General features: G+C 42.4%; 1 long non-coding RNA gene across 1 annotated transcript; it reads right to left on the reverse strand.

Annotated features, from left to right (window-relative positions):
* Positions 1-29612: 29612 nt before the first annotated feature.
* On the reverse strand, positions 29613-43147 carry LOC143667144 (uncharacterized). The gene is made up of 3 exons (XR_013167892.1): positions 42788-43147; positions 31101-31269; positions 29613-29811 (listed from the first exon to the last, which is right to left on the reverse strand). It is a non-coding gene; the product is annotated as an uncharacterized LOC143667144 (long non-coding RNA).
* Between the last annotated feature and the right edge of the window lie 28942 nt (positions 43148-72089).

Below are 72089 nucleotides of genomic sequence, written 5' to 3' on the forward strand. Positions count from 1 at the left end.
GGTAGGTAGATAGATGATAGGTACAGAGATAGAGATTTTAAGAGACTTAATTTGTACTATGTATCTTTGTACCTTCTGGATATTTGTAACATTCACATAATCAAAAAATAAATAAGCAATTTATTTTTTCACAGACAGACCACCCCAGCACAAGCGTATCAGTTAGCATTTTTATGTTTTCCTGAAAACAAAATCTTACGCTGGAAAAACTTTTTTTTTTGGAAAAACTTTTTATTACTTAATCCAGCCACTTAATCTACCACCATCTGGTTCAAACCTACCTCTCCAAAATCACTGCCAACTACTCACCTGCCAAACCTTTCCACCATAGTCACTCTGGTTTCTTGGTATAGAAAGGACTTTTGATTTATTTTTTAATAGATCTTTTATAGATCTACCAATATAATAAACAACTTTGGGTCAGTAAATATTTCAAAAAAAAAGCTAAAAAGCCCAAACCAAACACACAGACACATGCAACAACTTATCTTCTGCATTCTCTGTTATGAGATTTATTCTTTTTCCTCTCTACCCACCAGAAATGTTCTTCATGCCCCTTCCTCATCCCCATTTCCCTCACTGCACTGCCCACCCATCCTCATCCCCATTTCCCTCACTGCACTGCCCACCCATTCTTCAGGCCTAGCTCAAGGGTCGACTTTTCCTCTCTGAATGCCTGCCTGATTACAACAACCCACCTCTCCTTCCATGGCTGGATTTTGTACAGACCATTTGTCAGTTTTTCATGCTGTTTCAACATGTTCACTTTCCCATCTCCCCAGTCCCAGCCTAAGGAAGTTGCAGCCTGCATCTCCTCTTCCTCCCTGTGCTGTGCGAGCTCAACGGACCTCAGTCCCTAGCCTTCCCAAGCTACCACTGCGATGATGCCGAAAGGAAATAACACAGCTGTGATAGCACCTGGTGTTCAATACATGTGAATGGAGCCTAATGACACACAGATGACAAATAACACAGGTGGGGTATAATTGAAAAGGTACTGAAACTGAATCCTGGCTCTCCTGATTGTCGGGTCATAGCCAAGTCACTTAATCTTCTGAACCTCAGTTTTTACATTAATAAAATAGAGGCAATAGTCCCTATCACACAAAACTGCTATAAAGAGTAAAGAAGGCAACATGTGTGAAAGAAATGGGCGCTGCGTGGCCTGTAGGCCTAAAATAAGCATCAGTTCATTCCTAGCTTCAATCCTTGGCTGGAGTGACTACTGGTTCTTTATATTGTCATATAACTTCTCATGGGTAGATCATGTTTCCCTGGATGATAGATATAGACAGATGATAGATAGATAGATAGATAGATAGATAGATAGATAGATAGATAGATAGATAGATAGATAGATAAATGATAGATAGATAGATAGATATAGATAGATGATAGATCGATAGATAGATAGATAGATAGATAGATAGATAGATAGATAGATAGATAGATAGATAGATAGATAGATAGATAGATGATAGATAGATAGATAGATAGATGATAGATAGAGATGGGTGGATGGGTGGGTGGATGAGATGGATGGATGGACAGATATGATGTGTGATTGATTGATAGAGATAGGTAAATAGATACAGAGAGATGATAGATAGATGGATAACAGATAATCAGAGTGAAAGAAAGACAGAGAAATAAATGATAGATAGGGACCGTAACTTACTTCTTCAGATTCCCAAACTAGATATTGTATATAGAAGGTCCCTAGTAAATATTAATTCATTAATTGAAAGCTATGCACTGAACCTTTTCATTAGCTCATGCACATACAAAAACAGAAGGCAGACATTCCCATTCATCCAGCTACATAAATCATTCACTGTATTTCCATAATCTTTTCAAAGAACCGGTATAGTCAATTTCCAATTATCTGTGTCAGTGGGGAACAGGAATAGTCTGAATAATGAAACCCACAAATAAATCCATACATTTAATTTTAGCATGGATTTAATTTTAGTTGCTTCCAGTGGGTATGAAAACTTCCCGCTGTGAATGTCACCACTCTTCTGGCCCCTCCCTTCTCTCTGGCAGGGGCAAATATTCCCAATAGCATCCTCAGCAGGGAGAAGGGAAGCCTAGCAAGGGATGATCTGCCGACGAATCAGCCTTTCCATAACGAAGCCCCAACTATGCTTCGGAGGAGGGAGGAAGCATTGCCTAGTGCAGTGGCAAAAGACAAAGTGGAAATAGAAGATTTCACCGTAAATTCCAACTCATTGCAGCACCCCGATGCTCTGGGTCACCAGTCATATATGACCTTTGGCAAAATGAGCCGACTGCATAGCTGACCCCTTATGCCGAGACTCTGGAGCAGACTCATAGAGAAAAGAGTACAGAAATCACACCTCACAGGGCCAGATTTACTGGAGTCAGTTAGCAAATATTACTAACCCATCTATCCCATCCATCCATCCAACTCTATCAACCTATCTATCTATCTATCTATCTGCCTACTATGACACATGCCAATTATACATATATATGTATATGTTTTCTATATATAAATATATTTTGCATATGGTATATGTATGTGCAAAGCAATTACTGTGCTCTTAAAATGTGAGATACATTCGAGTTGAAATACCGCCCCCACCCCCGCCCCAATCAGGGCCACTATTTTCCAGAAACTTGACTGCAAATGTCACTTGCATCTACTCAGTTCAGATGGCTTTCTTAAGGATAACCAGAAGGGAGTTGTTTTTTTAATCCAAGCTTAAGAGTTAATATGCTTTAAAAAAATTTAATCTTCTCTGTTGGGAAATGGTTAAACCTGAGATTGCAAACAAGCAGCCTGAGTGTTTATTGGCCCTAAGTGTTTTGTTCAACTCTCCCACTGTGGGTACTCTCCAATTCACCAGCGCCTCCTCGCTCCCCACCTCTCCCTGCCACTGAGGCCATAAGTCAATTGATTTTATCACCTGACACACGGCCCCTTTGCTGATTTACATTATCCACCTGGCTTCAGGAGGTATGAGCATCTAGAGTCTGTAGCCCATAGTGCTTTCCAAATCACAGCAAAAATAACTCCCATCCCACATGTTCTTCTTATGCTGTGATTTCAAAACTCTTCCCATCAAGAGGTACAGTTGGGTAGGGCAAGATGAGGTTGGATCTATGTCCTGCCTTTTGAATTTCGGCATGTCTGTGACCACAGCAAAAGAGCACAGTGTGACCATCAAAGCTAAGGCAGTTTCTGTCTGGTGGGCTGCTGGAGTCAGCTTATACAAGCTCCAGAGAGCCAACAGCACCCATCTGTTTCCAACTCTGTGCTCAGTGACATCACGTTGGTAGCCTGACATTGGTCATGGTGGGATTATTTATACCATAGAAATCAGCAAATGCTACACATCATCTCCCCCTTCTCGCAGGAAGTCAGTTGTTAAACATCTACCAGCTACTGCTTCACCTGGTTCTCTCAAGCTGTTTACTCTTAGAACCCAGCCACCATGTTGTGAGGAAGCCTCAGCAGCCCGTGGAGAGGCAGCCCACAGGGAGGGAAGCCAGGACCCCTGGCCATCAGCCCTACCTGAGCTCCCACCAACAGTCAGCACCAACCTGCCAGCTCCAGGAATGCACCATATTACAGTGGAACCTCCAGCCCCAGTTGAGCCACCCCAGCTAATACCAAATGGAGCAGAGATGAGCCTCCAAGCTGAACCCCATCCAATGGCAGATTCATGAGCACCCATTAAGTTTGGGGATGGCTCGTGAAATAGCAATAGACAGAGTTCCTGGTAGCTCAGCGTAGCTAAGTGAAGTGTCTCAGTTCTGCTCCTGTGTGATCCACCAGCTTTGCTCTTGTTTGTAGATTCTCTTTGCAGTGCTACACAGTTTCACATCCTACACTCATTCACATGGACTTCGTCATTTCTTTGTATCAGGGCTGACATCCCCACATCAGAGAATTCCAGACACTGTAGGCAGCTGCTCACAGTTCAGCACACAGCACTGGCGCTGGAGAGAGAGTTCCTCTGGTTTCCAGACTTGCTCTGGCTACTCCTAATTTGAAAGCACATACTTCCTGCAAAGTTCCCTCTGTGTTATCTGTAATGCCTCTTCTCTGGGTGTTACCAGGTACCTAAGATTTGGAAAAAATTTAAAAACAGCCCTGCTTAATGCTCTCTGAAAAAGCCTTCCTCGGTGTGTCATAAGTTACCAATTCTATCTTATTTCCCATAACTCACTCTCAGACATAAGACCCTTTTGGCGGCAGAAGGGGAGTTTTAGTCACCCATGTCCTTTCCTCCCATGTGGGGGTTATACCAGGTGTCAGAGACACGACAACGAATAAGATGGCTGGGTATCTATGCTGGGGGAGTTGGAGGAGACAGTTTATTACCAGAAAGTGGGGGGAGGGGGAGGGAAGGGAAGAGAGAGGGTGGCAGGAACTCCAAGCAGAAAGAAAAACATGGATGGAGTCAGTTTTAGGAAAGAGCAAGCCTTGGAAATAAAAGGAGATTTGAACTTTGTTCTATGGGCAATGTGGAGTTTTTAGAAGTAAGACAAAAATGACACGCTCTGATCTGTATTTTCGGAAAATAACTCCTGGAGGCAGAATGGAGAATGGCTTAAAAGCAGAAGCGATTGCAGAGAAGGAGCTCTGTCTGAAGGCTGTTGTCAGGCAAGAGGTGATGAGGGCTAGAAATGACATGGTGACAATTGGAATAGAGGCGAGAAAAGGCTTGTGGGATAGAAACTTGCTTTACAGGGATTGGAGTATATGGAGAAGAGTAATAGTAATAGTTGTAGGAGGGTTTGTAGCAGCTGAAGCAATAATAATAGCAGTGTAAGTAGTAACAGCAGTAGTAACAATAGAACGGTAGTAGTAATAATAGTAGCAGTAATAGTCGTAGTAGTGATGGTAGTAGCAGCAACAGTTGTAGTGGTAATAGTAGTAGCAGTACCAGTAGTAGTAATAATAGTAGCAGTAATAGTCGTAGTATTAGCAGTAACAGTAGTAGTAGGAGCAGCAGCGGTGGCAGGAGCAGCAACAAGAATAGTAGTTGCAATAGCAGTAGTAGTAGTAACAGTAGTAGTAAAAATAGCATCAGTAACAGCAGTAGTAATAGCAGCAGTAGTAAAAGTAACAGTAGTAGCAGCAGGGGCAGGAGCACCAACAATAGTAGAAGTAACAGTAATAGTAGCAGTAATAATAGTAGTAATGGTATTAAACACCACTTACTATGTGCCAGGCATTATTTTAAGGACTTCACTATATTAAGTCATTTAGCCTCACATGGATCCTCTGCAGTAGATTGTGTTATTATCTTAATTTTGTAGAGAAGGAAACTGGGGTCAAGGTGAAATTAAGTCAGTCGCCCCAAGCCACAGAGCTAGGACCAGGGCCCACACTCCTGACTCTTCCCAGTCCCGCTTCTCTGGGGAAGGAGTTCAGGGTACAGGGATCAAAGGATGATGTGGTGGGTTGAGTGGCCAGAGTGGAGAATGGAAATGAGGAGGGTTGAGGACCTCGAAAGGCTTTTGAAGGAAGAAACAGCTTGATAAACAGATTCCATCTAAGGGGCTGCCAACCTCTGCTTCATGTCCCAGCCAGTCTTCTCAGGGTTAATGTCCCCAAAGCCCCCAGATAAAACCCAAAGCTCTTGAAGACCCTTGAGCCTATCCTGAGCAATCAGGGCACCTGTCAGCGGCTGCAGTGCTTAGCATGAGGCCACTCGCTCAGTCCTGGGTTCCCATAATGCCTGCCTGAGGGGCAGCCCTCCTTTCCTGCCCCCCATCCCCTGCACACCCTTTCTGCAGGGCCAATCTCCAGTTCCTGATTCCCACCCTTGGCTCCGACCAGATACTCGCCAAGTGCACCAAGGCCCACCTCTGACCTGAGCCTGGTGTGCAGACTCTCATCCCAACCCCCTGCTGCTGTGCTTCCCAGACTGATGTGTGCTTGGGAGCTAGCTCCTTCCAGAATTACTAATAAGACTGATGGACCCTCTCAGATCCTGTGCCTGGAGTGAGGTCAGCTCTTACCCACACCCGTCCTTGGCGACTGCCCTTTGTGCACAGTGTCCCTCCTGCCCCATGCAGGCTGGCCCAGTGTTGACAAAGAGCATCAGGCAAGAAGCTGTGCCAAGCCACAGCTACAGCAAGGAGGAGAGCGACTGCAGTCAGGGCCGGCGGCAGTTTCTAGCCTGGGAGGAGGAGTGATAATAACACGGGCAGAAGAGAGTGGCTGGAAGGGCGTGAGCCGTTTTGTTCCCTCTCCTCTCTGCAGCACCCCCACGCATGCTGCACAGGCAGCTGTGCCCATCAAGCCATCTGCATGTGGAGATGCCAAGGGACTCACACAGGGCTGGCATCTGCTTGGGGGCGGGGAGGTGTGGCTGCGGGACCACTCGAGGACTGCTGCACAGCCCTCCCCGTTCTGGCACGCCTCTCCAATGGGGCCAATCTGCCACCGCACGAAGCCCACGGGCTGCCAATCTGTGGTCATTGGTGGGTCGTTTGTGCTCACTAACGAGGACTAGTTGTCATTGAAGGCACCCCTGACTTCCACCACCGAATATCATGTCTGCGTGGAATTCTAAGTGAATTTCCACAAAGCCTATAAGACACAAGACACTTATTTTAAGACAGAGCTTCTAACCACATCAAGAATTCTTAAAGCATCCAAGCCACTGGCAGTAAAGGGCTCGGCTTTGTGGCCTCCCATAAGTGGCTGTTTGGGGTGTTTCTTAATGGTACTAGGGGTTTGACCTTAGTAACTGCAGTCCCATGTGGAAAACAAAAGCTCTTTCCATCCTCATAGGAGAGTTTAACAAAGCATGGCCAAGGCCAGACTCTTTGAGACAGCAGCGATCCTTAGATCCTCAGCCGGCCAATACTCATTAACAATAAGCACAGCGATAGACTTCATGTTGTGTAAAAGAGTGAGAGTAGAAGGTTGATGTGTAAGTAGGTAGATGATGATGATGATGATAGTGATGAAGACAGATGATAGATATAATAAATATACGATTGATAGAGATAGGTAGATATAGGTAGATGATTAAAATAATAGATAAACAGACAGACAGATAGATATAAAATCTCCATCTAACCAACATGAAGCATCACCAACTGGGAAGGGTAAAATGGGGTCATATTATAATAAATTCCCCCTGCTTCACTTGCTCAAGAATAAAACCGACACTCGTCAAAGGATAATCCAGTGACTTCCGGTAGCCCACAAAGGGGGCACTGAAGTTTTCACAAACACACTGGCTCCCACTTGGGACCCAACCACTTATAAGATCCCTCAAGGAAGCACCGCAGCTGCCCTTGCCAGCGTCGCTGCTGTAGGAAATTGATTCAGGCGCTAAGGCTGCTTCTTCAGGATGCTCCCAAAGCCGCCATCCTTCAGCCTGGTCAAGGAGTGTTGGGTTCCGAGCAGACGTCATTGGAAAAGGGTGGACAGGAAGAACAAACACTGTGTGTGATTAACACATCATTTCAGCCACCCTCCCTCCCTATGAAAAAAAACATGTTTGTGTTTGTGTGCCTATTTGTGTATGTGAGTATGAGAGAGCTGTCAGCAAGGTAAAACTAAACTGTTTGCCCTTAAGAACTCAAGGAAGCTTACAGAAAATTACAGGAATGTTTAATCCCTAAGAGATCATTTAAAAAAACTATTAGTTGGAAACCAGAAGTTACAATTCAGACACAATCTGGAATTGGCTAGCGTGTGATGGAGTTTGGGCATGCAAAAATCACTATGGCTTTCATAGCAGCACTACTGGAAACATCTGCCTGTAGCACAGAGATACCAAATCTCACCCTTCAGTGCTATTCCTCATTTCCAATGACCCTAAAGAAGGGCTGCCACCTGTCACCCCTGCCCCACCTCACCCCTGTGCTTCTCCATCTCCAGCCCAACCTCTCCATGGCTTCAGATGCCTCCTGCTTTGACTTATACAAAGCATAAGCATACATAATGCTTCTCCCACCTCCTGCCCCTCCACAGTCAACTGTCCAAATGTCCAATGTTCGTTATGTCTCTGTCCTAACCCAAGACTTCCCAGAATAAAGTCCAAGTTCCTTAGCCTGGCACTCAGAGCCCTGTGTGCATTGGCACCAAATGACCATCTCCCAACCCCCCCTTCCTCCTCTGGATGTATCCTATAAGACTGTAATCCACATTGGCCTGGGAAATAACTCCATGCATTATCTCATTCTATCTCCTCCACCTGAAATGCCCTCTGTCTTTCCATCTCGTACTTTGCTCTGTTGTACCTGTCAGAGAGACTAATCTCTGTTCTAAAAGAGATGGAATTAACAGTGAAAAGCAGAAACCAGAGCTCAAGAAAGGTGGACTCTGTAACCAAGCACTTAGGCGCTTGCAAGTCTCAAAATGAATGAATCTCAAAGGAATTCTGAGAACTTATTTAATTAGACTGCTGAGCCAGGAGCAGGAGAAGCAGAGTTGATCTAAAAATGGGCAAACTGAGTTCCACTCCCCAAGAATGCAGGGATGATATATAGATAGTTAACAATCTATAGGGCAAAGACACTAACTGATCCAATGACCGATCAGAATGGAGCACTGGCCCAGGACCCTGGAGGTGTCCCACTGGGCCAAGCACTAGCCCTTTGGTTGCTGGAGCTTGGGCAGCTTTAAGGAGCCTGGGGGGTGACCAGGTAGTTTGGATGGTGGTGGGTACAGGGACCCTCTCGGGGCTTGGAACAGCAGCTAGGTTAGTCCTCTTTTTGGAACGCCTCTCATTTCCACTCCCAAAAGTGAAAACTTGTTTTGCTTTTGCCAATTTTCTAAGAGAGAAAGAGATTAGCATCCTGCCTCTAACCCAAGAGGGGTTCAAATAAGTATACTTCATGTTGGCCTGGAAAGATTTTAGAAGAAATGGTTTTTGAGCACTTAGGAAAAGGAAGTAGTGAGAGTTCATCAAGGACTAGCTGTGCCAGGTTAGCCTCATGTCTGTCTTCACCTTGATGTCAGGCTGCATGTGGTCTTTGGCACTGTAGCCTTTCTCCTCTGCACACCTGAGCCCACTTCTTTTCCACCTGTGTCCCTCTCTCTCCCAGTACCCAGAACCAATGCTGTCCAGAGGCATGAGCCTCCATTTCTGGGGTTTGGCACTAGGTCACTGTTGCTAATAACCTGCCCCTGTCCTCAGGACCAAGTTCGGAATAATTTTCTGGTCTCCATGTTTCTCCCCTTCCAGGGCCTCAATCCTTTACCTGAATACCTGTTCTAGAAAACACCTGTTCTGGACTCTCTTGGCCTAGGGTCTTGCCTTGCTTTGTTCTGGCCAGCCTCCTCCCCAAATTCAGAGGTCCTGGCCCTGAACCATAAATAGGCCATTAGGGCTCTGTCAGCAGACAACCCTAAAGCCAACGCCTTCCTACCCATCTGGATTCTGCTGCATCACAATGCTGTTTGCACCGTCACCCCACTAGCCTCCTTGTGGTGATCTGGATATCTCTTACTAACCACTTGCCTGGACTGTGGCCACTAAGAACATCTTTTGGGGGCCATCTGGAAATTTCCTTCGGCTCCTATATGTGGGTCTCTGCCTATCACCACATCTGACTTTCCTCTACTCCTTCAGCCCTTCTGTAGGGGACCAGGCCAGATGTGACCAAAACCTGGGAAGGGAGGACAAATCAGGAAAATGTGGTCGAACTGGTGTACTAAGCTTCAGCAAGTTCTTCCACGAAGTTTTTCAATGTGTAAGGCTGGTTATTAGAACATGAAGTAGATTCTGTTCTCTATGAATGAGTCTTGGAAGAGTATTTACTTTTTAACAGCTTTACTGAGATACAATTCACATACACGATTCACCCATTTAATGTGTACACCCATTTAATAAGTACATTCACAGAGTTGTGCAGCCACCCCACAGTCAATTTTAGAAAATTTTCATCACCCCAAAAGAAACCCTGCACCCCCATAGACATCAACCCCCAATAATGCCATCCTCTTCAGACTTAAGCAACCATTCGCTTTCTGTCTCTATATATTTGTATATTCTAGATATTTCACATAAATGGGACCAAACTATATGTATTCTTTTCTGACTTTCATTTAGTAGAATGTTTTCAAGGTTCTTCTACATTGTAGCATGGATCAGCATTTCATTTCTTTTTATTGCTGAACAATATTCCAGTTTGTGGCTAGACCACATTTTGTTTATCCATTCATCAATTGATGGACATTTGGGATGTTTCCACTGTTTAGCTATAATGAATAAAGCTGCTGTGAACATTCATGTACAAGTTTTTGCATGGACTTAAGTCTTCACTCTTCTTAAATATATACCTCGGAGTGGAATTGCTAGGTTATAGGTGGCTGCATGGGTTATATATATATATTTTTTTTTTTTTTTGAGGAACTGCCACACATGGAAGAATATTTACTTCTTAATTAGATCCATCTGGAAAGAACAGTCCAGTGGTATGTCACAGGACTCTATCCCTGACTTGATCTATATAAAATATTTAACATAACCCAACTAAGAATATTGGGTAGAAGGAGTGATCATCAATCCCTATGATCTTCCTTTTCTCCTGCAATCCCCACCTGCCAAACTCTACTGAAGGGAAATTAACACCACTTGGGATATGCTCTCCATCCACAACTGGGCACATAGCTCTGTCTGACAGTCCTTCTACTTCTCCACTGTAGATTCTCTTCTTCCCTAGCCCCAACACCTTCCCCTTTTCTTTTAGGGATGACCTTGATTTCTAGTCCCAGCGAAAAATAGAACCCATCAGGCAAGCTTGTCGATATCTATACCCACCTTTCTTTTCCTCTCCTTCTCAGTGGAATAGACACACACACACACAGATGAGACTAATCCTAACTTCTACTCCCTAGATCCTCTACTCTCCATCTTCCTCACTTCACTCTATCAGTTCTGTTCCCAATGCCCTGTGATTCATGATCCTCTCTCCTCATTGGTTCTTTCTCATTGCCCTTAAACAAGTTCAGGTCTCTCCCCTCTTTGAAAAATATTAATGCTATTTTTAAAGAAACTTCATGCTTACTGATCCCCCTTTAGCTACTACCCCATCTTTTGTTTTCCTTTCAAAGTAAAAAGAAATATCTTCTTGAAAGAGATGCTCAGTCATTTCCCACTCACTCATCAACTCACAATGCCACTGAAATGTGCTGAGAGCTGTCACCAGTGTCCTGACTTTTGATAAAGCTGAAGAATGCTCTTCCGTCTTCATCCTAATTAATCTCTCTTCTTAAAAGCTTCCCTGCCTTGACTTTTATCACCTCACTGCTACCTAACTCTTCTTCTCAGTCTTCTTGATGACCCTTTTCCTCGGCTGGCCATTTTTCTCTCTCTATCCTCTCTCCCTAAGATTTGCATCCATTCCCATGACTTTCAATATTTCCAAAAGTGGGTTAATGATGGCCACCCAAAAGATATGCCACATCCTGATCTTTATAACCTGTGAATATTACTTTGTTTGAGAGAATATTGTGTATTACCTTATGACAAAAGATGTTATGAAATTAACAATCCTGAACGAAAGAGCTTATCTTGGACTATCTGGGTGGGCTCTAAATGCAATCACATGTGTCCTTATAAGAAAGACACTCAGAGAAAAGACCCAGAGAGAAGAGGGAACAGCGATGTGACCATAGAAACAGAGATTTGAGTGATGCCCAGGAATGCAAGCAGCCACTAGAAGCTGAAAGAGGCAAGGAACAGAATCTCCCCTAGAGCTTCTGGAGGCAGCATGGCCCTACTGACACCTTGGTTTCAGTCTTCTGGCCTCCAGAACTTTAAAAGAATAAATTTGAGTTGTTTTGAGCCACCAAGTTTGTGGTCGTTTGTTTTAACAGCCTTAGGAAACTAATGCACTGCCTATATGTGTTCACATTCAACTTTGTATCTGTGACCCCTGCCTCTCCCCTCAGCTCCAGATCCATCTCCACTGCTTACCAACATCTTCATTTGAGTGGTAAAGATAAATACCTTGGCAAAAAGCCAACCTTTACTCCCATCTCCTCAAAAAGAAAAACCTCTCCACCCTCAAATCTTCTCTATATCAGTAGCTAGCATAAGCATCATCCAATTTCTCATACACAAAATCAAGGTTTAGCTTTGATGACTCTCTTCCCCACACCCCATATCCAATCCATAAATATGTTCTAATAACCAAACCTCCAAAATTCGCAGCAAAGATGCTCATGGCCACATCTCCCTTCTCCCTGGTCCAATCTACCATCATCTCTTGCCTGTACCACTGTAATAATGTCCTTATTGGTCTCCCTCACTCCACTTTTACTCCCTACATGGCAGGAAGAATGAATTTCCCAGGCCATAGATCCAATCATATCATGTCCCTGGCAAAAATTCTCCAAAGTCTTTCCATCACAACCAAAATAAAATCCAAACTTTTCAGTAAGATCTGTAAGATCCTACATGATCTCCAAAGTCCAAGGCCACCTCTCTGACATCTTCCCTCAGCACAGCCTTTCTTGGTCACTACATCCTGGGTGTTCTGGCTTCTCTGATACTCACAAAGCCCACACTTATTCCTTACGCCTGTCTCTAGGTCTTTATATCTGATTTTTCTTAGTTCATCTCATGCACTTCACCCAAACTGTCACATAACTGTTTCCCTCTCATTTGTGTCTCAACCAAAATGCCCTTCCTGCTTCCCTTCTTACCCTATAAAAGCAGCTTCCCCTAGTTGTTCTCTTCCACATTTCTCTATTTAATCTTCTCTGTATCACTTAAGTTATCTCATTTTCTTATTTGATATGTGTTTATTTGTCTCCCCATCAGAGTACAATCTCCTTTAAGATAGAGGACTCTGCCTTGTTTGCCATTCTGACACTGTGCCTGGCCCATAGGAGGCACTGGATGGACAGATGGATGGATGGATGGATGGATGGATGGATGGATGGATGGATGGATGAATGGGTTCTAACTCAAAAATGTTTCATCTCTGCCCTCCTTTTACTCTACACACTCTCCCTGAACATTTTCATCCACTCCCTATTCACCTATTGTCTTGGAGCTGGTGATCCCTGAACCTGTATTTCCAGTCCAGTTCTGTCCCAACCAAATGAATCAACGCATTCAGCTGCCTTCTGGACATATCCAGCCAGATGTCTCACAGTACATCAAACTCAAATGCCAAAATGGAAACCTATTCCTCTTCTTAAGTTCTTAATAAAAAGTGTCATTAGGTACCCATGTACAAAGGCCAGGCCTCTTGGCATCAAATTTGACTCCTTCCTGCCAAACATTACCAAAACCTGTTGATTTGACCCCAAATCTGCTCTTCTCTTCCTCCCTGTGCTCCACTTTACCACCACTCCCTGGGCCCTCATCAGGAGCTCGACTGCCCTAGTTATGTACCATGTGCCTAATCCCCTCCACCAAGCAGCCTGAATGATGTTTCTTCAGCTCTAATCTACTTACATTATTCCCCATTTAAACCACTGCCATGAGGATTATGTCCAAATAGAGCCCTCAGCTTTCCAAACAAGACCTTTCATGATCTGGTCTCACCATTCCCCCCCTGCACATTATGCTCCTACCATTTGAAGTACTCGCAGGTTCTCCAATGTGCCAAGCCTTCTCTTTCCTTGAACCTTTACCCTGTGCTTGATGTGTCAAAACTTATCCTCCATCTTCTGCTCCCCTACTTTTTATACAAGATCTACCAAGGCTGTCACCCCTGCTGGGGAGCCTTCCCTAAGCTCAGCAGTGCCCTCCAGGTCTAGATTAGGGGCCTCTCCTACTCGCCACCCTAAAACACAGTGCCCACTTTGTGCCCATTGCACAGTATCGTATTCATCCCTTTACATATCTGAAGGCAGTGACAGAGTCTTAAACATCTCTAAATCTTCAATGCTGAGAACAGAACTGACACACAAAAAAGGCATTCAGATATGTATAGATTGATGGGTGGAAACTTCTGGGAGTACAGCATATATTTTGGAAAACCTAACAAGGGCTCCAGGCATTTTTGACAGGATAGAGTGATGAACTAGAATTTAACAAGATAACAGTTAATTGGAACAAATGTAAGGTTCTGCCCTTGGGTCCAAAAGGCACATGTGCGGGAAGAAGGAACGGTGTGTCGATGCAGTTTATATGGAAAGCCTGGGGAGTCAGAGTTGTCAGTAAGCTTAACACGGGTCAACAGTGTGATCTGACTGCCAAAAAAATTAATGCAATCTTAGCTTGCACTAAAAGTGTAGTTTCTAGAGTGAGAGAAGGAATAGCACATTCCAGTCATTCCCTACTGGAGCTCTGGGTTCAGTCTGAGCTTCCACACATTAGGAGCCAGATTATGGCAGGCTATGAGGAAAAAGATCAGGGTGGTGAAGGAACTTCAGTAATGTGTCAAACGAGGAACAGGTGGAAGGCCAGGGTCTGTTTAGCCTGCAGAAGGCATTTGAGGATGTGCTAGTCATCTTCGAAATGCCCTATTTTAAGGAATTATTTTTTAACCCACAAGACTGTCCAAAAATGGACAGGTAGAAGGTCGTGTTTAACAAATAAGTATGAGTGCTGAATCATTATACTGATATTTCTTTTATCCTCCAGTATACTTAGAGCACCTAGAAAGAAAACCTAAAATTATGGAACTGTAACCCAGACCAAACTCTGAAATCTGTTCTACAACTAATGGTTGTGATGTACTTTGAAACTTACTGCTTTTACGTATATATGTTATTTAAAGAGAAGGAGGAGTTATAACAGAGAAGATAGGATTTAACAAATGAGTATAATGGCTGAGTCATTATATTGACATTTCTGTTGATCTCCAGTGCCTTGGAGCAGCTAGAATAAAACAAGAAAAATCGTGAAACTGTAGCCCATACCAAACTTTAAAATCTGTCCTATGACTACTTGTTGAAGTGTACTTAGAAATTTATTACTTTTTTGTATATATATTTAACAATAAAAAACATTTAAAAAATAAATAAAAAGGGTATAATAAAGAATTAAAAGTACTGAAAATGAAAAAAAAAGGGCAGGTGGAGAGTCTCCTGTTGATGGGTATATTTCAAACTGCAACAAGATCATCTTTTCAAAATATAAAGCTCATGAGGTCACACACATACACACACACACATACACATAATCTTGGCATCCCACACCCTCCTCTACCTGCCGAACCCCTACTCAAATCACTGCTTAAAACCACTGTAAGTTTTCTCAATAGCCTTAGGATGCAAAAGCACCTCTCTCCATGCAGCCTCTAAAGCCAGGCCCCTTCTTGTCTTACCCACCTCTCTTTTGTCCCCTTCCAAACACTCACCTCTCAGCTCACATTCTCTGCCCCTTTGGGTTTTTGCCCAGGCAGTTCCCTCTGCCTAAAATGCCCTTCCTCCCCTTCTTTCACCTAATAATGCCTTCAGTCTTCAGTCTTGGTAGACTCAAGACCAGATCATTGCCCTCCTTTTAAGTTCTTGTAGCATCAGGTCACTCCTTGTTCTTTGCACTCTTGGCACCATCACAATTTTACATTTCTTTGTTTACTGTCCCTTCTAATAGACTGTAAGCACCAGGAGGACATGTATTGTCTCTGGGTGTGCTCACCATTTCTTCATGTCCTCAGCACTGAACACAATATCTGGAGCACATCAAGAGCTAATAAAATGTGACGATGAGAGTGGTTCAGCAGGCAGAGTTCTCACCTGCCATGCCGGAGACCTGGGTTTGATTCCTGGTGCCTGCCCATGCAAAAAAAAAAAGATGTGATGGATGAGCAAGTGACAGATTAGATTAGATGACTATTTGGATATATGTCAGGAGGAAATTAAAAGCTGCAAATGAGTGATTGACTAAAGGTGCTTTAAAAGGTCCCTTTGCAATGCCCAAATTTCCACATTCTCTGATCTTTACTCTCAGAAGTTCCACCAATAATTCAAGGGTCCCTCAAATGTTAGACTTTCCTTCTTCCTAAGGGTCTGCCTCCCATGAATCACTTGCCCCCCCCCCTTTTAGCAGCTCTTTTAATGTACTTGCCACATTCCTCCTAATTATGAATGCCTTGGGAAACTTATCTTAATGGCCCTTCTCAAGGAATTTAAAATCCAGGTGGGGAGATGTTGCACTCACGTACTTCAGCACACCCAATCCATGCCCAGTGCTTGCATATAATGCATGAGTAAATGGCTAAAACCTTGACATTTCATTATGTCACGTTTTCCTAAATCTTGTTTTTAAATTAGGAAAGTACATTTGCACACATTAAGTATCATATAATGCAGATCAAGTCCATCATAAGGAAATTTACAAATAATTTATTATACAACAATCCTGCTGTATCAAATAGTTTAAAATAGGGAGACAATAGGCATGGGACTTTGCGATCCCTGCCATATGGGTATTCTTACTGCACTCCTTTTGTGAATTTGAGTGTGCGCTTTAATGAATTTTTAAGCTATGCTTCAGGCTGCCAATTACAGTCAATTTTCACTCATCTGAAAATCATAAACAGCAAATTAAGTTGAACATTATTCATTTAATACTTCCCTATGGGCTTTCCATTTTCCCCTCCCCCAAATTAAAAAGACACAATTGAGTATGTAAACATGGATTTTCAGGCCATTTACTCAAAGAAGTACATGACATTTAAGTTTTATTTTTCTGAACCAAACTTCATTTCTATCCCAAGATTCCATTTTCGCCTGTAACTGAAAACTTAATCTTGCCAATACCTGGCAAACTCGGTTAAATTAGGGTTCTTCTTTTCTGCCCCTCAGCTGGGTTCCTTGTTACTGAAGTTCTGGTCCTCCACTACTGTTAGATTTGTGGAGCATCTTTCAGGGTAGAGCACCTGTAAAAGGCGCAGGTGTGGTCGTCCTTCCATGTGGACATCTGTTGAGATGCCCCTGCCACTACCTGGCCTTGGACACGACCTGAAAGGATTGTTCCCCCACAGGATTGTTCCCCCACAGATAATTATTGTCCTGACATGCAGAGAGTGTTCAGTCAGTGGTTCTCAAGAGTGTGGTCCCAGACCAGCAGCATCTCCTGGAAACTTGCTAGAAATACAAATTCTCAGGCCCTGCCCCAGACAACTGGATTAGAAGTGGCAACCCGTGCAGTAACGGACCTTCTAGGTGATTCCTACTCACGCTCAAGCTTGAGAGCTGCTGAAAGGAAGTTGGATTACTTCGCAAAACTTTAAATCTGGAGGTTGGTGACTGCCATTTAGTGACCTCATGGCCACATCCAGCTGTAGGGAAAGCCAAGGAAACACTATGAATGCTTCCGGGCTCTGTCGTTGGAAGATAGTATGGGAAATTGGGACGGCAGTGGCTGCTGGGTCAGCCGAGTGTCACTGTCCACCTTGGGAACGTGGCCTGCATGGCGGCACCCTTGGCGTGACGGTCCACCCACACCCCTCTCTCCCTCCCTGCTGCCCTGCCTTTGGCTCCTGAGGTTCCTTCTGCTGTCACTGCGCTGGCTCAGGGTATTGGGGAACTCGGTTTATGTTCCTCAGGCCTGGACTTGGCTACAGCTGTTTCCACACCAGTCCATAGACAGCTCCTGCAAAGCAGCTGTGGCCCGCTGCACTCAGAGGCTCAGACTTCTTAGGGAGTTCTGTCCTCACCCTCTCCTCTGTGGCAGGAGAGTGAGGAGGGCTGCTAAAAGGCGGGGTGCAGCCCCGGCCCTCCCCTTTCTACCTTGCAAACTCTCTTCTCCCCATCACAATGAGAATTCTCTTTTTAAAAATCTCATCCAATAACCATGCTTAATGTGGTTACGTAAGTGAAAATCCTTGTTCTTAGGAACTATATAAGGAAGTATTAAGTGCTCAAGGAGCATGATGTGTGCAGTCTACTCTCAAGTGTTTAAAAAGGGATGATAGATATAGATAGATGATATTAAATAGATAATTGATAAATTATAGATGATAGAGGACAGCTATAGAGAGATGGTCAATAGATGATATACATATATATAGAAAGAGAGAAAGAGAACAAAGGTGATAAAAAGTTAAAAGTTGGTAAATCTAGGTATTTGTGAAGCATTTTATATATTATTTTTGTAATACTTTTGCAACTTTCACTTTGAAATTATTTCGAGATAAAAAACAAATCTCATCTTGAACAGAAAAAACAAATATGAATACAATATGTGTTTTCCAAGATCTCTCGTAGCCCAGGAACACACCTTGAAAGCCAAGCTTTCGGAGCCCATTTTCCCTGACTCCGTCCTCGGAGCAATGGGGGCGTCATGAACAAGGGTCTGTAGGAGGCGGGGGCATAGCAGGAGGGAGAGCGAGACGGTGGGAGCACTGAGATCCTGCAGTGACGTGTCAAATCCGGGATGACCTCATAAACGCTAGCTGCTGCTTTAAAAAAGGCCTCCGGGCAAGGCAATATGGTACAGAAGTTAGAGTGTGTTGGTGAGGGTATCTCCCCTAAAGCTGTGTCTGCAAAGTCTAAAGTAGCAGCATGCAGAGGACATCTCTCTCAGACCCAGTTTTTGAGAGGGAAACCCATGGAGTGGAGAGAACCGTGGACTAAGAATCAGAAGAATCAGATCTGCCGCTTCCTGGCTCGGCCATCACAGCCAAGGCACTTAATCCTCAAGTCTCGTATTAGGTAAACTCTAAAGTGGGAACGAAGACACCTCCTCTGTCCACCTGGAGTGGATTTTCATACCCATTTCACAGATGCTGGGTTGTGAGGATCAGGCGAACTAAGGCACATGAAAGCACTTTGAAATAAAGCAATGGCGATATAAATGCCATTATTTCCTGTCCTGCAGACCAAAAGGGAGATATCATTATTTGTATGAATAAAATCATTTAAAAAAAAAACAAATTAAATTCCAGTCTAGCATTTCTGGATTTACCCTATGGTTGTCTCTTCAGATAGTTCAAAAGGGTCAGAGAAAGGAGGCAACAAAAATGTTTGTTCTCCCAACTCTGCCAGTCATCTTAAGTCAAAAACTGCCTTCCTGATTTTCTGCCTCCTTGATCTATCAATTACCTAAAGAGGGGTGTTGAAGTCGCCAACTGTAATAATAGTGGATTTGTCTGTTTCTCTTTCTTCTCTATTGGTTTTTGCGTCCCATATTTTGACACTCTGTTATTAGATACATACACATTTAAGATTGTTACATCTTCTCGGAGAATTGACCCCTCTATTATTATGTAATGCCTCTGCTTATCCCTGGTAATTTTCCTTGCTCGATAGTCTGCTTTATCTGAAATTAATACAGCTACCCCAGCTTTCTTTTGACTAGTGTTAGTATGGTCTTGAATAGAAAAGAACTATTTCTCCATCTCTTTATTTTTCACCTATCTAAATCTTTATATTTAAAATGAGTTTCTTGTGAACAACATATAGTGGGGTCTTGTTTTTCAATCTACTCTGACAACCTCTGTATTTCATTGATGTTTTTACATCATGCACATTTAAAATGATTATTTCATTGTTGGTTTAATATCGACCTTGTTCTTAACTGTTTTCTATTTGTTCCATTTGTCCTTTGTTTCTTTTTTTAATTTTTTTATTGTTAATTCTTTTTTTAACCTTTATTGTTCCTCATTCCTTTTATCCTTCACTCTTTTTCTGCCTTTTCTGCTTGTAACTGAATATTTTATATGATTCCATTTCATCGCCCCTCTAGATGTTGATTATACTTCTTTACAAAAAAAATTGGCTGCCCCAGAATTCCCAATGTACATTTCTAATTAATCTAGGCTTACCTTCAAATAACACCATTCTGCTTCACAGCAGTGTAGGCACCTTATAAAGAGTATTTCCAGTTCATCCCTCCCATCTCTTATGCTTTTGCTGTCATTCATTTCACTTATCTATATGCTATAATCTCCTAATAGGGGAGTTTCTCCCCCAGGCTAGTTCACACCCAGCTCCAGCAGTAGATCAAAATGACCATGTACGTGTCCCTACCAATTTAAGGCTCTACTGGCTTCTACTCCAGTGAGCTGATTTCAGCTGTAACTCCCTGGGTTCACCTCTCTCTACAGATTTCAGGACAATCAGTTCTGGGCTAAAGGGAGAGGGCAGTTCTGAATTCAGCTAGAAGAGATCATGCAATTCTCCAATCTGAGGAGGGGGGAGTTAGAACCCCTCAGCAAGACAACTGTCAAGCCCTGCCCTGTGCTACCTCGCGCCCTGGTCTAATTGTTCTGGAAGACGGCTGTTGTCTCGATCCAGAAACCTCAACTGCCTACAGTAAACCGGGATTGCAATGTACAAGCTCATCTCTCAGAGAATCACTGTTAATTATACTCTCAGCCACCCAACAGCTCACCAGAGTTAGCCTGCACTGTCCCAAAAAAATCAAGGGTTTTATTATAATATGCACTTTAAAGACACTTAAGCAAATTGTTGGTTTAAAAAAGAGGTAGAATTCTAATTTCTCCAGAACTCTATCAACCTGAACTCCCTAACTGGCAGCTCCACAAGATGAGAACTGATGCATGCATTGATGACCCCACAGCACTACAAAATCCTGGAGGGCTTTTAAATCATCCAAGACTGAATTATGCTGAACAGTGCCTTAGTTGTTAAGTGTGTTTTATAATGTTTTCCACATTTGATCATTCCTATGAGGCACAAGGTGACTCTCTTACTGCCCAGAATCCAATTCATTTTTGTTTCATTTGAATTACAAAGGTTTACTAAACACCTACTGTACATCCTGCACTATGATACACACTCAAAGGAATATTCCATTTATTCAGGAAGCTCACAATTTCATGGTTAAGGGAAAACAAACAGGTGAGCAAACAAACAAATGAACAAAACAGATAACACACATCTTCTAACCCCAGCTCTCAGCACATGCAAAAGTTGATTGAATAAGTGTTTGCTCACTAACTATAGACAAAGTGCTATAAGAGGCACAGAGACGAGCGTATTCAGAGAATGTGACATAGGGAGGAGATATTTGAGCTCAGCTATGAAAGATTCTCAGGACTCTGGCAGGCAATAAAGTAGAGGAAAATATTCCAACAAGAGAGAACGTGATGAGAACTTTCAGGAAAGGGAGAAAAGTCTTATATTTCTGGAATATGTGGGTGTAAAATGCCAAGAAATGTTGCTGGAAAACGAAATCATAGAGAGCTTTGAATGTCATGCTGAGTAACTTGAATTTTTTTCCTGTAGGCAACAGGACATTAGCCACTTTTCGAGCAGAAGAGTGACATGGTCAGATGTGCTTAAGAAAGATCATTCCAGAAGCACTGGGGAAGGTGGATTGGGGTGAGAGGGCAAGATGGGAAGCACACGGACCAGTGAGAAAGTTACTGCATAGATTCAAGCAAAAGATAAAGTACAGCTACAATGGAACATAGAAATGATGGGCTGCTTCATGAAATATTACAGAAGTAGATTTACTAGCACTTGGCAGTTAATTGGATGTGAGAGGTAGGAGTTGAAAATGACTCCTGAGGTGCTTCACAAAGAGTTACAGTTCTCCAATCCACTGGTTTCAAAAATTCCAGCATATCCACACCCCTGTGCAAGGTGACTTTGTAGCTCCTGCCTAAAGGAGTGGAGCCTATTTAATACCTTATGGAAAGGGACTGGCCCTGGGACTTTCTCTGGTCAATAGAATATGGCAGGATTCATGTTATCTTACTCCTGAGCCTAGGTCTCTAGAGGTTCTGCATGCTTCTGCTTGCTGTTTGGAATGCTGCCATGTGGGCAAGCCCAAGTCAGGCAGCTAAAGGAAGAGAGGCCATGGGGACCAGGGAGCTATCCAAGCTGAGTCCTAAGTAGACCAGCCAGCCCCTGACCTGACAGCTGGTCACAGACTCGTAAGTGAGCCCAGCTGGGTTTAGAAAAAAGCACCAGTTGAGTCCAACACAAGTTACCAACCCACAGAATCATAATCCAAATAATTGGTTGCTTGTTTTAAGCCACTTAGCTTTGGAGTAGTTTTCTTAGGCAGCAAAAGCTGACTAACACATCTCCAAATTTCTAGCTGAAGCTATTGAGCAAGGAAGGGGAAGAAGGATAGCTAGGAAGCTGAAAGAAGATAATTCATTTGTTTTGGAGTATTTGCCAAATGAATACTCCAACTGGTTCAAATGGAGAAATTGACCATTTTTATAGTCAAGCAGGTTTCAGACAAAGGTCAGAAATGAACTTTGTCATTTAATTTAAAGAATTTCAGACCATGCCTGTTCTTTCCCCCAAACTGAAGTAGAACACAACAAAAATAAACTAATGATATCTTGTGCCAGCCGGCGCCTTCCTTTGGCCCTGTTAGACCGGAGTCATTGACTAGTATAGACAGACAGAATGTTGAAACCAGATAACCTGGCTTGGGTTTCCCCAGTGACAAGGCCCGGAGTCAAGGAATTGAATAGATGTGATTTCTTTAGAAAGTGATCTCAGGAAGTACCGGTAGGGGAGTGGGAAAGTGAGACAGGGAGAGAGAGGAAGCCAACAGAGCATTTGTTATCAAGCAACTTACCACTTTGCACAACTGAAGCTTAATCCTTCAGAGTAGCTCTGGGAATCAGACTCATCCTCCCAAGGCATATGGGCATTCATCCATCAGTCATGGGGAGGGGAGGCACTTCTAGCCTGCCCAACACATGGGCGGGGAGGGCTCCAGCCGCTCCACCTACTGCCTAGACCGCTGCCCAGGTGGGCAAGCCTCAGGCCAGGAGCTGCAGGTACTTTCAGCTGGGGACAAAGTGCACAGAAATGCTGGAGGCTGAGGGTTATGGGCAAGGCAGCAACTGTGTCTCTCATGCCTGGCAAATGAGGACTGGGATTTGGATAGGGAGTGGAGCTAGGAGGAGGAGGAGGAGGAGGGAGTAGTCACTGGAACATGGAGATACACTGTCTGGAGGAACATGGTGAGCTCCAGCCCTCTTAGAGAGTTTACACGCTGACATGAGCATGGGGACTCAAGAACCTGAGCAGCTGTAAAGCCATCAGGAAGTGTGTTAGGCACACACGTATGCACAGGCATGTACACATCAGAAGTGAATGCTGCAGGTGATCTGGTCCCCTGAGTCCACCGTGTGCCTGTCCACTCGCCTTCTCCCCAGTCCCCCCTGGAGTTGCCCCTCTAGGTTCTCAGTGCTGATTCATGGATCAACACTGGGCTTCCCCTCTCAGGACCAGAGCCCTCCTTGAATCCCAGCCAGCTCATCTGGATCCTGTCCACCCTGCCTAACCTGCAAGACCTGGGTTTACAAGGTCAGAGCGCTGCCCTGAGAACCTTACCCACCTCCTAGACTCCTGCTCAGATGGGACAAGCCATGTATACCCAAAGCCCTGCCACTCACCCAGCTTCAGCAACATCCTTCTCCAGAGATCCATGCTGTAGCCTCACAGTCCCTGCCTTTGGGGTTTCTCTGCAAACTTAAACAGCCCACCTGGTGCCAGAGTTCACCCAGGTCCCTCCCTCAGGCTCTGTCATTTGCACAACAGGCTCTCTCTCCACTCCCCCTGCCTCCCCTGCAGAGTCAGTCCTGAAGTTGGGTTAATTCACACTCCCGCCCCCATCCCTCCCCGGGCTCCACTCCTTCCCTCTCCAGTATGACCTGCTTTGCAGAGGAGCCTCATCCACTGTGGGGGGCCTTTCTTCCACTCAGCCACTGTCCACTAGCACCCACTGTGTGCCGGGCATTGCTTGGGGGTTGGGTGTGAGTATGGCAGCATGTCTTGCAGATAAATCCATCCAAAGCAGAATCCCCATCATCTGAAAAAGGCAGGGGAATGCCCACAACTGAGCTTTCCTGGTGGGAGAGCAATAGCATGGCAGGCCAGCTCCACCGCTGACTTCACAGATGGTCCCGACAAATGAGGAGGATCCTTGCCCAGCCAAATAACAACAATAATGCAGCCTTTCTAGCGCCCAGGATTGTACGAGGCAGCACGAGGAAAGGGACCAAGCCTTGACGTAACGTTGGTTCCAGCTCATTAATGGTTCCCAGGTGCCATGAGGTGGCCAGCCTGGTGGACCCGGCAGTCTGACTCAGCACTGTTCCAAACCAGCTTTGGGCACCCAGGACCTGGGGAACAAGCAGGAGGCAGCTTGTCCATGGCCAGGCTCTGCTGAAGTGTCCGTAGCATCAGAGAGCTCTGGAAAGGCTGTGTGAGTTGCTGCCAGGTCTCATGCACAGAGCTGAGTGCTGCGCGCTAGGGCGGACGGGGTCTGATTCCTCTTGGACAAGGGCTCTACAGACTTAGAGAGCCCGGCTTGATCTTTTTGTTTCTTTCTCCCCTGAGAAAAAGAGGAGTTTAGAGATTTATGGAACCTCAGTCAGCGCTCTTGTCCCTACGGCCAAACACTCTCGGGGCGACCCCACGGTTCCATGCAGTCCTCCTTCCCCAGCCCAGGGATGAGGAGTGAGCAGGACTCCTGGGGGAAGCGAGCCAGTGGCCAGGAGCCCTCCCTGGCTCTGCCCTGAACGCGCAGCAGGCCTTGGCCAGACATCGCACAGCAATATTTAAAGCCACGGGCAGTAACTTCAGCTACCCGCCTGCCTCTGACCAGCACCTCAGTCTACACTCAGGCCCCCCATTAAGCCAGCAGAGCCCAGATCCTGCTCCTGGGGCCTGAACTTGGCCTAGGGTTTTCCATGTGGTTCTAGATTTCACGGACGCACCAGCCAGGAACAACACAGCATCTGTCTGTCCCCATCCCCTGGAAAGAACCAGAAAAAACCAGTGCAATTTTATTCTGAGTCCTACCTGATTAGAAAACACCAACCATGGCGTGATTTCAAGAATGCAGGAAAGGCTCCTCTGCTCAAGAACCAAATGGGATTCCCTAACTGTAACAGCAAGTACGCTTATGATGCCAGGCATGGTCCTATCGGCTCGAACGTACTAACTCATTTAATCCTCACGGCCACCCTCGGACGGTCGTTTCATTATTTGGCTCACATTTCAGAGGTGTAAACTGAAGCCCAGAGTGGTTCCTGTCCAGCCCAGTGTCACACAGCTAGTGAATGGAGGGACAGGATTCAAACTGCGGCACTGTTAGAGCCGGCGCTCCGCTGCTATCCCCCTGTCCACCCCAGCCCTCTGGCCTGGGAGAGGGTCGCAGCATGCTTACCTTGGATCCCAAGGGTGTGCCTGAAGACCTGGGGGTCTCTACGACCCCCTTATGGAACCCTCAGAGGCCCCAGGATGAAAGGGATTAGGCTAAGAGTGAACATTTTTTTCTCGTTAGATTGTCCATTTTTTCCTTTAAGCACGTTCCTCATTTCAGTCATTCCTTTTCCTTTCCAGACCCCAGGAGCCAGAAGTAAACACACTCGGTCTTTGCATTAATGTAAATAACCATCGGCTTTATTGAACCCATCTGCTCAGCCTGTTGGTTGAAATCATAGCTCTGGAGTGGTTTCCACCAAGTGGCCCTCAGGCATTTGGGAAAATTAGCTGCTGCCCTCCCCAGTCATGCTTGTTCGGCTCCCTTCGAGAAGGACCCTCACTTTGGAAGCCCTGTTTTTGTTTCCTTGGTATTCTCAGAGCTTAGAAGTCCAGCCCAAGTCTCCTCATCCTTCTCCCCCCTAAAAGGTGCCTCCTGCCTTCCAGACCCACAGACTGCCTGCCCCCATCATTCTGTCTTAGGACATTAAGTTTGCAAACAGAGCCAATGAATGGGTGCAGCCTGCAGCCCCGTGGAGTCTTTCCAACCCCCCAGCTTCCCCCACAGCTCATCACCTGACTGCCCCACGTGGAGCTAGTACAACTTGTACAGGGGCCCTTCTTTTATAAGAGCAAAAACAGTAATGGCTAAATGTATATGCCGTGTATGTGCTAGGTACCATTTTAAGACTACGCAATAATTATTTTGTTTCATCTTCACAACAACCCCAGAAAACAGAAGTGCAGGCAGTGATGAAGTAATTTGCCCAAGATCATAACAGCTAGTCGGAGGTAAGGCTAGGATGCTAACCCTGGAAGTCTGGCTCTCTTGGGCTGGTTCTCATAACAAAAAAACTCTGCTTTGAAGCATACAGCTTTCCACTGTATGTCCCACTGGTCTTGAACTTCTGCAGAGCCAGAGCCTGTATATTCTGTTGTATGTGTGATTGATTTTTTGCCTTCTAATTTTTTCCTTGTTTTTTGAGTTTTGTTTTGTTTTGTCACCTTGTTCCCTTACTGCTTATCTCCACCAAGTACCAGGCATCTCTTATCCCTTCGTTCTCGTTCGTGGCTTCTTCAGTGGCCTTCTTTCTCTCTCTTCCGCCATGCCCATCCAATCAGTAGCCAAGTCCTATGGATTCGTTCATTTCAGAAATATTTAGTGGGTACCTACGATATGCCAGGCACACAGCAGGTGAGCAAGATAGGTGGAGTCCCTGTGCACATGGCAGTTTGAGTCTATTTGTTCTGCCTTCAGTGCCTCTCACACACACACATCCATCTTCATGCCACTGCCCTCGAACAGGCCAGTTTTCACACTCCTGATGCAGTAACTCCACCCACCTTGCTGCACTCTTTGCGGAGCATAACTGATGACCAAATCTGACATAAGCCCATATCTGATCAGGTCTTTCCCCAGCACCAAGCCTTCCAGTTACTCCCTCCAGGATAACGTGCTCACCTGAACGTGTTATTTCCTACACGTCCAAACAAGCTTCCAATGGCCCTCCCTCATTCAGCATAGCATTTCTCAAAGGATGACCCCAGAATTTGCATCAAAACCACCTCACTAAAATACCTCTCTACCATTCTTCCAAAACAGAATCCCCAAGGGTAGGATCCAGGAATCTGCCAACGAACCAGTTCCATGTGATTTGCATATACTCCAAAATCTGAGAGCCACTCATCCAGACATTGGGTATCTCCTTGCAAACCCACTGCCAGGTCTCCATGTCCAAATCCTACCCACTCATAATATTTATGTGTGTGTGTGGGTGTGTGTATCTGTCGGTCTGTTTCCCTGGAAAACCCTAAGACAGAAGGGAATCCGTTTCCTTGCCTTCTTCAACATCTAATGGCCTCCTGTATTCCTTGCTCATGGACCCCCAATGGCATGTCACTCCAGTCTCTGCTGCCACCATCACATCACTTTCTCTGACCCTCCTCCTACTTCCCTTTTATAGGAACCACTGTGATTACATTGGAACTACCAGAGTAATACAGGCCAATCTTCCCATCCCAAGCTCCTTAACTTAATCACATCCGCAAAGCCCCTTTTGCCATATTAGGTAATCGGTTCCAGAGATTAGGATGTGGACATATGGGAGTGGGGGGCATTTTTCCACCTACCACACCCCACACAGGCCCAAGGCATAAATCACCATATAGCTGGTCCCACTCATCCTTTCCCAAGTGTATCTAGAAAGCCCATGTCTGAGCGAAGCCCTCAAGCCTTGAAGAGGAACTGAGGCCCACAGAGGGCCTGTCAACTACAAGACCTGTGAGAGGGACAGCAGCCAGCCCAGAGCCTCCTGCTCAGGAGTAGGAAAATCTCACATGTCTTCCTTCCTGCTTTGGAAAGCCTTCTCTGGAAGGACATTCTCTGCAGCCCATCCTCCACCCCAGCTGCCAGTGTGAGCTTGATGGGTGGGAGGCCAAGTGGCCACACCCCTAGTGGATACCTTCAAATGGAAGCTGTTCTAGTTTGCTAGCTGCTGGGATGCAATATACCAGAAATGGAACAGCTTTTAACAAGGGGAATTTAATGAGTTGCTAGTTTACAGTTCTAAGGCCAAGAAAATGTCCAATTAAAACAAGTCTATAGAAATGTCCAATCAAAGGCATCCAGGGAAAGATACCTTGGTTCAAGAAGGCCGACGAAGCTCAGGGTTTCTCTCTCAAGTGAGACGGCACGTGGCGAACACAGTCAGGGCTTCTCTCTTGGCTGGAAGGGCACAAGGCGAATACGGCGTCATCTGCTAGTTTTCTCTCCTGGCTTCTGGTTTCATGAAGCTCCCCGTAAGGCATTTTCCTTCTTCATCTCCAAAGGTTGCTGGCTCGTGGATTCTCTGCATCTCATGGCTACATCGTTGTGCTCTCTCTCTGAATCTCTCATTCTCCAAAATATTTCCTCTTTTATAGGACTCCAATAAACCAATCAAGACCCACCCAAATGGGTGGAGACATGTCGTCCCTTAATCCAGTTTAACAACCACTCTTGACTATATCCCATCAACCAGGGAGATGATCTCATTACTGTTTCAAATATACAGTACTGAATAGGGATTATTCTACCTTTATGAAATGGGATTTATATCAAAACATGGCTTTTCTTGGGGGGCATACTTCCTTTCAAACCAGCCCAGAAGCTCTCTCTGAAGAGGTGACATTTGAACAGACATCTGAAGAAGGTGAAGCAACCACGAGGAGTGGGGATAGAGCGTTCCAGACAAGGGAAGAACAAGCAGAAAGACCTGAAGGAAGAACTTGACAAGGTTGAGAAACAGAGGGAAGGCCAGGTGGCTGAGGCACAGGGAGCGAGAGAATTTAGGATTCAGAGGCAGGCAGAAGCCAGATTATGCATGACCTTGTGGGGCCACAGGGAAAAGTCCAGAGTTTCCTCAGAGCCAGGGGAAGTCGATGAGGATAACGAAAACAATAACAGCAGTAGCCAAACGTTATATGTATAGTGACATGAATATGTGTTGTAAGACTTATGTGTGTATTAAGACATATATATATATGTCTTACATACATTTACCATAAGTTTAATGTTAAGTTCATATACATATGAAACTAACACTAAACTTCAAATACTGTTTGGAGTGATTTACATTAATTCATTTAATTCTCAAAAATCCCCATGAGAATTAACTTCATTTTACAGCTGAGGAAACTGAGGCAAAGAGAGGTTAACATAGCTAGGAAATAGTGGGAGCCAGGATTTAAACCAAGATAATTTGGCTTCCCAGGCCTATCCTAAGCACGAGGCTGAACTGCCTTTTCTGATGAAGGACTTCAAACAAAAACGATCATTCTGATTTTGGAGGAAGGGTGGATTGGGAAGAAAAAGGGACATGAAAGACAAATGGAGAGGGTCCTGGAGAGTCCAGGTAAGAAGTGTTGGTAGACAGCCTGAGGTGGTGGCAATGAACACAGAAAAAACTGAAAGGGCATAGGATAGATTTGAGAAGTGAGAGGAATTAAGGTGATTCCTAGATTTCAAGCTTAAGCAGCTAACTAGATGATGGTGCCTCTACCGAGGCAGGGACAGGTTTGGAGGAGGAAGGTCCGCAGGGCCCACTGTCCTTGCCCTTGTGTGGTCTCTGAGCCTCTGTCAACCCTGCGGCCACATGCTAGAGAGAGCCTACCGCACAGACCCAAGGCTAGCCTGCATGCCGGGCCCATGCCAAGAACCACAACCTCATTTTACTTAAAACACAGGGTTTGGCGGAATTCCCTACCTAGACAGAGACAAGTCCATTACTTCATCTTGTGAGCTGTATTACAGCCTCTATTTTTGTGTATCTAATAGCAAGGCCTCTCAGCTGAAAATCCAGCCAACCCATCAATCACTCCACCCTGGAGGCCCACAAACCAGCCATGATCCCTCCAGGCATCCTGTAGGCATCTGCACGTGGGACCAAGCCCGAAAGCCTTTCCTGTGTGTGCATATGGGGCCTCGCTGCTTTATATTTTTAATTAAAAGAAGAATTTTATCAACCCCACCCACCCACCCAAAATCCACTGGGGGAACTGTAATTTTCCCCTCCAGTCTCACTATTTAATACTCCCCTAATGCCCATGAAAAGCTCTGGAGTTCCAGTTTGTGATTTGACTCTCTGGTGTTAATCAGCTGGTGGAATGACTTGAGGAGAGAAGCAGGTATATGCTGGGGGTGGGGCTGGAGGAAGGCGGCCACGTTGGAGCTATGGGAGAAGCATCCGAGCACTCTCAGCATACCTCTGAACCTAGAACATAAAAACTCATTGCATGTAAAGACATTCATTTAAGTTCTTTAATTGCTATTGTGAGAAGTGCTTGTCCCCCTTCTTCCTGAGGTGCCTAATTTTAAGGCTGCTAGCCTCTCCCACCTGAAATCCCCCTCTGTGACCCCTAGTCATTGCATTTTAACTTGCCTCCCACCATCTCCGCCTGCCCCACCAACTTGGCTTATCTTCCCAGTCCCCTCTGACACATGGAGAGGACTTTCCTAGAGTCTCTCCTGCCTGCACATCTTCCCCACTCCTGCTCAGCCCACTCCTCACAATTCCCTCCCCCTCCCACTTTTCTTCCATTTCTTCTTCTTTCAGACTCAGTTCTGAATACCACTAATTGAGCACCTTCTATGTGCGTTAGAGACTGTGTTATACATAGGTACTCACCTTAAAACTTCATAATAGGTGCACAGTTCAGTGGTAGAATGCTCGCCCTTCATGCAGGAGACCCAGGTTCAACTCCCAGACCATGCACCCCCAAAAAACCCAACTTCATAATAGCCTTGTTAAGTAACGACTTTATACACACAAATAAATACACAACATAGCACTTTGACATCTGAAGAATCTAATGCTCCTATAAGTTTAAAAATCTATTCAAATCACTTTTCCTCTTTTTCCCGCCAATTCTCCTCTTTGTCCTTCAGCTCAGTTAAACACATGATAGATAGATAGATAGATAGATAGATAGATAGATAGATAGATAGATAGATAGACAGACAGACAGACAGACAGACAGATAGATAGATAGATAGATAGATAGATAGATAGAGATAGACAGGCAGACAGATGGTAGATCTGATAGATAGATAGATAGATAGACAGACAGACAGACAGATAGATAGATAGATACATAGATAGATAGATGATAGATAGATAGTATGATATAGATAGATAGATAGAGGTGGGACTGCAGTAGCTGGCAAAAATCAGCAAAATATCTCATTTTTCTGTCCCTTTTCTCAAGGAGCTATCAGCTTCATTTCTCTCTATATTGTTTGTCTTGATTTGGTTTTTTGTCCCTTTACTCTTCTGCTAGGTGACATGGTAACACAAGGAAAACCCCATGAGGTAGGTTTTAAAGGCTGGAAACAATGAGGAGATACCTAAGAGGGTGAGTGACTGATCAGGTGTGAATCAGGACACATGAGACAGTGGGTGTGAACACTTCCGTGTGAACAGTAAGGTTTTCAAGCATGAGGAGACCTAAGAGTTATCTGTAATTGAGTAAGATTCAAAGTGCTAAGGCTTCTCCTCCTTACCGTGCTTCTGAATCACCCAGAGGGCTTCTTACAACACAAACTGTTGGGTACCACCTCCAACCTTTCAGGTTCAGTATGTCTAGGGTGGGACTCAGAATTTGCATTTCCAACAAGTTCGCAGGTGATGTTGATGCCGCTGGTCCGGGGACCTCACTTTGACAACCATTACCTTAAAGAAATATTTAGAGGTTATTTTGGTTATTATGATCATGTTCAATTACATCTCTTTTAATTAAACCATATTCGCTAGGAAATTTTTTAATGAAGGAAACAGTGGTTTAATTGTTTTCAAGGTCAGGCCAAGATTTCAGAGGATCACTGAACTTTAAATGGTCCACTGAACACCCATTCCTTGTTTTCTGACACTATCTGGGACTCTCATCTCTACCTACTTTGACCTCTGCTTACACCATGAGAATGAGGTCTGTCTTGTTTGCCATTAGAATTCCAGTGTCTAAAACTGTATCTGGAATTCCCATAGGAATACGGGTATATGTATTTTTATGTGTTTGCATATGTGCATGTGTATGTGTTTGTGTGTGTAAATATATATATGCATGTGTAAATATAGATGTATATACACATACAAACAAATGTAAAAATGTGTGTGTATGTATGTGTCTCTTCAAAGAGCCAGTGAATGGAAAGGCATTTGGCAGGACTTTCGTAGAGATGGGAAGGAGAGTGAGTTCAGAGCCGGACCACCTGGGTTTGAGCTCTGACTCCGTCGGGTAGGCCATCAGTGCTCCTCTGGGCTCAGAGCACTGAAGTCTCTGAAATATCACTTGCTCTTTACCCTAACAAGTCTCCCCTTTTCCTGACAGAGTCCTGCTGGCCCGAGTATACTTATCTTCTAAACAGAAGGCATTGATCTCCCAGGACTTGTTCTCATACCTTGACATTAACTCAAAAAAGACTGAGTTGAGAGGAAAAGTCTTTCCACCAGTATTTTTTAAACTTTTATTGATACATACTTACAGCAACATCCCTTGCTACATTTCTAGGTTTCATGACTTTTTCACTTTAATATGTCCCTCTTCCAGATGTCAAAACCTGGCACAAGATCCTCTGGGTCTGGATCAAGAGAAGGTCCGACTCTCCCTACAATGCCACATTCAAAATGGTAGCTCTCAACAGAACCAGCCACATCATTTGCAGGGTCCAGTGCAAAGTGTGAATGCACTTTAATAATAATTCCAAAATTATTATGAATTTCAAGGCAGTTGGAGGGAAGGGTTAAACCAGGTGCAGATGCTTCTGAGCGTGGAGCCCTATGTGGTGACTACACAGGTTGCACCCAACCAGTATTCCTAGACCGAGTTGATAGGAATGACATAATCCCTCTCTCTCTCCCTCTCCCTCACACACATACACACATGCACACGCACACACACACAAGCAAAGGAAGTTTGCTGACACTGTGCTTTGGGTTATGGGGATAATCCTAAGGCCCACATTCTTCCTGGGTGTTTATCAGCTCCAGTGCTGATAGTCTCTCCCCTCCATCCCCAGCTGCTAAAACAAATACCATACAACGGGTAGACTTAACAACAGAATTTATTCGCTGATGGTTTCAGAGGCTAGATGGCTTGCTTCCTCCCAAGATGGAATCCTCTGGCTGGCTGGCAATCTTTGGAGTTCGTTATCTTTTTTATGCAATTGGCAGCGTCTTCCTTCTCTTCCAGGTTCTGCTGACCTTCAGCTTCTGGCTGCTCCCCATGACATCTCTCTTTCTGTGGCCAATTTCCTTTGCTTATAAGAGTTTCAGCCATACTGGATGAAGGGCCACCCTTGTTCAGTTTGGGTACACCTTAACTAGTAACATCTTCAAAAGTCCTGTTTACAGATGAGTTCCCACCCACAGGACCAGGGGCTGGGATCTGAACATGCCTTTGTGGGAGATATGATTCAATCCCCAACACCACCCCAAAGGAAATAGCACCCCAAATGGCCCTGCCTAACCTGACCCAGATACTCCAAGCAGGCAGGTAAAACAGGCCCCTTAGAGAACTCCTTCCTTGCAGACTTGTGTGCATTCTATCTCCAGAACATCTAGCCTTTTGAAATTGAAGTAAACTGAGTTCTATGCAAATGTCACGGAGATGGGCTTTTCCTCTTGAAGAAAGGAGAGAATGGAGTCTGAGCAATTGCACACTGTTTCTAAAAATGTGTCAGCCCAGAAATTGAACAGCCATGCCCAGAGTCCTTAAGAATAAAATAAGTCAAATACAAAATGGCTATTAACTTCCTGAAGTTTCCAACCAGCTGGGGAAATTAGAAAAACTAAGAAAAAAATAGATCTTACAACACTGAAACCAAGGTAACTAAAAACATTTAAAGATGAGAAAAGTCATGGTGAGAAAAGTTGTTCCCACAGGAAAGCATCCTGTAGTGGAACTGAATTCCAAAATCCCCATGGAAAGGGGGTTAAGAAAAAACAAAGTAAGTTCTGGAATGCGGGGTTGCACAGTAAAATCGATTCTAGGGAGCTTTAAAACTGAAATAAAAACAAAGCAGAGTGCAGAAGCTACCCCAGGAAAGTCAGGAAGGATTTCTAGAGATGGACCCAGGCATCCCACACTACACAGCAGTCTCCAAATAACAATATCAACTGCTATCAACAATATGATTACTGGAAACAGCTAAAATTTTTCCCATTTCTTTTAAAAAGGTTTTTAAAAGGTTTTAACTTTTTATCTAGAAAATTTTAAGAATATACAAAATAAAGAGAATACTATGGTAATGCCCCATATGCCTCATCCAGTTTCAGTAATAAAGAATGCAGGACTTTTCTTGCTTCCCCTAAAAAAATTGTTCAAAAACAGTTATTTTGAAGCAAATCCAACATATCATAATTCCATAGACATCTCTATTTTAGGACTTCCAAGGACTCTTAAAAAAAATCAAACAAATTAATACTAGTTCTTCCATATAACAAGTCCTGAAATAATCAGTCAAAATCTAAATTCCCTTATTATTATATCTTTTCTTAACCTTTTCCCAATGGGGATTCAAATCAAATCTGTATGTTACAATTAGTTGATATGTCTCTTAAGTTTCTTTTAACCTACAGGTTCCTCCTCCATCTCTCTCTCTCTCTTTTTTTTGCTGTGCAATAACAAGGACAAGTGTTATTTGGAAAGACTAAACTATTTGGAACGACTACTTCATAGGTGGTAGTATACTCATTTCAAGAGTCTTAAGGTCTCGTTGCTTCTTTTTTGTGATGTGAACAGTCATTAATAATCATTGCTTAGATCCATTCACTTGACTGGGTTTTCAAAATTATAATATTCCAGGTCTATTTTCCTTCTTATTTGTTAGCTGGAATACTTCAATAAAGACAAACTTCCTTTCATTGACTACTTCAATTCCTGGGTTCAGTTCAAATAGAAGAGATAGCATAAATGTGTGATTCTTTCTCTTAATTTACTAGCTTCCATAATAAGTAGTCAGTTCTCTAGCATCCTCCCAACATGACAGAGGTTCATAGTTGTTGTTTTTGGAGTGTCATGAATTTAAACATACTTGATGTCTTTCAATCCACAGCTGCTATTTTCCATACTTTGCTCAAACTTTCCCACCTTTGGCCAGTGGGATCCTATTCAACTTGGTTCCTGCATCCTTCTGTGATGATCAGTTAATCATTGATAGTTTCTTTGCTCTCCAATGGAACAAGAGGCTCCAGGCTCATCTGTGCATTTCCTGCTCTAGACCTAGAATCAGCCATTTCTCCAAGAGTCCCTGGTTTGCTTTCATGCAAAATAGAATTTAGAGACCACAATCTGGGTGTCAGTGGTGCTCACTGCTACTGAGAGGATCATCGCTTGTAGGCTTTTTCAGTGGACAGAGCCAGAAAAAAAAAGAGTTTATATTAATATTTCCAACACAAGTTCTGGACTATAGGGCTTTAATTCACCTCATTGGTCTTATATGTGTATCCTCTTTCTCTCATTAAAAAAAAACAACCACCCCAGTTCATAATTCTTCATTTCCTTTATCCCACACTATACACAGCAATCTCCAAATAACAATATCAACTGCTATCAACAATATGATTACTGGAAACAGCTAAAATTATTCCGATTTCTTTTTGTCCTTGGGGTATGTCCAACTAGGGCTCTATTACCATGTTTTAAAGTCACCTGGAACAGTTTTTCTTTTTGTTGTTATGCCAACTACTTACATATTTAAGTCCACTTGCTTCATTTTACTTTCAAATTTTGGAATTGCTTGTTTACTTAATTTGATTTTACAATTATGTAAAATATTTATATGAAATATTTATATATTCAAAGAAGTTTAGCTTCTCTCCCTGTCCCCTCCATTCTGTTCCCTCCGTCCTTCTATAGGAATCATTTTTGTTTTCATTTTGCGGCTTATCCTTAAACTCTTTTAATAAAAGCAAACTTACATGTATGTGTGTGTGTGTATACTATTATATATATATATATATATATATGCAAATATGCATATATTTCCCTGTAGCATATCACACACACTTTGCTTTTTTTGCTTCACAATCATCTCCTGGATGTTATCTAAAGATAGTACTTAAATAGGGATGTGTCATAGCTCTTTCTGGGTGATTTCCAGCCTTTTTACTATTACAAGTAGAGCAGCAAATGAAAGATCTTATATGTGTATGACTTTTCACCTTTTCAGGCTGCCTAGTGAATCTAAAGTGCAGCCAGGGTTGAGAGCTACTGTTCTAAAGGGAAAAGCAGATTCAGAGAGCTGAATTTGAATCCCTGGGCTGATCTTAACTTACTTCTCATAAAATCTGGATAATAATAATTGCTACCTTATAGACTTGTTGAGAGGATTAATATATAAGGTGCTTAAATCAGTTCTTCACACACTTTAAGGGGTCTATCATTTTGTTCTTGATGTTTTGATTACCACTGCACATCTCCAGATATTTTACTTCAGCTTCCTTTCTCAGTTACTTCGGCTGTCCTAACTCCCTTTGCATGTTGGGACAACAAAATTAGATCATTACTGAGAAATTACAAGAAATGGTTATAATCCCTGAAAATGCAGAGAAAGGAGATTGTTTTTATCACCATCATTATAGAGAATTAATAGTGGCAGAACAGTAGGGCTGTATTTCCCTGAAGCTGTCTATAGAGGGTTTCCTGATTCAACTGAGTCAGTGAAAAAATGTGTCAATTCACTCAAACCACTAATTTAATTGATTTTTTATTTTCTACTAAACTGACAGGCTGAGAAAATTGACCAAATTGATTGGCTATTTGGATATCCTTTAGACCCATCTTGAGTGCAGCTAATCATGAGGGGGGAAATAATTGTTATTGACATTGCTGCACTGATCAAAGCACCCTCAGCTTGAGCAGACAGAGGAGCACTGCGAGTCTAACCCAGGTCAACAGCTCTGTGCCAGACTGTGGGAAAGCCTTCCATCCAGCCCTAAGGTTCAGCGAACAAATCCTGCCCAAACCACGCTCTGTGGTAGCAACCAGAAAAGAGGACAGATTGAGAAAAAACTGTGAAAAGGATATCAATCAATAAATAAAGGTGTGCATTGTTGTTATGACTACGTGTGCCTGATTCTGAGCATATGGATGAGCTAAATGAGCTGAGGAGACTCTAGATACTCCCTGAAGTAAGTTGAATAATGGTCCCCCAAAGATATCGAGGTCCTGATCCCTGGAACCTGTCAATTTGTTACCCTACGTGGCAGAAGGGACACTGCAGATATAATTAAGTTAAGGATTTTGACATGGGGAGATTATCCTGGATTATCCAGGTGGGTGCTAGATGTAATCACAAATGCCCTTATAAGAGGGAGACAAAGTGAGATGGGATTGCAGAAGAGTAGGAGCTGTTATGACAGAAGCAAGAGGTGGGAGTGATGTGAGGAAGGGGTCATGAGCTAAGGAATGTGGGCAGCCCCCAGAAGCTAGAAAAGGCAAGGAAACAGATACTCACCTAGAGCTTCCAGAGGGAAATAGCCCTGCGGACACCTTGATTTTAGCTCAATGAGACTAATTCTGGACGTCCAACCTCCAAAACTGTATGATAATAAATCTGCGTTGCTTCAAGCCACCAAGTTTGTCATAATTTATTATACCAGCTATGGGAAACTAATCCACTCCCTACTAGTGGTCTTCTAGTATAATCCTCAGTAGAAAAGCTTAAGAGAAGGAAAGGAGGCTGAAAGGCTGGAATGGATGGGCATCTATGCTTTCTGATTCAAACACAGCAATTCTGTTTAAGATTTGATTCCAGGTAAGATTTCACTGGGGAGAAAAAAAAAGGATTTTTCTAAAATGGGGTGAAGGGGAACCCAAAAGAGAGACAGTTGATATTAGTGTTTCTAATACATGGGAAACACTTGGATCAGTGCCTTACCTGTAGTGAACATAATACAATTTAGGTATTGAGTTGATGGCAGTAATTATAATCTGCTATGATTCCTTCATTTTTACCAATGATAACGACCACTCAGAGAAGTTGAAGGACTTGCCCGGCATCAACCAGCTCTCTAAATACTAGAACCCAGGTCTTTATAGTCCTAGTGTCTAATACAACTGCTAGTCATGTTTCTAGAGAAACAGAACCAACAGGAGAGATCTGTAAATATGAGATTTATAAAGGTGTCTCACGCAACTGTGGAAACAAGAGTCCAAAATCCATAGGACAGGCTGTGAAGCTGGCGGCTCAGAAGAAGGATCTGGACGAGCTCCACAGGAGAAGCTCACTGGCTAAAAAAGTAGTGAAAGTCCCTCTTCTTCCTTAAATGCCTTCAACTGATTGGATTATCTTACGGGGGAGGGGGCACACCTTTGTTGATCACAGATGTAATCAGCCACAAATGCAATCAACTCACTGATGATTTAGTACACCCGCCTTCCGGTTTATCATCCAGCCAGGAAATATCCTTGCAGCAATGTCAGGCTAGTGTTTGCCTGACAAGACCACTGGGCATAATTACTTGGCCCAGTTGACACCAGAAACTAACCATCACAACAACCCACACCTGGATCTTCCTCCAAATGATAAGTGCCATCAGCTGATTGTTTGTTCCTCTAAAATTACAGTGCCAACAGATAATTTCACATTAAAAAGGGATAGCTTCCTCTGGAACCCTCATTGGAGAGATGAACATTGCTCTGTCTGCAGAGTCGATTATGATGGAGATGATGGGACCACCAGGACAATGGGGCAGGGATGGTAAGGCAGTGGTGGAGGCACCTGCTGACTCATGAAGGGCACTGGGATGATATCTGGGCCAAACTAGGCCCAGTCATATGCCCCTCCGCAAACCACAGCTGCTTACCGAGGCCTCACTCCTCTACACTTCAGCAGCAGAGTCAGCATATTCTCCTGGCTTGGGGACAACTTCTCTCACTGCTCAGCCACATGCTTTGATGTCCCACTAAAGAGGCATCCTGTTGGCCAAGCCATCAAGTAGAATGAGAAGGGTTTTCAACATGGCCAGTACTTTTCTCCAATTTTACCATAGAAATGTAAAGGGGAAAGAAATAGTAGATGAGTCAGGAAGGCACCACCCTGAATCAGCCCACTCTACTCAGAGCTCCCAAAGCCTTTACCTAAATAGAGGCGAGGCCTCTTTTCTAAATGAAGCTCCTCACTGAGCAGTCAAGGTTCTTGACAATCCTGTCCCTATTAGCCACTACAAGGCTTCTTTCTATTCTTCTACTCAAGCCAAAATGGGCTACTCACTGGCCCCCAAATATGCACCCATTAGAATACAGGCTTCACAAGGGAAGATGCTTTGACTGTCTTCTCAGTGCTGTCTCCCCAGTCCCCGTGTACCTGTATCTGGTGCATGGTGGACCTCATGAATATCTAGGAAGGAGTGAATTCCACTCACACAGTATCTACTAAATAGTACAGCACTCAGTTAGCTGTGAGACCTTAGCCAAGTCTCTAAAATTCCCGATGCTACTTCATCTACAGGGTGTCCACAAAGTCTGAAAATTGAGGCAAATATACATAATATTATCAAAGACATCGTTGATCTGTAAAAAATTAAACTAATATTATCCACATTTCCAGACTTTATGAACATCCTGTATAAAATTCAGTTAATACGTTCATAAGATTGATGTGAGAATCAAATAAGATAATATATATAAAGTACTTAGTTCAATCTCTGACAGAGTCTAGCTAAATGAATGTGGATATAGATATTAATACAATAGCAAGCAATGCAGGAGACAAACCAGTCAACAACTACAGTCCCACATGGTAAGGGCCAGCACCAAGGTAGAGACAAATCCCTGCATGGTTCCAGAGGCTCTGTCTTAAAAATGTATCTAGCACTGGGGCCTTTTCACACCATTCCCAACAGAACCACTCTAGTCCAAGCCACACTCATTTCTCACTCAAGATTAATGCAACTCATCTTCCTGCTCCCACTCTTGCCCCACTACAGTCTATATGCAACACAACAGCCATGTGGGACTAAACTCAGCCAATGCTATTCCACTGTTCAAAACTCTCCAGTGGCTCCCCATTCCTCTCCAAGTAAAAGCCCAAATTACTTGCAATTGCCTACAGATCCTACACAACCTGCCACCTGCCCCCCAACCTCTGCCCCCTTCCCTGCACCACCATTACCTCTTTGACTTCATTTTTCCCCATTTTCCCCTTGTTCACTCTGTCCCAGCCATATTGGTCTCCTTGCTGTTCTTCAAACAAGTGAAGCTCAGTAAAGCCTCAAGACCTCAGTGCCTCCCATGCCCTCTCCCTAAATGCTCTTCCCCTCACTAAGTGGCTCACTCCTTCATTTCCTTAGTCCCCATCTAAATGGCATGTGATTATGAAGCCTTCCTAAATGTCCCTATATAAAATAGCACCCATGCACATATTTCATCCTCTTTCCCTGAAATTGCTTTGATTTTCTCTAAATCATTTATCCTTATCTGAAATACGTTATGCTTACTTGTTTATTTAATGTCAATCTGCCTCCTCCAACTAGAATATAGGCTCCTTGAGAGTGGGAAGTTTGCCTTGTTCACTGCTATATCCCCAATACCTAATGGGTGCTCTATGTTTATTTGCTGATTAAATTAATAAATACTTTAACACTTTGCTTGATTTTAGAAGGGCAGAAAAGTAAAGGATATATAAACAATCACCAGTAGAAGATTGGGGTTTTCCTAAGTGTTGGATAAGAATTAGGCAGCAAAGAATTCAAATTTTTCCCTTCAACAAGGACCTGGAGAACAGACACTGATTAAGAGCTGATCTTTATGCTTTAACATCCAGCAGAGCAGAGAACATGGTTGACATCTTTGTCTATAAATTAAGGAGCCCAACAAGGATAAAAGTTTAAGGTGAGTTGAGTGACCACCCCCATGCAGAGTCAAGACTTTTCCTTAGAAAACAGCTCTGGGTCTACTCCAAATCTAAGATAAATTGGAGACAGGGTCCCTAAAGTTCAATGCCAATGAGAATGGCTGCAGTATTTTCAGTTGGAAATAGACCACCAGAGCCATAAAATCTCAATGAAGATATCAAACATAGAAGGTCTACTTTTAAGCAATGTGACATCCTGGTAAAATCTCCAGGAGACCCTGGCCATGAAATATTGCCTCTAGTAAGTAAAATAGTTGTCTTGCCATAAATGGTTGTCAGAAAAAAGAAATTGAGAAGGCTAAAGCTGTAATGTATATCATGGTCAGGAAAAAAAGAGGTGAGAGGCCAGAACTTAAGAAAGCTCGCGCTGGGCTGTGTTGGGATTCCAACCAAGTGGGGTCTTGTTAATAACCTCACCCAGGAAATGGGGATATTAACTGCCCTACTCTGTCCCATTGGGTAACCATAAGGGCCAAATGAGGTGAAGTTACTTAGTAACTTCAGCAGTGGATTATTAGAAAGGAGTTTTACATGGGATGGTTCATGGATGTCAGTTAGTTGGACAAAGATTCCTGAAGTGAACTAGTTGTTCTTCAGGATATAAGCTTAACTAGTATCTCTCCTGTGACACAGCTTGCATTTCTCAGCCATAAAGAAGCTTCCCTTCTTTCTGTCTCTCCTGCCCGTTCTGGCTTTGTTACAACTGACAATGAATCAGCTAAGCTGGATACAAACACCTGGGACTTGCCCCTTTGATGAGCCACCTCATAGGGCCCTGTTGTCGATTGTAATCAGTTGTTTAGAAGTCACACTTGTTGGAAATTATATATGTTCAAATTATCCATCACAACATTGTTTATGTCAAAATAAAAAAAAAGATTGAAAACAGTTTAAGTGTTCATTTAAATAAATTAAGATACATCCAAACACTGGAATTCAATGCAATAATTCCTAAACTCTTAGAAATTCTTTATATACTGACATGATACTACTGCCAAGATATATTATTAAGTTTTAAAAAAGGAACAGAATAGTGTGAATATAGGTATGCTCCTATTTATGCAGCAAAGGGAGAAAAAAAGAATACGTTTGTGTGGGATTTGGGGTTGGATATGGACAGAATATCTCTTGATGTTTACCTATGAAAATAGTAATATTGACTTGCCTCCAGGGAGAAGAATTAGCAATGGATGGATGGATGAATGTGAGATAGGAGAAAGCAATAGTCATTTTACTGTGTACACTTGTACATTTTGAACTTTGCCCCCATGTGCATGCACTGTCTAAGAAATTAAATTAAAAATAAAGGGACAATATGGAATTACTATGAACCTTGAATAGCCCACAATCTTGAAAAAGAAAAACAAAGTTGCAGGAATCACGCTTGTCAATTTCAAAACTTATTACAAAACTAGAGGAATCAAAACAGCGTGGTAGACTTAAGGAGAGACATAGAGCGATAGAATAGCATTGAGAGAAGCCAATACATCCATGGCCAATTGATTTTCAACAAGGGTACCAAGACCATTCAATGGATAAAGAAAAATCTCTTCAAAAAAAGGGATATTCATATGCAAAAAAATAAAGTTGGACCCTGTCTCACACCATATACAAAAATTAACTTAAAATGGACAAAAAAAACTAAATGTAAGTGTTAATACCATAAAAGTCGTAAAAGAAATTACAGGGGTAAACCTTTATGATCTTGGATTTGCCAGCAGATTCTGCCAATAGATATGCCTCCAAAAGTATTGGCAGCAAAAGAAAAAATAGATAAATTGAATTTCAACAAAATTAAAAACTTTTGTGCATCAAGGACATTATCAAGAAAGTAAAATGATAATTTATAGAATGGAAGAAAATACTTGCATAGCATACACTTTATAAGGGTCTAGTATTCCAAATAAATAAAGAACTCTTAACAACTCAACAATGAAAAGACAAAAACCCAATTAAATAATGGGAAAAGGACTTGAATAGGCATTTCTCCAAAGAAGATAAACAAATGACAATCGTTTCAAAAATGAAAAGATGTTCAACATCATCAAGTCCGACGAGTCATCAAGGAAATAGAAAACAAAGCCAAAATAAAATACCATTAACCCAGAACTGGTAGACACTTTAAGCACCATTATCACTAAAAATAATACTGTTCCAAGCATTCTTTGTCCCTTGCCTAAGAAAAGGTCATTTCATTCAGCAACTTTCTCTAATAAAAATCAGGCACCCCAGGCTTTAGATTAAGCTACATCCTTGTGCTCCAAGAAAATAAATAACAACAGTGTATGGATTTCAAGTTGGTTTAAAAGCAAAACTTCTGTTATAAATATGCGTACCATCAGTATTTTACCCTTTCTCCTCCTAGAAATCACCCAAAAGCAGAAAGAGAATTATAAACCACACGAACTGCAGTTTCTGCAGAACTTGGAACATACTCAAGATTCCAAAGTACATGTAAGGGCTTCCCAAACAAGTGAGCTGAGACTTAAGTGGGGGAAGTGAAGAGTAAAAACACTGAAGGAGGTGAGAGAGCCCAGCAGTGGCAAATCTCAGAAAGTATCATCAAAATTATTTTCTCAGAAGGTGAGGATCCACCCTGAAGAGCACAATCTAAAACCCCGTCTTTACAGGGTGCCTTAGTTCACCTGGGTTGCTACGACAAATACTGCAAAATGGGTTAGCTGAGCAACAGGAGTTTATTGTCTCACAGTTCTGAAGGTTAGAAATCCAGCATCAAGGTTTTGGCTGAGCTTGCCTTCTCCTGGAGTCTGCAGCGTTTCAGTAATACTCTGTCACATGGTGCTATCTCTCTCCTCCTCCTCCCTTCCACCTCCTCCGCCTCCTCTGATTTCTACTGACTTCTGGTTTCTACTGACTCCTGACTTTTACTAACTTCTGGCTTCTTCTGACCAGCCACATCTGAATTTCCTCTGCTTGTGAGGACAGCAATCCCATGGACCAAGGCTCACCGTGATGCAATTTGGCCTCATCTCGATAGGTTCTTTGAAGATCCTGTTCACAAATGAGTCCACATCTTAACTAATAATAACATCTTCAAAGGTCCTACTTACAAGTGGCTTCACACCCACAGGAACATGGATTACGACTTGAACCTATCTTCTGTCGGGGACATGGTCCAATCCCCAACCCAGGAGCCAAGTGACCGGAACTGGTGACTGAAGGACAGGCCCCCACTCCACGGCCAAGTGGGTTCACAGCAGCAGAGGAGGCAGGGCTCACAGAGAATCGAGGATGGGCCCTGTTTACAGGCAGCACTGCCTCTGTGTAAAGAGTGGAGGAAGCCTTTGGGCTAAGAAACACAGGAGGCTACCCTGGCCCCTGCCTCACACAGAGCTCCGAAAAGCTGACCCATTCTATGAGCTGCCATCATCACATCAGCATCACCACCACCACCACCATCATCATCATCAATAACTGGTTTCAGCATCCACACAGAGATTGTATAAGAAGAAAACTAAATATGGGGAAAAGGCAGCAAAATTATCAATTTCCAAAACTTCCCAGTGAAATACAGGCTGGCAAAACTCAGGAAATAAGTAGAAATAAAATATCAAACATCACAGAAATGAACGCAAAATTTCAAGGCGCAAAGGAGAGAATAGATACTATAGTAACAGAAAAAGGGATGCAGATGAACGATATACAGAATTAAAGAATTACAGAACATTAGAGATAAACTTATAGGTGTAAAAGATAGGGAAAGGGGATCTAATTAAGACTCGCTTAAAACATAAAAAATAAAATAAACTAGAACAATAAAAGAGAACCAATATTTAACATTACCATTCAAGGAAACTTTCTTGAAATAAAAGACTTGAATCTACATATTGAAAGGGAATACCACGGTCAGGGAAATAGACCTTCAACAGTCAACACTGCGACATCTACTAAGATTGCTGGGCTCTAAGAAAAAAGAATCCTTTGGCTCAATGTTTAAAGGTTCATTTACAAGAGGAAAAGACTCAGGTTGGCTTCAGATTTCTCCACAGCAACATTCAACACCTGAAGACACTGGGGAAACACCTAAAAATTCCCAAGGGTACAAAGTCCTAGTCAAGAATTTTCTATTTAGCCAAATTATTCTTCAAGTATAATGACTACGGACAAACCCTTCTGAACCTGCAAAACTCCAGGATTATTGTTTCCAAAGCCCTTCCTGATGCAGCAGCGTGAGAAATGCTTGGGGTTCTTTGACAAAAGAAAAGGGTAGAAGCCTAAATACAAGCACCTGTAAAGCAAAGAAAAAAACACACACTCTTCCAACCACAGAAGAGAAAATGAGTGTTGTATGCCTTAATATAGAAATGATAGCGCTAACAACAACAAAAATGGACAAGAGAAGGTAAAGTAGGAAGAAGACTGGAATAATTTAGCTGTTTGCTTTATCGGTAGCAGATGAGAGTCAGAGACTATCTTGGAGCTAACAAATTAGTAATAAAGGTGTACTGGAAGCTATTAAAGCATATTGACATCTGAAAGAAAAACAAGGCATGCATTAAGTTTCTAACTGCTCAAAGAGGAAACCATTAGAAACACAAAAAACTAGTAATTGTGGTTAACTTGTATATGGGGGAGGGAGGGAGTGAAGACAGGTGGGAGTGAGCCAGTGGGGCAGGAGAGGAAAGTAGACTTTTTACTGCACACTATACACATATCAGCATATATATATATATATGTGTGTGTGTGTGTGAGTATGATCGGATTATCCTTTTTTTTTTGCAAAATATTAAAAGAAAGAAAAAACTACCAAACGTTGTTATTCACTTGGTGTGGGTTCATGGGTATTGATTTCATATGTATGTGTGTGTGTGTGTTTGCACTACCAAATATTGTATAATAAAATATTTAAAACACACACGCAAAATCTAGTGTGCAAAGGCTGCTAAGTCATATTTCTGTCTAGTACGAGTAGTCCTTTTTAAAACTCCAGAAAAAATGTAAAATTTGGTTTTACCTCAGTTTACCTAAAAATCAACATGAGACCTTTCATTTTGCTTATAAATGTTTAATTATTCTTCTACACATTGAATATGGGCTCAATTAAACAATCCATGGCTAAATATCTGTTTCCTCCCTCTTTTAAAAAACCTCATCACTAAAAGTCAATTCTTTTCTCAAAGACTCTAAATCTGAGTTCTCTGATTTGATAGCCAAATGTGGCTATTGACTTGAAATGAGGCTCACTCAAATTGAGATACTCTGTAGGTATAAAATGCACACCAAAGTTCAGAGATTTTGTATAAAAAAGGCATATAAAATATGCCATTAATGCTTAAGCATGATTACAGGTTAAATTGAGCCATATTTGTTTTACATTTGATTTAAATAAAGTATGTTATTAAATTTAGTTTCACCTGTTTCATCTCACTTTTTTAACATGGCTATTAGACTATTTAAAGTTGCATAACATAAGCGGTGCACTTTCTATTTCTTCTGGACGGCACTGCTGTAGATGGCAGAACATAAGTAAATAGGCTAAGCTGCAGTGACTAGCAACCCTAAAAATCTCATTGACTAAACACAAGGTTTATTTCTCAGGCATGATTCATGAGCAATATGGGTCAGTGAGGGGATCTGATTCAGGCAGCCAGTGAAATACTCTGGGTGATGGAGGCTTCACCCCAGCACATGAACCCCATCACTGCAGCAGGTGGGGTGGGACAAGGCGACTCAGACACCAGCTCTTACAAATCCCTCCTTGGAAGTGCTCATCACCTGTGCTCACATTTCATTCATCAAAGCAAATCTCTTGGCAATGCCTAATTTCACAGGGGACAGGGAGGTGCAATCCTTTTATACGCCCAGAAGAAAAGTCAGAAATATGTAGTGAACAGCACAGATGATTTCGACAAATCTCACGTTTATCCTGTACAAGGAAAGCAAAGTTGGTGTCCAAACAGCCACACACGGGAATGCTCTCATGTTGACTGCAGTGGTGAATGCGTAACTACATGACTATGCCAACAGCCACAGATTGTACATTGAGATGGACCGTGTGGTGCGGGAATAAAACTGTTTAAATTAAAAATTAAAAAAAAAATACAGCTGCACATGTTGACTCCAAGTGACTTGAAATTAACTGCTTTGTAACTTTGCAACTCAATAGAGAGTTCACTGAACATTCAGAGGGAAAATGATTTCAGAGGCTCAGGGGACTCACAATGGTTTGAAGCCCTGTTAGGGCTTCTCATCTGACTTTCCACTTGCTGCAGGGTCCCCTTCTATAACACCCCGACAGCCACCACTTGATCCCATCCCATAATTGGGTGTCCACTACCCCACAAGGAGAGATCCATGACTGTGCTCAGCGGCCAGTTTTATAAGAATTTATGTTGAGTCAAATACTGTGCTAACTTTGCTCCCTAATTCAGAGCTGCACAGGATGTATTTCATTCATCTTTCATCAAACAGTTCTTCAAATATGGTAAGGCATCTACCACTACTCCCCTGGGGCTTCTGCTCTCTAAATACTTCCTCGTGTAAGATGGTGCCATATCTCCTCACCGTCTTGGTGCTTATAGATACTTGTATCGTTCACAATTATACACCACCCTGTTTCCCACAAAGGTCATCACGCATTCCAGCCCACTGTCAAGTGACTTGCTGAGGCTTGGCCAAGTGACACCCAAAAGCCAGCTTTAAACGCTACTGCAGGGCTCTACTCAGACCCCTTATTCCTCCCCTAAGTCAAAAGCACGGGCACGCCCCCCATCAGGCACACCCCTTCAGCCTGGGTCTTAGAACGATAACACGTGAGACGGAGCCAGTGACCTGCAGCAGCCCACCTGTAACATGACCAAGAAATTACCCTTTGTTTTTGTAAGCCACTGAGGTTTTGAGGTTGTCGTGCGGCAAAGCTGGCCAACACGGAAATAATCCAAAAGTGGCAATTTTGGCAAAGACTGGACTTTGACTCCTGTCCCATTGTCAGGAGAATGTTTCCATATAATACTTTATAGTGCAATATTTCGTTTCACTTCTTATTTCACAAACACATAGTAGTTACTTTGTGCCAAGAACCATTCTAAGCCCTTTATGAAAATTAATTTCTTCAATTCTCATAAACCCTATAAGGGAGGTTCCCATATTATCTCCATTTCACAGATGAAGAAACTGAGCAGGTAAGCAGCAGAGCCAGGCAGTCTGGCCCCAGAGTCCATGATCTTAACCATTACTGCTGTGCAATTATCACACCATTAGTGTTTATTGAGTTGATTTATACTAAGCACATTCAATCTTATTTGACTCTTAGACTAACCCCGGAAAGTGGGGGAAACGGAGGCCCACAGGAATGTAAAATTATTGACAGCCAATAGTGACAGCCACAACCACCCTCTGTCAAAAAAGAGACCTCCAAATGGAAGTCTAGTCGATCCGTTTAATTCTTCTTCTGGCTCGAATCTGGAGCCCGGATATGCAGCAACGGAATCTTACCAATTCCAAGAATTCCCTTTGTGCTTATCACCATCATCATCTTTAACATTTGCTGGATTCTACTTTAGGGAAGACACGGTGCTAGGCATCCCCCATGCCCAATTAATCCGGAGAAACAGGCTTCCTCTAATTAGGCCTTGACTTGGTGAAAAATGAAATCAACAAGCATCCCTGTGCACAGAGAACATTCCAGCACCCTGGTCAGGTGGTTTTCCCTTGGTCACTATGGTTTTCACATGACTGCATCGCAGCCAGCTGCCCTGAAAGTAGCAGAAACAGAAAACACGATATTCCTGTCCTCCTGTTTTATTATCACCAGGGAGAGTGTCGGCATTAAAGGAGCAGTGTGAAATGGACAATTCACACTTCTTCCACGTTTCTCAACGACGTCAGTCCCTGCTGCTGCCACGGCCGCCACAGCTGCTGCGGCTTCGCAGTCTTCGCACAAGGAGAGTATTAAACATCTACCAGCGGGGAGCCCGTGGAAACAGGCCTGTGCATGCACGTGCGCTCACACACGCACACGCAGGCACACACATTCCCTGCACCTCTTTCTCCACTCCCAAGAAATGGCAGGGAGTGTAGAAAAAGCAGAAAGCAGAGGCAGGTATTTGAGGAAGGTCTCCTATTTTACTTGCTAGAAGCCTTAAGAAGGGCGATTGAGGTCCCACTACGGCACCAGCTAACAGCCTAGCAGCCCCCCGGGGCCTTTCTTCCCCATGCCACCCGACAGACTACTTCTGGAAGGTGTGGTAAGCAGTCCTTCACGGCCTCCTCCGGTGCACCCACCACCTTCAGGCAGACATGCAGCCAGCCTTGATTCCACCCACCCAGCCCTCCTACAGCCTCCTGACCCCAAGGGAAGGCTTAGCCCCTCCTAAACCTCCAGGCCACTCTTGCCTTTAAATCCAGAGAACTGAGGAGCTCTACTTCCATATTCTGAGCATTCAGTCCTCAGTCAACCCCACTCTCATGGTGTGGTCTAATTATCAAACTTGAGCTTTCTTCCCATTGGCACTTGCACCCCAGCGTCTGGCCATCAGAGCTGGCTTTGACAAACCTTCTGAAACACCAGTTCCTCCAGGACACCTGTCATGCCTTTGCTATGTCTCTACTTTCAAGGATAAGTATCCTGTCATAAAAATCCAGCTCCAAGCTTGAGCCTGGCTTCCCCTGTTTAATGCCACCTCATCTACCTCAATGATCTCTAACGCTGTCCTTTGTCATTTGTCTGGGCGTCCAGTGAGATTCCTGACTACTTTCTATTGCATCCTTGGTGGCCTGCCTGCCATCTGTCATCTTTTCAGTCCTGGTGCAATGTGTTTCATACTGTAATAGAATTGTGAGCTTACCTGTGCCCCCACCAGACCTGACTCCTTTGGGCCCATGTGAGTACTACATCTCATTCGTCTGTGTACCCCCAACAACCAGCCTACAGGGGAGGTCCTCAGCCGACAGTTGTTGAGTGAAGCCCCTCACCAGCTATGATGGTCTGGCATTCACAACTGGGTGGCCAACAGGCAAAGGGCTGGAAGGCTCACGTCTGCCCAAGAAAGCTGATGTCAAGAAGCCAAAAGACACACTTGTCTCTCAAAGCCCCAGTTGAAGAAGGCTGTGTTGTCTTTTTCTGTCCTTGTTGCTATGGAAATAAAATGCCTCCGATGTGGCAGAATCATATAAGTGGAGTATGTCTGCAAAGTAGCATCCCTGTGTGGAATTCCCACTGCAGAAAGTGGGCCTTCTCTCCTGGGCAGCATTAGATGCCACTCCAGGAGCCCTAGAGTTTGAAAAGGGGGAGACGACCTCCCCCTCTACTCATGTCTTCTCCTCTTCTCTACTTCCTTCCATCTTCTATCATTTCTCCTTTCCCTTCCTCTCCATCTCAAACATTCAGATAGTCAACCAGCCTCTCATTAAGATAGACCTCTGATCTGTGCAAAAGGAGGTTAACAAAATCACCTTCAAGCCAAGGGGTTATTTCAAGCACTTCCATCTGCTCTGTGACAACAATGAAATCAATAATAACATAGCTACTCTCAATTGAACTATTAATTCATTAGTGTAGAGAGCTTCTCTCTCATTTGGAATTTAAAATGGCCTGAATGACACATATCTGTAGGAAAGAAAGGAAACAAACATTTATTGGATATCTACAATGTGGCAAGCTTTCTATCAGTGGATTTTCTCACTTCCTTTGCACAGCAGCTCTATGCAACAGGTATTGTGACCATGATTTTATAGATGCAATAATTGAGGCTGAGAGAGCTCAAGTAATTTATAAAGCTATGAACCAAACTTAGATTTTCTGAATCCCCATCTAGTATGCTTTCCACTACACCTGAGTGGCCACAAGTAATGGGTGAACTCCACTCCACTCTAATAGTTTTCCTTACGATCTCATCATCAGTACTTTAAATAGGTTGCCTTCAATTTGGCCTCAAGCTCCCGTCTGAATCCCTGAAATAGTCAAAGGGCTGGGAAGTCACCAGCTAAGGGGGAAAGAAAATTAATCACCCAAGACTATTCACCCCTCTGTCCTCAAATATTGACTGGTTTGGGATCATAATACTGACTTGACACCAGCTCATGTGCTTTCTTACTATTTGGGGATAAGTGTTTCCCCAACCTCATTCTCTTATATCTTGGTGCACTTTTCTATTCTGCCCTAAATGACCACCACTGGCAAAAGTGATTTTAAAGCAGTGATTTTGGAAGTGCAGTCCAGGCCAGCGATACCAGAGGATGCGGGGAACTTGTTAACACTTAAGATTTTCAGCATCATCCCAGATCCACAGAATCAGAAACCCTGGGAGTGGGGCCCAGAAATCCGTGTTAACAAGCCATCCAGGTGATTCACAAGCACTCTCAAGTGGAACCACTGATTTTAAAGGCTGGACCTCTTGCCCTCGGCACACATCACCTTTTTCCATCCCTAAGAGGATCCTTTTGTTTGCCAAGAGGACCTAATTCAAGAAAGGCTGCATTTCAGTGACAGGCGACATTTAAACACTGCGAAAACTGACATTTTTTCCTCATTTCCAGTCCCAAGGGTTACCTGACTGTAATGGTATAATATTTTATGGGTCCCAGCCTTGGAAAATACTGGCTCAAAATAAGAATAGATTATTTTAAAACACTCACTGGCACACTGGTGCCACTGATTAATTAAACATCATTTGACCTGAATTAACGCCTGATCTGTGTAAAAGGGTGCAGATTTACAAGAGCACAGCAAATTTGAGAATATAAAAACCAAATACACGTAGAAGCGGATGCAGCGTCAGGTCGACGCAAGGGTTAAAGTACTTCTTCAACTGTTACATTATTGGAAGTTTGATTCTTTTTTTTTTTTTCTTTTCTCCTCTCTACCCACCTCCCCACCTCCTTCAAGGGAAAAAAAAAATTACAAGATATGAGCATATTGTCTCCCCTTCTCCCAAATAAAGGTAAACTGACAGCACTTTCAATGAAAAGCTCTGCATGATTGGAATTAAATGTCAAATACGATTTTCTGTTGGCAATTCAAAGTGTTGGTGTCAAAACCATAACTGACAGTGCAGCTACAGATTAGTATCTGTCTAGTTCGGCGGCGTCACGCTGGGGGAAGGTTTATGATTTAGTAGATTAACACAGCTCTCTTCACGCTACCACTTAAGAGATAATTTGTTCAAGCAGGAGCCGATTAGATCGTGGCCTGCCCGTGAGCAGGAGGCCCCTCTCCCCGGAGGCTGTCAGGCATTTGCAGGTGCTCCATGCCCCCCGCTGGGGGTCTGCCGCCCTGCCTGGGGTGACAGGCAGGAGAGGACAGCGGGCCACAGCTGCCGGCAGCCCAGCTGTCAAGACCCACCCGTGATGTCTGCTGGCGATGTCGCGGGGAAAATTGAGTTCCTATTGATCCGACCAATATGAAATGGCCTTCCAGGTTGGAGATTTGATTTAGCTTCAGCTCCCCACATGGGATGGAGTCAGGGGCGGTGGGCTTCCTGGCAAAGTTGTTGAATCATCCAGTCAACCGCTGAGTTTCTTTTGGCTCTGGGAAGAAGGAGACAATGATCAGGGCTCAGAGAGGTTGAAGGACTCGCCGGAGTTCCTGACAGCGTGGAGAGGGAGGGCAGGAGAGTTCCCGTTTCTTGAGACTCACAAAGCGGCGGGCACCTAGTTAGGCACATTCACCTGCCATATCTTGTTGAAGGTTCACGATGACTTTGATACTATTAGGGGACAAGCTAAGGTAAGAGTTGGTCCACAGCAAGACCATGGCCAAGACGCATCAGCACTGGACCTCCTAATACCCAATTCAGTGTTCTTTGCACCTTATTGTGAAGATACTGTGAAATATCCCTGGAATAAATATTCCAGCTGGGGCAGGGATAAAGGGCTTTGAAAACTGTGTTTCTATCTTGCGTGCATGACATTTCTGCCAAGTGACAGCCCATAGAACCCAGATGATAAAATAAATAAAATGAATGCTCCATGTCTTGACCAGCCATAAATTGTAACAGGTCCTCGGCAAGCCTGATTTAAGAGCTTCATCTCGCAGACGCTATGTGCAGCTGGTTTGGTTTTGTTCTTTCTTTTTTTTTTTTTTTTCCTTTCTTGTCCCCACTTCTGGGGAAGCAAGAGAAACGGTGAAAGAAGTCAGCTCAGTGCAGCATTTCTATTACTCCACAGTGCCAAGAAGTGACAGCATAGAAGGCTCACAAGATAATGTTCAAACTCTGGTTTTAGAATGTTTACTCTCTTCCGGGTGAACTCTGACATCCAAATGCATTAATGCAGTGCCATTTTCAACTCTCATGCCAATCTCCAGCCATGTGCGTATCAGAATTTTAATGCCTGCTTCCCTGTTTGAGTTATGGTAATTTATTGTAATAATGTGTTTTGACCTTTCCAGTATTTTGTATTTTTATTGGATAGCTGTTTCACCTCTTCCCTGGAGGGTTAGCTAGGCTGAAAATGAAAGAGAATGGTAAGACCAACCAATCAAAATACAGAATATTAAAAAGGTCAACACACAAGAGCAAACTACTAATTTGGAAAACATAATGCAAAAAGAAAGCAAGCTCCGAATGGCATAGTGGCCACAGCGAAGACAAGTGGACAGGAGGTGGGAGAAGAGCCTCTCAATTCAGGAAACAGCAATTAGTTCAACCACTGGAAGTAATCTAGGCCATTGTCCAGAACTAAAGGAGATTAGGAAGTCAGCACAAACTCCAAACCGTGTTGTGTGTGCTATTCTACAAAGAGTTTTTAAAAACTTCTGTTTCTACCTGGTCAAGGCAAATGGTAATGAGAGGGAGTGACGTTGAAAGGTCCCATCTCAGAGATGCCAGGGCACAGTTGTATACAATGTGCAATCACAAGAGGATGCATCAATGTATCTTGTTCTCTTCTCCACCTACAGGCAGACGAATGTTTCAAGAGTCTAGAAATGACACGCATCTAGTTCCTTTTCGGAGCTCTCCAGAAAGGGAGATCCCCAAGCCTCTCCCATTGACTCCCCCATTGAACCAATCACACAGATTAAAGTATAGTAATAAGAATATCTTGACAATTAAGATTAATAGAAATAAAAACTTGAAGCATATAAGTCAAGTGGATTTTCAGGTCTAGTCTTCTGAAGGTTATGGTCATCAATTAACTGGAAAGCAAACTGTGTTAGTCAGAATTCTCTAGGGAAACAGAACCAACAGGAGATTAGATATTAGATATGGATAGATAGATAACGAGATTTTAAAAGAATTGTCTCATGCAACTGTGGGGATGGGCAAGTCCAAATTCTGTAGGGCAGGCTGCCAGCTCAGAACTCCGGTGAAAGTTTTCAATGACTACCCCAGGAGAAGCTAGCTGACGGAAGCAGAGATGGAAATGTTCTCTTCTGACTATTGAAATCATCACTTCTTTTAAAACCTTCAACTGATTGGATGAGACTCCTCTCACTGTTGAAGGCAATTTCTTCAGTTGATTATAGATGTAATCAGCCCTGAATGCAATCAACTCACTGATGATGTGAGTCCATGAAATAGCCTCCCAAGAACAACCAGACCACTGCTTGCTTGGCCAAACAACTGGACACCATAACCTGACACATGAACTTAGCCATCACACACAGAACGAGTTATCAGGGTGTAGTAACCTCACTTTCTGGAACTTATACTGCACTGGTTGTTAGCAAAACAAAGAAACATGCACAGAAGGTCCTCATTATCTTAGGATAATTGGTACCAGAAAGGGGTCACTCAAAAAGAAACCCTTAAATGGGGGACCAAAATATCAGTGTAAAAAGTGAAAAGAATTTGACTGTACTTTATCTTGAAAAATAAAATTAAAATTTAGGAAGAAATACTTTTGTTTCATATTTAACAAAGTGTAGGTTAAAATTCCAACCACAGGCTAATTCTTAGGTTAAATTAAACATGATTTAAAGGCTGACATTGAAGGTGGGGCACAATATTTCCAATAAAATTGTGTGTTACTATATAAACATTATCCTTCACAACACCTCTGACACAATCACAAAAAGCAAAATTTCTACAAAATATTTTGAAGGACCCTCTTAATTCTTTGAAATTCCAGTTTTTTCTGTTTTAAGAAATGGAACTTTTTTTATTTTCTATCATTCAATTGTTAACTGTCAGATCCTCATTTGTCAAAGTATTGGAGGGCGATTCAAGCCATTCCGAAATATCACTGTAATCAAGGTCATGAAATCCTGTGTTGCTTGCAGAATTTGCAATTTCCATTTGCTTTTCATTTACACTGTACTGCCAAAACATCTGAAAATCATCTGCAGACTGACCAGACATTAATACCATACACGTCTGTGTTAAACTGAGTTATATTTGAGTAGTCTAACTTTATAAGTTTGCTAGTGAATATTTGACAACTCTTAATTCCCTATGTAAACTTTTAACTGCAGGGACTTGAATAATGAGAGCATGGGCACATGAACACTGGACTTATCAAAGTGCAAAACAGAATTTTTTAATATAAAACATACTTAACACAAATAAAAAAAGATTGCTGAAGTCTATTCAACTAGTAACAGTTTCTAGTCTGAATCTTATGTATGAATCTTAGTCCAGGTGTTGTGATGAAGGTTAAAAATGCAGGGTTAGAAATACTACACAGATTTTTACTGACTGTTCTTCAAGTATACTTAATATGTAATATACTCAGATTACACTGTTAAATTAAAAAACACTTTTTAAAAACCTATGAACTACATAATCCCTGTTTTTCAAAAACAAACTACCCTTTATTTAACATTTACTGAATACAAAGAGATATACTTTGCATTTTATATGCATGATATATTATTAAATACTTTTAATAGTCCAATGAAAAGGCATCCATACCCGCATGTTATAGGTAATGCGATAAGATTCAGAGAGGTTAACTAACTTGATGGAGCTTCTCTCTAATTAGAGGCAGAGGCAGGATCCCGACTGTGATGTCTCTGACTCCAGACACATGCTTCTAACCACTCTGTTTCATGGCATGGAAAGGGCAACCAGAAGAATGCCTACCAAGATATTGTGAGACGATCAAGGCTATATTAATTTACTTCTTTGCATTTTTCTATATTTTCCACATCCTCTACACTAAAGGTGATTGCTGTTAAAATTCAAGGAGAGAGAAATAATTTTTGTAAGAAGTTGAGTTTAGAGGTTGGAAAGGACCACAATGCTTGTGAATAATGGAAAGCTTTGTAGCGGAAAAGGGAGGAAAGTCTCTGGCTGAGTTGCGGCTTGAGGGAAGACTCCCAACTGGCAAGGAGTGTTTGGGTGAAGAGTCTGGCACCTCTGGACATGGACACTGGCCACTCTGCCTACTGAGGAGCTTGTGAGAAGTTACTGGGTGTGGTGGAGGAAAGGACACCAACCACAGCCGGAGACAAGACAACCCCACCACTCCTGCAAAGGTCTGCTGATGTCCTGTGCCTGCATCCCACCAGCCCCCACCACAGCTCAGCCTACACTTAGCTTTGAGACCTACCAACTCTAACCCCAGGGCATTCAGGGTATGGAGCAATGGGAGACTTGCTCACCTCTACAGGATTGTACTTTCCCAAAAATGGGAACTCAAGGTCCTTCCATCCTAGCTTACCAGCCTACCTGGCCTCCGGATGGCACCTGTATTTAGGCTGCATTCACAGCACAGCCAGAGCCACACCTTACTGGGCCTCACCGAACTGGCAGCCTGAACCATCATTTTGACCAATCGCCATACCCTTTCAGCCAAACTGCCCATTATCTGCCAATATCTGCTCCCAAAGACTCAACCTGGGCTTCCCACAGTGGGTCACAGGGAAGCTGAGATTCCGATGTCTCAGCTGCCAGGTAGCAGTCGGGCCTTGAACCCATGTTTTCACCCAAGCAAGCCCAGCATGCCCTAAAAATATTGCAATTTTCTCTGAATGCCATGGCAAACAAAACTTGGGGAGCACTGACATGAGCTGCCTGGTGGGTTTTCTCTGTCCCTATATACCGCCCCATCCTACTTCATCCATCTTAGAGCTAGAGAATCCCTGCTTTGTCTCTTGGTAATTTAAATAATTATGGATAATACTATTGTTAGTTGACTGTGTCAGGTACTGCTTCACATTTATATGACTTTGGCATAAGTTACACGTTCTCTGTTCCCCTTTTGCTTCACCTGAAAAATGGGGACAATGACAATTGATCTAGGACCCCTTCCGGTCTATTATGGGAATCACAAGAACTAGTATTATAGCCAATGCATCTCCTCTCGGTACATCATGTAGGGAGTACCACCTGGCAGGAAAAGATCAATCTAGAAACAGAAAGGAACACTTCCTCTATGTTGATGCTTTCATCCCCTTAGCCTAAAAAAAAAAAAAAAAAAAAGTATGGGGATTTCCAGCAGAAAGGACATAAGGAGATGAAGCTTCAGCACCCTAGTGGAGGGAGCAGGTTTCTGCGGACATGGAAGCTTAGAGTGATGGGTGGTACTGCCAGAGATGGGTCAATTAGAAAATCAAGCCCAACCGTAAGAAATCAGCTTCCAGAGGATTGCAGTCCCAGAAACATGAACAGGCCTTTCTACACAACCCTAACCAAAAATTAATATATATGGTATTTACTCAAGGAGAATGGTTCCAGAATGAGGAATGAGATTCAGGTAGTTACTATAACACACATTATTTCTTGGAGTTCCCAGTTTCCCTATGAGAAAAGTCATTCTTCTTTTTCAATATGCCTGATTTTTGTAATCTCTCAGGCTGTCATCAAATGGCTTCCATTTATTTCAAAAGACATTTCATCTGCCTTGAGGTTTTACCTGCTAGGCTTCTCTGTTGCTGTGCAGTTGCAACAGCCACCAAATTATGCAAAGGGATGACAGAGAGCGTCTCATCCTCACATAAAATTGGCTTAAGATACCATATTCCCTTCTGCAAATGCAGTAAAACTAGCATCAAAAAGAAGACGAAACTCAAGTCCTCTCTCTTGTGGCTCATGGCATCTCTGGTGCCTCCTTCTTTCCAGGCTAAATCACTTGTGGTTGTTGTTTCTTTGCCTTGCCTCCTCTGTGTAACAGATCATCAAATCGACTTTTGTACTAGGAGTTTATTTTGTCAGCTAATTGATACTTCCAGGCTCAAAGGCGCTGAGCTTGACACCCAAGGGTCTTTTTCTTTATATTAATATGGTACCTTTCTCTAGAGAGAACTAAGCATTTGCAAATACCAACTCATTATTCATTGCCGGTATCTCCACTGAATTAGAATGCTGCAAATTAGAGAAAAATTAAAAGCAACTTTTTCTTTTATGGTTACTGTCCATGCATGGCTTTTGCATTTCCATGCTTTAGTTAGACTCCAATTGTGGTCTGAAGTAACTACTGACCAACCGAGAAGTATTGTTATAATAAGTTTTAAAAAAAAAATACAGGAGGGCAGAGAGACTGAGACTCAGAAGACCTGGGGATCTGTGAACTTGGACCCTGAATCTTGGTTTCCTTGTCTGTGTAATGAGAAAGCTGTAGATCACTTGGATCCCTTTTGCAATAATGAGATTTTATCCAAGTCCTAGGGGGACACTCCACAAGCAGCCCTACTTCAGGAGTAGAGAAAACAGAGGAAAAGAAGTTTCCTGTATGTAGAAAATGGGTCCTTGCCTTTCTCTTCACACCTCTAAAATCTAATCCATCCTTTAAGGCTAATTTCAGTTTCCTTTCTCTATGACACCTTCACTGACTCCCTTGGTTCACAGGGAACTCTCCTAAATGAATCCTGATACAACCTTTAATACCCTGAGTCAGCAGGGATCATAAACTGCTGTGTGCTGTTCTTATCGCGCTTCACATTTTGTCCAACAAACTAAATTGTAAGCATTTAATGCAAGGGAGGCTTCTTCTGTGTTAGAACACTTATCTCCACACCTTAAAATCCAAGCATAAGCACACTAGGAAATCAACCCTTTGTTATTTTACCTACTTATATTACTATTAATAAATGATGAAGGGGGCCCTTTCAGAAAATCTAGGAGCCCGAAAACGTATAGTTGGGCCAATAGCCTCTCACTTACACCCCACAACATTCGTCTAAGCCAAGATCTATTTTGCCTCTCTTGTTTTCTTTCAGTCTCCTTCCTGCCCTCTCCCTCCACTTCTTTCTAAGCATGCTGTCATTATACCATGATTTTCTTCCTTTCTTTGAAATTCCTCCTTAAAATATCTCTGTATAAATAGGCAGGGGAAAATACTATTACCAAATTGATATGAGATTTAGGGCTAACTATTCCACTTGGATGGGAGGGAATCAATATAAGAACCGTACATTAATAGCAGGGGAGGGGTGCATGCATGGTTCAGTGGTAGCATGCTCGCCTTCCATGCAAGAGACCCAGGTTCAATTCCCAGACCATGCATCACCCCCCAAATAAAAAACAAGGGGAGCAGAGAAGATAATCTTAACCTCCTTGCTTCTTCTACCAACAGCTCTATCTCCTAGGATAGCAGATACTGGATATTTTTGAGGATCACATTTTACTCTTGACATACAATGGAAGATGAGGAGGGGACAGAAGGGATAAGTTCTGTCTACTATTTACCCAGTAAAGAATTATCTAGAGAGTCCTGCCTCCAGCAGTAGAGTACTACAGATATTCTGGACTAGCCTTCCACCACAAAACAACCAGATGACAGAAGAGTTACAATAAATATATTATAGATGCAGTGCTGAGCTCACAAAAGAGTAAGGAAAATCCGCAAGGGGCAAAAAAATGTTATACAACACAAGACTTATAAGCAAACACCAAGGTTAGGTTTCCTTGGGAAAATGCTGGTTCCAAGAATTTAGAAATTTAGAGACTACTGGGTCCACTTAAGGAAATAGAAGACTAGGCTCAACATCCATGCAAATCATGGAAGGGGAACCTAACAACCCTGTATAAAGCAGAATATCCTAAAGGCCATGCCCTAAATGAAAGGGAGGGCTGAGAAGTGAAAAAGTACACAAAGATATTAACATTTTTCACAAGTTATATTTACTATATAAAAACATCCTTCTCTAGAACATGTGGAATATCTAAAAAATACAAACTTGCACTAGTCTCAACAAAACAATTCTCAGAGTATTTCCAACAACCAAATATCATGGAAACCATATTCTCCCACCACAATGAAATTAAGATAGAAAAAACTTAAAATTTAATATATTTGAGAGTACATGAGTAGTTCAGTGGTAGAATTCTTGCCTGCCATATGGGAAACCTAGGTTTGACTCCTGACCCATGCATCCAAAAAAATAGAACAAAATTCCCTATGATATATATATATATCTGGGTATGTATGTATAGAAACAGATATACATATACGTAAGGAGACACATAACAATTAATACATTTGAACAATGTCAAAACATCTATCATCTCCATAATTCATAAATCAAAGTGACTGTGTCTGCGTTTGGCACCAAGGGGCAGGAGGACACAGCAAAAAAATAAGCAGTGGCAATTTGCCCTACACCCTTGGAAACACAGCTCCCTCAGTTTTAGCTTCCTGTCCAGATTCTTCACTCTTGCTGCAGCCACTGCCACCACCACTGAATTTCCTGGGGGTTGGACAAGAGAGAACGGGACAGAAAAAAAAGGAGAAAACGGGGTATTTCCTCTACTTTCTCTAATGCGTAGGACAATCCTTGGACCAGAGAATTAGGACTTCTTTTGAAACTCTTACTCTCCACACCTGGTATGTACTTCTGAGTTCTGAGTTGCCTTTCAGTGCAGGCTGGGTAAAACTAGAGAAAGAAAACAAATGGCAAAATCACTGGTTCAGTGGTACTTAGGATTCTGGTCTCTTCCTCAGCCTGCCTGCTGCATTTACTTTTCAGAGTATTTAAATGGCTGCATTCTGTCCATGACTTAACTTGCATTCAGTGGGATAAACAGGTATAGAGAGCTCACTCCATCTTGCTTGGAACCAGCATTCCTAGTGACTCACTTCTAACAACAACAAAAAACATATATGGGAGAAGCGATGGTATGTCACTTCTAAGACTGGGTCACAAAAGGCATGTGACTTCTTTGCTGTCTCTCTCTCTCTCTCTCCTGGATTACTCACTCTGAGAAACCCACCTGTCCTATGAGTAATCAAGCAGCCTTGGAGAGCGGTCCACATGGTGAGGCATAAAGCTTTAGTGCCAATAGTCAGCACACACTTACTGGTGATGTGATGAGGCAGCGTGGAAGCAGAACCTGCAGACTCGGTCCCAGACAGCATTGCAAGTGATCTCAGGAGAACTCTTGAACTAGGCCCATTCAACTAAACCGCTCCAAAATTCCTGACCTCATAAACTAAGATAAAAATGTGTGCTGTTTTCAGCCACTGGATTTAGGAGTAGTTTATTTTCCAGCATTAGATAACTAAGACACTGACCCAATTGGTTATTCATACCAAAATTTTAAAAAGAAATGAATCCTTGCCCTCCCCATACACAAAGATTAATTCAAGTTAGATTAACATTTTTAAACAAGAGAGAAAAATGTTCATTGATTTTAGAAGAATATCTTTAAAATTTCTGGATAGGGAAGAAGCTCTTAATCCAGACACAAAAAGCAATAATTATTTTAAAAACCTTTGATTCATCAAAATGCCAAATAAAATATTTAAAAGAGAAGCCAAAACATTGGAGACAACATTTGCAAAATGTATAACTAGAAAAGGATGCTATCTGCAGTACACAAAGAACTCTTAAAGTCAGCTTTAAAAATAGAATTAAAAATTGGTCAGTAGTTCTTAGATATGACATCAAAAATATGATCCACACTAAACAAACTGTGGTATATACATACGATGGAATATTATGCAGCTTTAAGGCAGGATAAACTTATGAAGCATGTAATAACATGGATGGACCTAGAGAACATTATGCTGAGTGAGTCTAGCCAAAAACTAAAAGACAAATACTGTATGGTCCCAATGATGTGAATCGACACTCGAGAATAAACTTGGAATATGTCATTGGTAACAGAGTCCAGCAGGAGTTAGAAACAGGGTAAGATAATGGGTAACTGGAGCTGATGGGATACAGACTGTGCAATAGGACTAGATACAAAAACTCAAAAATGGACAGCACAATAATACCTAATTGTAAAGTAATCATGTTAAAACACTGAATGAAGCTGCATCTGAGCTATAGGTTTTTGTTTTGTTTTGTTTTGTTTTGTTCTTACTATTATTACTTTTATATATATTTTTTCTCTATATTAACACTCTATCTCTTTTTCGGTTATATTGCTAGTTCTTTTTTTTATTTTTTTATTTTTTTAAATTTTTTTATTAACGGAAAGAAAAAAAAAAGAAATTAACACATTTAGAAATCATACCGTTCTACATATGCACTCAGTAATTCTTAACATCATCACATAGATGCATGATCATCGTTTCTTAGTACATTTGCATCGGTTTAGAGAAACTAGCAACACAACAGAAAAAGATATAAAATGTTAATATAAAGAAAAGAAATAAAAGTAGTAATAATAGTAAAAAACAACAACAACAAACAAACAAGCAAACAAAAACAAAAAAAACCCTATAGCTCAGATGCAGCTTCATTCAGTGTTTTAACATGATTACTTTACAATTAGGTATTATTGTGCTGTCCATTTTTGAGTTTTTGTATCTAGTCCTGTTGCACAGTCTGTATCCCTTCAGCTTCAATTACCCATTGTCTTACCCTGTTTCTAACTCCTGCTGAACTCTGTTACCAATGACATATTTCAAGTTTATTCTCGAATGTCCGTTCACATCAGTGGGACCATACAGTATTTGTCCTTTAGTTTTTGGCTGGATTCACTCAGCATAATATTCTCTAGGTCCATCCATGTTATTACATGGTTCATAAGTTTATCTTGTCTTAAAGCTGCATAATATTCCATCGTATGTATATACCACAGTTTGTTTAGCCATTCTTCTGTTGATGGACATTTTGGCTGTTTCCATCTCTTTGCAATTGTAAATAACGCTGCTATAAACATTGGTGTGCAAATGTCCGTTTGTGTCTTTGCCCTTAAGTCCTTTGAGTAGATACCTAGCAATGGTATTGCTGGGTCGTATGGCAATTCTATATTCAGCTTTTTGAGGAACCGCCAAACTGCCTTCCACAGTGGTTGCACCCTTTGACATTCCCACCAACAGTGGATAAGTGTGCCTCTTTCTCCGCATCCTCTCCAGCACTTGTCATTTTCTGTTTTGTTGATAATGGCCATTCTGGTGGGTGTGAGATGATATCTCATTGTGGTTTTGATTTGCATTTCTCTAATGGCCAGGGACATTGAGCATCTCTTCATGTGCCTCTTGGCCATCCGTATTTCTTCTTCTGGTAGGTGTCTGTTCAAGTCTTTTTCCCATTTTGTAATTGGGTTGGCTGTCTTTTTGTTGTTGAGTTGAACAATCTCTTTATAAATTCTGGATACTAGACCTTTATCTGATATGTCGTTTCCAAATATTGTCTCCCATTGTGTAGGCTGTCTTTCTACTTTCTTGATGAAGTTCTTTGATGCACAAAAGTGTTTAATTTTGAGGAGCTCCCATTTATTTCTTTCTTTCTTCAGTGCTCTTGCTTTAGGTTTAAGGTCCATAAAACTGCCTCCAGTTGTAAGATTCGTAAGATATCTCCCTACATTTTCCTCTAACTGTTTTATGGTCTTAGACCTAATGTTTATATCTTTGATCCATTTTGAGTTAATTTTTGTATAAGGTGTGAGATACGGGTCTTCTTTCATTCTTTTACTTATGGATATCCAGTTCTCTAGGCACCATTTATTGAAGAGACTGTTCTGTCCCAGGTGAGTTGGCTTGACTGCCTTATCAAAGATCAAATGTCCATAGATTAGAGGGTCTATATCTGAGCACTCTATTCGATTCCATTGGTCGATATATCTATCTTTATGCCAATACCATGCTGTTTTGACCACTGTGGCTTCATAATATGCCTTAAAGTCCGGCATCTCAAGACCTCCAGCTTCGTTTTTTTTCCTCAAGATGTTTTTAGCAATTTGGGGCAACCTGCCCTTCCAGATAAATTTGCTTATTGGTTTTTCTAATTCTGAAAAATAAGTTGTTGGGATTTTGATTGGTATTGCATTGAATCTGTAGATGAGTTTAGGTAGGATTGACATCTTAATTATATTTAGTCTTCCAATCCATGAACACGGTATGCCCGTCCATCTATTTAGGTCTTCTGTGATTTATTTTAGCAGTTTTTTGTAGTTTTCTTTATATAGGTTTTTTGTCTTTTTGGTTAAATTTATTCCTAGATATTTTATTCTTTTAGTTGCGATTGTAAATGGGATTCGTTTCTTGATTTCCGCCTCAGCTTGTTCATTACTAGTGTATAGAAAAGCTACAGATTTTTGAATGTTGATCTTGTAGCCTCCTACTTTGCTGTACTCATTTATTAGCTCTAGTAATTTTGTTGTGGATTTTTCTGGGTTTTCTACGTATAGTATCATATCGTCTGCAAACAGTGATAGTTTTACTTCTTCCTTTCCAATTTTGATGCCTTGTATTTCTTTTTCTTGCCTAATTGCTCTGGCTAGAACTTCCAACACAATGTTGAATAATAGTGGTGATAGTGGACATCCTTGTCTTGTTCCTGATCTTAGGGGGAAAGTTTTCAATTTTTCCCCATTGAGGATGATATTAGCTGTGGGTTTTTCATATATTCCCTCTATCATTTTAAGGAAGTTCCCTTGTATTCCTATCTTTTGAAGTGTTTTCAGCAGGAAAGGATGTTGAATCTTGTCAAATGCCTTCTCTGCATCAATTGAGATGATCATGTGATTTTTCTGCTTTGATTTGTTGATATGGTGTATTACATTAATTGATTTTCTTATGTTGAACCATCCTTGCATACCTGGGATGAATCCTACTTGGTCATGATGTATAATTCTTTTAATGTGTTGTTGGATACGATTTGCTAGAATTTTATTGAGGATTTTTGCATCTATATTCATTAGAGAGATTGGTCTGTAGTTTTCTTTTTTTGTAATACCTTTGCCTGGTTTTGGTATGAGGGTGATGTTGGCTTCATAGAATGAATTAGGTAGTTTTCCCTCCACTTCGATTATGTTGAAGAGTTTGAGGAGAGTAGGTACTAATTCTTTCTGGAATGTTTGATAGAATTCACATGTGAAGCCGTCTGGTCCTGGACTTTTCTTTTTAGGGAGCTTTTGAATAACTAATTCAATCTCTTTACTTGTGATTGGTTTGTTGAGGTCGTCTATTTCTTCTTGAGTCAAAGTTGGTTGTTCATGTCTTTCCAGGAACCTGTCCATTTCATCTAAATTGTTGTATTTATTAGCGTAAAGTTGTTTATAGTATCCTGTTATTACCTCCTTTATTTCTGTGAGGTCAGCAGTTATGTCTCCTCTTCCATTTCTAATCTTATTTATTTGCATCCTCTCTCTTCTTCTTTTTGTCAATCTTGCTAAGGGCCCATCAATTTTGTTGATTTTCTCATAGAACCAACTTCTGGTCTTATTGATTTTCTCTATTGTTTTCATGTTTTCAATTTCATTTATTTCTGCTCTAATCTTTGTTATTTCTTTCCTTTTGCTTGCTTTGGGATTAGTTTGCTGTTCTTTCTCCAGTTCTTCCAAGTGGACAGTTAATTCCTGCATTTTTGCCTTTTCTTCTTTTCTGATAAAGGCATTTAGGGCAATAAATTTCCCTCTTAGCACTGCCTTTGCTGCGTCCCATAAGTTTTGATATGTTGTGTCTTCATTTTCATTTTCCTCTAGGTATTTACTAATTTCTCTTGCAATTTCTTCTTTGACCCACTTGTTGTTTAAGAGTGTGTTGTTGAGCCTCCATGTATTTATGAATTTTCTGGCACTCCGCCTATTATTGATTTCCAACTTCATTCCTTTATGATCCGAGAAAGTGTTGTGTATGATTTCAATCTTTTTAAATTTGTTAAGACTTGCTTTGTGACCCAGCATATGGTCTATCTTTGAGAATGATCCATGAGCACTTGAAAAAAAGGTGTATCCTGCTGTTGTGGGATGTAATGTCCTATAAATGTCTGTTAAGTCAAGCTCATTTATAGTAATATTCAGATTCTCCATTTCTTTATTGATCCTCTGTCTAGATGTTCTGTCCATTGATGAGAGTGGTGAATTGAAGTCTCCAACTATTATGGTATATGTGTCTATTTCCCTTTTCAGTGTTTGCAGTGTATTCCTCACGTATTTTGAGGTATTCTGGTTCGGTGCGTAAATATTTACGATTGTTATGTCTTCTTGCTTGATTGTTCCTTTTAATAGTATATAGTGTCCTTCTATGTCTCTTTTAACTGTTTTACATTTGAAGTCTAATTTGTTGGATATTAGTATAGCCACTCCTGCTCTTTTCTGGTTGTTATTTGCATGAAATATCTTTTCCCAACCTTTCACTTTCAACCTATGTTTATCTTTGGGTCTAAGATGTGTTTCCTGTAGACAGCATATAGAAGGATCCTGTTTTTTAATCCATTCTGCCAGTCTATGTCTTTTGATTGGGGAATTCAGTCCATTAACATTTAGAGTTATTACTGTTTGGATAATATTTTCCTCTACTGTTTTGCCTTTTGTATTATATATATCATATCTGACTTTCCTTCTTTCTACACTTTTCTCCATGCCTCTCTCTTCTGTCTTTTTGTATCTGACTCTAGTGCTTCCTTTAGTATTTCTTGCAGAGCTGGTCTCTTGGTCACAAATTCTCTCAGTGACTTTTTGTCTGAGAATGTTTTAATTTCTCCCTCATTTTTGAAGGACAATTTTGCTGGATATAGGAGTCTTGGCTGGCAGGTTTTCTCTTTTAGTAACTTAAATATATCATCCCACTGTCTTCTAGCTTCCATGGTTTCTGCTGAGAAATCTACACATAGTCTTATTGGGTTTCCCTTGTATGTGATGGATTGCTTCTCTCTCGCTGCTTTCAAGATCCTCTCTTTCTCTTTGACCTCTGACATTCTAACTAGTAAGTGTCTTGGGGAATGCCTATTTTGTGTCTAATCTCTTTGGGGTGCGCTGCACTTCTTGGATCTGTAAGTTTAGGTCTTTCATAAGAGTTGGGAAATTTTCAGTGATAATTTCTTCCATTAGTTTTTCTCCTCCTTTTCCCTTCTCTTCTCCTTCTGGGACACCCACTACACGTATATTTGTACGGTTCACATTGTCTTTGAGTTCCCTGATACCTTGTTCAAATTTTTCCATTCTTTTCCGGATAGTTTCTGTTTCTTTTTGGAATTCAGATGTTTCATCCTCCAAATCACTAATTCTATCTTCTGTCTCTTTAAATCTGTCATTGTAGGTATCCATTGATTTTTCCCCCATCTTTTCTACTTTATCTTTCACTTCCGTAAGTTCTGTGATTTGTTTTTTCAGTTTTTCTATTTCTTCTTTATGTTCAGCCCATGTCTTCTTCATGTCCTCCCTCAATTTATCAATTTCGTTTTTTTTTTTTTTTCAAAGAGAGAGGGAGGAAAGGAAGGAAAGACAGAGAAGGAAGGAAGGGAGGAAGAAAGGGAAACATTTTTAAACATTTTCTTGTTTTTATTATATTTTGTTTGTTTGTTTGTTTTTTACATGGGCTGGGGCCGGGAATCGAACCGGGGTCCTCCGGCACGGCAGGCAAGCACTCTTGCCCGCTGAGCCACCGCGGCCCGCCATCAATTTCGTTTTTGAAGAGGTTTTCCATTTCTGTTCGTATATTCAGCATTAGTTGTTTCAGCTCCTGTATCTCATTTGAACTATTGGTTTGTTCGTTTGACTGGGCCATATGTTCAATTTTCTGAGCATGATCCGTTATCTTCTGCTGGCGTCTGGGCATTTAGTCAGATTTCCCTGGGTGTTCGACCCCACAGGTTGAAAGATTTTTCTGTGCAATCTCTGGGTTCTGTTTTTCTTATCCTGCCCAGTAGGTGGCGCTCGTGGCACACGTTTGTCTACGGGTTCCACCAGTGAAAGTTGCTGTGGGTCCTTTAACTCTGGAAAATTCTTGCCGTAGGGGAGGTTCGGCAGCCGAAGCATCTTGGAATAGTGCCAGCCGGCCTGGGGTTCCGAATGCGGGGAGGGTCGCCGGCCGCCGCAGCACGGGAGAGCGTCCAGCCGAATTAGCTAGTCGGCCCGGGGTGCCAAGCGTGGCGGGAGGGCGCCAGCTGTCGCAGCCCGGGAGAGTGCACTGTTCCCAGCCGGACGGGGGAGTCACGTGTTTGGAAGGGATCCCCCGGTCACTGTTCTCTGCAGTCTGGGGATTTCTGACCCAACTCTCTCAGTTGGTCCAGGGGGCCTCGCGTGGTGGGGGCACCAGCCGCCGCGGCCTAAGGGGACCGCCTGTCCAATTCTACCAGCTGGCCTGGGAAAGTGGAAGGGAGGGACTCCGGTCGCTTGCCGTCCCACCCAGGAAAGCCCGTGCCCCTTGGTGATCTCATCGGAGCTGGTTCTCCCAGATAGTCAGCCGTTCCAGGATGGGGTACGTCGTCCCTTTGATCTCCCTCGTGGCTCCGGGAGCTGCTCTGTATTATCTGCACTCCCCCAGTAGTTTTTCTGGAGGAGGAAAGGTGAGGGTGGCAAGGCTGTCGAGGCTGGTGGCAGAGGAGCCGGTGAAGGCGGAAGAGGGGAGAGGAGGGCATATTGCTAGTTCTTCTAAACCGATGCAAATGTACTAAGAAATGATGATCATACATCTATGTGATGATGTTAAGAATTACTGATTGCATATGTAGAATGGTATGATTTCTAAAAAAAAAATGGTCAGCACAATACTGCCTAATTGTAATGTAATTATGTTGGAACGCTGAATGAAGCTGCATCTGAGCTATAGTTTTTGTTTTTTTTTCTTATATATTTTTGCACTTTTTATTTTTATTTTTGTTTTCTCTCTGTGTTATCATTTTATTTCTTTTTCTGTTGTCTTGCTATTTCTTTCTCTAAATCGATGCATATGTACTGAGAAATGATGACCATGCACCTATGTGATGATATTAAGAATTACTGATTGCATATGTAGAATGGAATGATTTCTAAATGTTGTGTTAGTTAATTTTTTTAATTAATAAAAAAAAAATATGATCCACATAAGAAAAAATGAGTAAATTGGACTTTACCAAAATTTAAAACTTTTTGCCTCAAAAGGTACCACTGAGGAAATGAAAAGACAAACTAAAGACCAGGAGATAGTATTTTAAAAGCATATATCTGACAAAGGACTTGTATCCAGAATATAAAAATAACTCTTACAATTCAATAATAAAAAAAAGAAAATTAAAAAAATGGGCAAAGATTTGCATAGGCATTTCACAAAAGATACATGGCTAATAAGCACATTGTTTTGTTTTGCTAAAGGCTACCAGATGCAATATACCAGAAATTAGTTGGCTTTTAACAATGGGGATGTACTAACTTACAATTTACAGTTCTAAGGCCATGAAAATGTCCAACTCAAGGCATCAATAAGACAATGCCTGGACACTGAAGACAGTCTGTCAGCATCCGGGATACCTATGTCACATGGGAAGGCACATAGCTGACATTTACTGGTCCTTTGCTCTCAGATTTCATTCCTTTCAGCTTCTAGCTCCAGTGGTTTCCTCTCTGAGCTTCTGTGGGTCCCCTTTCAGCTTCTCCAGGACTTTTCTCTGAATTTCATCTTTGAGCTTTTCCCTTTTATAAAGAACCCCAGTAAGGAGATTAAGACACCTTGAGTGAGGTGGGTCACATCTCAATTGAAATAAACTAATCAAAAGATCCCACCTACAGGAATGGATTAAAAGAATCTGGCCTTTTCTGGGGTGTATAACAGCTTCAAAGGACCACACACATGAAAAGCTAATCATCATCATTAGTTATTAGGGAAATGCAAGTTAAAAGCACAAATGAAATACCACCACACATTCACTAAAGTGGTTAAAATAAAAAGACAGGCAATAACAAGTGTTGGTGAGGATGTGAAGAAACCATAACACACACACATTGCTGGTGGCAATGTAGAATGGATCAGTCACTTTGAACAAGTTTGCTATTACCAACCAGGGATGAGTAGCATGAAGTCTACCTGAGTGAAGGGATTAGCAAAGAAAAAGTAAAGGAAGAACAACAACAAAAAATAAATTCTGTATGGCTTCAGCTTCTCCAGTAGGTCAGTCAGTCATGCCAATTGTTGAAAGTCCATCACCTGTGAAGGTGATATTCAGATATTTATCTGAAGGAAATATCTCATCAAGGGATTAAGTTTCCCCATATTCTACCAAAAAAAAAATGATTCTCGGAAGGGAGAAAAAGGACTATTCCTCACCTTTTCCCTCAAGTCCTTTTCCTTTATTCCTGCCCAATAAAACTTCTTTGTTTTCCTTCAATAACTAATTCATGATTCACTCCATTTTCTCTCCAGCCCTGCACACCTGGCACTTTAAAACTCTCCTGAATGGGATTCTATTTGGTAACATAGCATTTAGTCTCCATCAAAATCCATCCCTCGTACCCACCCCTAAGCCCTGGAGTATACCCTTCACTCTGGACTTCTCCAATTTTGAAGGCTCAGGGCAATTTCTTATTCTGTGCAAATTTTCAGTTTTGTACCTTCTCCATCCTCCATTCTGGAATGCCTTCACTTAGTCCTATCCTGTCTGCCTCCAAGAACTTCTCCCACAGTTTCTGTATGTGCTCCAGCTAGAGAAACCCACTTGAAAAATGTCTGAATTGTAGCTGCCTCTGAAGAATTTCTTAAACCTGCTCTCAGACATCATGTGAGGTCTAAAATCCTATAACTCTTGCTTCTTTCAGTATTTGAATTCCTGGGCCTTGACAGCTCAAAATCTGTTTTCCCAGAATGCAGGTTCTGGGTTTTTACGTCTACAGCCTGCACTTAGAGGTTCTTCCTTCCACCCACATCTGTACTAAATCATTTGTGGCATCTCAGCATTTTTCTCACCTTCCATTCCTCTTCCCAGAGGCCTTGCCAGGCCTAGAAGATAGAAACTATTTTTAAACTGATCCCATTTCTCCCTTAGTTACCTCCCCAAATCTGAGCATTTCTCTTTACACACTAATTCCGAATTCTTCTCACTAACTCACCATACTTTTCCACCTCCAATGAGTAAACATGATATCTAGCAGTAGGATATTGGTCTTTTGTTGTCGTGTGCTTCCTTCTTAACTATTAACTTCTGGGTAATTCCTTAAGTTATTGCCCTGACTTGACCTAAAAGATGACACCCCCCCTCCCTACAGAGCTCTCATCCCCATTCTACTTCATCTGTTCAGGGATGAGCTCCACCAAATCCCAATATCTGAGCCCATCTTCCAGGTATTTCTGAAAAACATCTCCTCACAATGGGAAAGAAATGAGAGAATAAAATGAACTCTGGCAATTCAGATGCCATAAGAGCCCTGTTTACTTTAAAGTGAGATTTTCCAAGAACCCAGGAGATTCCACTCCTAGCCAAGGCACAGACTCTCCCCTACCCTGCCTCCGTCTCCCCTAATGAAAACCTAAGCTGCTCTTAACAATTTGTTTCCTCAGGAGACTAAACCAAACCCCCCATCTCCTGTGCATAAGCACACTTTGTCTGCCCAAAGACAACTGTTGTTGTCCTGGTAAACAGCCCAGATCCCAAATCTTTGGCCAGTACTGGACCATGGCGGCCACTACCCCTGCTATATTCCTGAAGGACACAGGGAAAGGGTCTTGAAGGGTGTCATGAGGCAGGTACACTCTTTTTAATGCTCACTGAGGATTTAGCTTCAGATCCCTGTCTAGTCAACTCACCTGGTGATCTCAAGGCCATCTGTTCTCTTTACCTTAAGATCTTAAAGTCCCATCCCCAGGGTCCCTCCTTGGCCCCACTTGGCTTTTCAGGAGCAAAGCTGATTCCTAACAGATGGCCACCCGGGCCCAGTTGTCTCATTCCATCTGTGCAGCATGGAGAGAAAGCCACAGGAAACAGGTTGCCATGGAAGTGGCCTTGAACCCTCTTCCCCTTGTGCCATGAGGTCTCCATTCTGCCTTTGACCCACAGCAGACTTCCACCTTCCTGAAGTCCCAGCCTGCTCTGAGATGAGACCATGTGACCAACTTACATGGTCCTCACTCTAAGCATCAAACACCAAAAACAATGGCATAAAACCTCGGCAGTCTTCCCCTCTGGGGAGTTCAAAGGAAATAGAGATGCGATTATAGCCACTAGAATCTGTCTAGCCGATTACTTGTGCTGGTGGTGACAGGCCACTGTTTACTGATTTATGGAGTGATAAGTAGGAAAAGAAGAGAGTCTGACAAGAATGTGCTATATATAAACCTGGAGCTGTATTCTCCCAGTGTAGCCACTTGAATCAAGCCATATGCACTGTGGGCTGACGTCGATTCTCAGTAACAACTGTGCAAAAGAGGACAGCAGTGAGGATTCCAGATTTGTTGATTCGTGTTGTTCTTAGAGAGGCAGGGGGAGTGAGGGTTCTATTTCCAAGACTTCCCATGTAAGGCTGTTTTCAAAGGAACACAAATCCTTTATTGGGGGCAGGCTATGTTAAGTAGTAGTTTTGGGTTAGTTGAAACATATGCCAGTTCCTTCAAAGAGGTGTGGAATTAGCAGAAGGAAATTTGGGTGTCTATTTTTTTTTTACTCATATTCACGCAAAGAAGGATTTATCCTCACAGTTTGTTAAATAACTAAGT

The sequence above is a fragment of the Tamandua tetradactyla genome, chromosome 23 (genome assembly GCF_023851605.1).
Source record: "Tamandua tetradactyla isolate mTamTet1 chromosome 23, mTamTet1.pri, whole genome shotgun sequence".
Lineage (NCBI taxonomy): Eukaryota > Metazoa > Chordata > Mammalia > Pilosa > Myrmecophagidae > Tamandua > Tamandua tetradactyla.